This window comes from Schistocerca cancellata, chromosome 7 (assembly GCF_023864275.1).
Source record: "Schistocerca cancellata isolate TAMUIC-IGC-003103 chromosome 7, iqSchCanc2.1, whole genome shotgun sequence".
Lineage (NCBI taxonomy): Eukaryota > Metazoa > Arthropoda > Insecta > Orthoptera > Acrididae > Schistocerca > Schistocerca cancellata.
This window is the reverse complement of record NC_064632.1, coordinates 213,756,543-213,828,631: the sequence shown is the minus strand read 5'-3', so window position 1 is coordinate 213,828,631 and position 72,089 is coordinate 213,756,543. Positions and strand designations below refer to the sequence as shown.

The window sequence follows — 72,089 nt, the reverse complement described above, 5'->3', positions numbered from 1 at the left end:
CAATCAGATGACTGATGAGTAAAAGAAAAGATATCCATGACACCACCGCTCGAAGAAATTTTCGCCACAACCAAACACAGCCAACAGATCACATTGACCTCAGTCTTAATGAAATCATAAACACGTATATCTATACTCTGACAGCTATAGTGAAGTTCATGGCAGCAGATAAGCAAACTTCTGTTAAAGAATACGTCGGTTTGAAACCGGTAGTGGTGCTATTTCCTTTTAATAAACGACATTGTTAAGGGTGGCTTGTTGGTGCGTTTTACTTTTTGTAAGAATTAACCGAAATGCTTACGCCACATATCCATCAATGGCAATGATTGACTGAAATTACCTCCTCCCATTACTTTCAAAAGTGGAGCAGAAGACGACTCTTTCTCATCATTTTCATGGTCTTTGAGTTGATAACTGCGATGATAATCTGGCTCGTGTGCTACCTTAAACGAAATGAACTGTTTCATGCAACATGAAGTTCAATTCCGTTTAGTTCCTGGGGGGGGGGGGGGGGGGGGGTTTCTGCCACCTACATATCCATAACCATCATACGTATTCATAAAAATGAAAAAGTTTTGAAATGAAAGTAAGGGTAGATTTAATCGTAAACTTTTGAATTAAATTCAAGGCGACTAACAAATCTTCTGTGACAGAAAGTAGTGAGCAAGGGTACTACCACAGATTGGATTATGAAGCGCGAGTTTCTTTCCTGACATATTATTGAGCTCATTGCTATCCTAGGAACAAAGAACGGCGTAAAAATGTCACTCTTGGGATGAACCGAATTCGTATATTGTGACATCCTAGACATCTCACGCTGTACTTCCCGGAGCAAAACGACTTACTACGTATGTCCCGTTCAACGTTTACTTATATCGCTATACAGTATAACGTTATACAGGGTGGTATATTGATCGCGACCGGGCCAAATATCTCTCGAAATAAGCGTCAAACGTAAAAAACTACAAAGAACGAAACTTGTCTAGCCTGAAGGGGGAAACCAGATGGCGCTTGTCTGGCCCGCTAGATGGCGCTGCCATAGGTCAAACGGATATCAACTGCGATTTTTTTTTTAATCCGAACCCCCAGTTTTTATTACATATTCGTGTAGTGCGTAAAGTAATATGAATGTTTTAGTTGGACCACATTTTTCGCTTTGTGGTAGATGGCGCTGTAATAGTCACAAACATTTGGCTCACAATTTTGTACGAACAGTTGGTAACAGGTAGGTTTTTTAAATTAAAATGCAGAACGCAGGTAAGTTTGAACATTTTATTTCTGTTGTTCCAGTGTGACACACGTACCTTTGTGAACTTATCATTTCTGAGAACGCATGCTGTTACAGCCTGATTACCTGTAAATATCACATTAATGCAATAAATGCTCAAAATTATGTCCGTCAACCTCAATGCATTTGGCAATACGTGTAACGACATTCCTCTCAACAGCGATTAGTTCGCCTTCCGTTATGTTCGCACATGCATTGACAATGCGCTGACGCATGTTGTCAGGCGTTGTCGGTGGATCACGATAGCAAATATCCTTCAACTTTCCCCAAAGAAAGAAATCCGGGGACGTCAGATCCGGTGAACGTGCGGGCCATCTATCATGGGCCGGCCGCGGTGGTCTAGCGGTTCTGGCGCTGCAGTCCGGAACCGCGGGACTGCTACGGTCGCAGGTTCGAATCCTGCCTCGGGCATGGGTGTGTGTGATGTCCTTAGGTTAGTTAGGTTTAAGTAGTTCTAAGTTCTAGGGAACTTATGACCTAAGATGTTGAGTCCCATAGTGCTCAGAGCCATTTGAACCATCTATCATGAAATATGCTATTCAATACTGCTTCAACGGCACGCGAGCTATGTGCCGGACATCCATCATGTTGGAAGTACATCGCCATTCTGTCATGCAGCGAAACATCTTGTAGTAACATCGGTAGAACATTACGTAGGAAATCAGCATACATTGCACCATTTAGATTGCCATCGATAAAACGGGGACCGATTGTCCTTCCTCCCATAATGCCGCACTATACATTAACCCGCCAAGGTCGCTGATGTTCCACTTGTCGCAGCCATCGTGGATTTTCCATTGCCCAGTAGTGGATATTATGCCGGTTTACGTTACCGCTGTTGGTGAATGACGCTTCGTTGCTAAGTAGAACGCGTGCAAAAAATCTGTCATCGTCCCGTAATTTCTCTTGAGCCCAGTGGCAGAACTGTACACGACGTTCAAAGTCGTCGCCATGCAATTCCTGGTGCATAGAAATATGGTACGGGTGCAATCGATGTTGATGTAGCACTCTCAACACCGACGTTTTTGAGATTCCCGATTATCGCGCAATTTGTCTGCTACTGACGTGCGGATTAGCCGCGACAGCAGCTAAAACACCTACTTGGGCATCATCATTTGTTGCAGGTCGCGGTTGACGTTTCACATGTGGCCGAACACTTCCTGTTTCCTTAAATAACGTAACTATCCGGCGAACGATCCGGACACTTGGATGTTGTCGTCCAGGATACCGAGCAGCATACATAGCACACGCCCGTTGGGCATTTTGATCACAATAGCCATACATCAACACGATATCGACCTTTTCCGCAATTGGTAAAAGGTCCATTTTAACACGGGTAAAGTATCACGAAGCAAATACCGTCCGCACTGGCGGAATATTACGTGATACCACGTACTTATACGTTTGTGACTATTACAGCGCCATCTATCACAAAGCGAAAAAAGTGGTCCAGCTAAAACATTCATATTTCTTTACGTACTAAACGAATATGTAATAAAAATGGGGATACCTATTTAAAAAAAACGCAGTTGATATCGGTTTGACCTACGGCAGTGCCTTTTAGCGGGACAACCATAGCGCCATCTGGTTTCCCCCTTCAAGCTAGACGAGTTTCGTTCTATGTAGTTTTTTCGTTTGATGCTTATTTCGTGAGATATTTGGCCCGGTCACTATCAATGGACCACCCTGTATGTTGCAATACATGGGAAACGTTACCTTGCAGCATCATACCATCGAATGTGAAGTATGCTCAATGTAAAAATATCATACGCATATGGCTTACCATTTAAAAAAGCAGAATATTTTTTTTTTGTTAACTATGTATTCACAATTTCTTGACCATTCAAAAAAAGTTCGAAAGGGATGGTATACTTAAGTAGTCACGTGAGAAATCCCATCTCTACCCGTTCTAGGTCTCTAGAGGCGTATATATATCATAAGGTATACACAGATGTGTAATTGTAGTCTAACTTCAGTTAAAAAGGTCCAAAGCTGGGACACTGGTGCGACAGGTATCGTCTGCAGGCATCCAACACAACGTTATGACCTCCACCGTGATAGAAAATCGCATTAAGGTGTATATTTTCTTCAAAAATCACATAAGAATCTGAAACTCAATATCATGCACAAATGGGGCTGAACGTCATCACCACTACCAAATGCCAGGTTGACTGTCATCTGCTGCCGTTGTGGGTACGTGATGCGGTAAGGAGAGTACCGGTGTATAAAAGGAGCAGAGATGGATGGGGAGGCATTCTGGAGTCTATATGGGCCGAATTCAGCACAATCCACTGACGCAGGCAACTTCGCCGAATAGTAGAGTGTTAGGGTCCGGCACCTAGGAACGAACATCACGGAAACGCGGAAACATTTCGACTGTCTGTGGAAAATGGATGAACGACGGTGAAAATACTTGTAGGTGACACGGTTTTGGTCGTCCATTCCTCATCACAGAACTACAGGCCGTAGGCACGCTCACTGTGTAAAGCAGGATACTCGGAAATCTGTGGCGGACCTGACGACAGAATACAGTACTGGTGCAGACGTTAGTGCTCCAGAGCAGTCATTGTTGAACAAAGGTAGTTTCGACTGCAGTGAGCACCATGTGATAGAGAGTGGATCGTGGAGCATTGTAAACGTGTCAACTGGCAGGATGAATCACGTTTCTCCTGACATCAAGTCGATCTACGAGTACGGTACACCGTCATCCAGCGAACGGCTGCTCGAAACATGCACTGCGCCATGGAGTAAGACCCATGAGTACATAATATGTTGTGGGGGACATTCATCTTGGCCTCCATGGAACCTGTGTTTTTGTGGACCACCAGCATCCCCGCATGCTTGATGTCTTCCCAGAGAGCGAAGGCATCTGCAGTAGGGTAACTGTAGGTATCATAGGACCACAATCGTAGTACAGTGCTTTGAGGAGCTTGACAGAGAAACCACGTTGACGTCTTGGTCACCAAATTCGCTAGATGTAAATCCGACGGTGCGCATCTGGGACACCATCGGACTCCATCCATCCATCCATCTCGGACATCGGCATTTGATTTACTCGAACTGCGGGAGTAGGCCGTAGAAATCTGGAGCAACATACCTTCGGAAACCTTCCAAGGAGTCGTAGAATCCATGTCACGCGGAATGGATGCTGTATTCGTTCCAAAGGCTGAACAATAAGCTACTAAGCAGGTGGCGATAACGTTTTTCCTCAGAGAATACTTGTCGTTGACATCTCTAAGTGTGCCGAAATTTATATCGCAATACGGCCCAAGTAACGTTAATGTTTTGAAACTGGATAAGATGTTCCAGTCTGAGAAACAATTCCGAACTTTTCAGGAGATATCTCGAGTACTATTAAACCTAATGAAATATTATATTCTCATTCGTCAACGGATGTTTCCGGGGTTTAGTGGCTCAAATGGCTCTGAGCACTATGGGACTTAACATCTGTGGTCATCAGTCCCCTAGAACTTAGAACTACTTAAACCTAACTAACCTAAGGACATCACACACATCCATGCCCGAGGCAGGATTCGAACCTGCGACCGTAGCAGTCGCGCGGTTCCGGACTGAGCGTCTAGAACCGCTAGACCACCGCGGCGGGCCTTAGTGTCTCATAGCGTTCGCCATGTGTAAGCTTGGAGAATGTAACTCGTAAAAAGTATTAAGTTTGCAGTCTCAATTGCCTATAAAACTCATTTAAAAATTTTAAATTCACGTATGGTATAGATTTCTATACTGTCATTAAGAATATTTAAAAAATCCGTTCTTAACTTATTTTAGAGCTGGAGTTTTTCTTTTGATGGGCGGCAATCTCGTCTCCGAACAATTTTCCTATTCGGTACCTAGCAATGCACTTTGCTAGAGAACCTGGTGACACGAGGAGAGACGGAAATGTCAGGGCCGAACTGGTGTGTTCTCGGTGGGAGCAGCCCAGTTCCCTCGCTGTCAGATAACGGGTAATTCAAATATGACTATACTGTAGAACATGATGTTAGACAAATGGCATGAGTCAACGTGTACTTTCAGTTACACAATGAGGCAAAGTCTTACATCAACAAGCAGCCGAAAAGGAAAGTAGCAACTGTTACAATATGTACCACAAGAAATGTTGATGTCGCAAACTGAAATACATTTTTAGCCGTTAGTGCAAAATGTCAAACTCCACAGACAAATATGTTTTCGAAACAAAGTTCTAAAGGCTTCGCATACATACATACATATATATATATATATATATATATATGTATATAATGAAATAAAATATTTGTACGGCTGGCGCCGATTAAATGAAGCACTTTCAAACAAAATGGCAGTGTGCAGCCGCACATGAGGATCTACCACGTGGCTATCGGTGCGTGTCAAAGCGGCAGTCGTGTTTGCCACGGTACGCGGAAACTGACCTCAAATGTGTGTTTTGCAGCGCGGCGCCCCCAGTATCACTGTTTAATGGCATTCGGGATGTGAGCGCTTTCGCGCTGCTCCCAGCTGCGGTCATAACGTCAGCTTGCGGAATACCGCCCACACTGAAAACACTTCACTCTTCTGTATGCGTCCTCGCCTTTATTAATGCTACGCTGTGCGCGGAGTATTCACATGCTACGGCCGACTGTTTACTGACTTTCCTTTTTATGTCATTGCAGGCGTCCTGTCCTTAGCTCTTCCACGAGTTAAATAACTTCTCACGGGAATCCGTTACGAGTCAACATTTTTTTTTATTTTTAGAAAAAGAGCACCTGTTGCATAGACAGTAACTTTGCAAATAACTTAGCTGTCACTTGAAAGCTTATCGCGTTCGATAGATTTCTGTGACCCTCTCCCACTACGAAAACAGCTCCAGCAGACGTGGAATAACGTATCCCACGACAGTATCTGCCAGCTGTTCGATCGACTGGATGCCAGAGTCAGCGTATGCATTGCGCCCCTGGAGGCTACACCATGTACTAATATGGTTGTTTCAGTTAGGACTGATACCAGGTACCTGTGAACCGCTCGTGCTATTGATCTGTAAAGGTATAACCTCTAAAAGGGTATACTATTCTTTTCCTGCAGATTATTTTTTCATGAACATTAATACGACCGTTAAACACAAAGCCGATTCCACGTTTGCTGTTTCTCATCTCAGTAGCAACGTGAGGAACTGGCAATTTACCCAACATACCACTCTTTTTAATTTAACTGGAAAGCTGTTTTGTACTTGTGCTCGGAAACTAGAGGCGTAACTCCTAGGTCTTTTCCAGTTATTTTTTGTACGGTGCAGAGATATCTGCAGGTGTATGAATCCTCCTCAAAATTTAGCCAAGATATGATCTGCTCGGTCTACATGTACTGCATCTGTCTTGACGATAGGATCTAGGGTGGATTCGACGACATCCATGCTGTCGTCACACTTCAAAGAGTTATTGGAATCAGAATCAGCCTCTTCAGCTTCCTTTTTTTGGTGTCTGTGTGCTTGCCACCGTTTGGTCACAGCCATAGCTTTCTGGCTCTCCTGCTTTTGGTTTTTATTGTATTGTATTGTATGTAACTGGGGACCTAGAAACGACGGAGAGGCTTCGTCCCCGCCATAGCCCTCAGTGGTTCACAACCCCACAACAGGCTACAGTACTCCACTCACCCCACCGCCGCCCCACACCGAACCCAGGGTTATTGTGCGGTTCGGCCCCCAGTGGACAGACCCCCTCCCCAAGGAACGTCTAACACCACACGAGTGTAACCCCAAATGTATGGTGTATGCGTACGTGGAGACAGTGTTTGTACAGCAATGGCCGACATAGTGTAACTGAGGCGGAATCAGAGGAACCACCCGCATTCGCCTAGGCAGATGGAAAACCGCCTTAAAAACCATCCACAGACTGGCCAGCACACCAGACCTCGACACAAATCCGCCGGGCAGATTCGTGCCGGGGACTGACACGCCTTCCCACTCGGAAAGCAGTGCTTTATACCACACGGATAACCGGCCTGGCTGTTTTTGGCTTACTCCTTCTCTGTTTGGAGTCTTTTCTTTTACAGTAATGAGTTTACTGCTGGAGGTAGTTGCGTTGCCGGCGTATGGAAAGGACAGCAACCCGCGTTACACCGCTGTCTGGCTGGTTGCTTTGAAGTAGACGCCAGAGTATTACATGTGGGGTCAACAGTGTCATACTCTGGGATGGAGCGTGCCACACTTAAGGATTATATTAACTACTTAGTAATTACCTCAGCATAACGAGAGTGACAATAGTCAATAATTCAGCAGCCAGACCAAAGTGAACTGCGTATGTAACATAAATTGTGGGTTCATAGTCAATACGAGGGGCGCTCAATAAGTGAAGCAACACTTGTCTTTTCAAAGGAGGTTGGTTTTATTCGGGATTCCAATGCACCATACAATTCCCCACTATTCTGGCTACAAAACCGTATTTTCAATATAATTTCCTTCAATGGGACAGTCTTACGCCACCCTATTGGGAAGGTCTTTATGCCAACATGGTACCACTGCTCTGGTCGACGTCAGAGCTAATGTGTTGCTGCATCAGTAACCTCCCATCATCATCCCATCATCTACGTACCGCCTTCCACGGACTGCGTGCTTCATTCGGCCAAACCGATGGAAGCAGGAACGTGCGCGATCCGTGCTGTAGGGTCGATGAGGAGGAACACACCAATGAAGTTTTGAGGGGTCCAGCGAGGTGTTTGTCATCCGTCAGTTACCTCGAATGAGCGTGTCCGAACGTTCCAGCACTACCCGAGACACTGCTGTGTGCAACCAGCCACCACTTGGGTGATCGGATAGGTTTTCGCGACCTTGTAGCGATGGTGACAGACGCCTCTCCCAACGATTCACCGTGCTTTTGTTCACTGTCAGGTCCCCATAGACATTCTTCAAGCACCTGTGAATACCTGCGATGCTGTGGTTTTCCGCCAAAAGAAACTCAACGACATCTCTCTGTTTAGAACACACCTCAGTTACAAAAGCGAATGGGAGCTTCACGAAACTATAGGTGCTGAAGCGGGTATATTCCACGATCTCTCACAACAAATTCCGCATTTTCCAACAGAAACTATCCAAGAAAAGTAGTGTGTAGCATTACTTATCGAACGCCCCACGTACTTGCTTAGTGTGGCAACTGTTCTAGAGCTGTGTACAAATTTATTTTTAGACTGAAAATGCTTTTTGTGGTGGTTATTTTTTCCGCCGAAGTGAATATGTAAAGGAAAAAAAATTATGACTAAATATTCCTAAACAATGGAACATAACTAACATAGGAATATTTGCGATAGGTATGGTTTTCTTATAGTTGGAGTTCATGCATCATTTTTCGGAAAGTTTTGTCTGTGACAGTTTTAGGACACTTTCCCCTACGGAAGTCGTGTCAGTCTTTGACAGAATGTTCAACATGATCAACCAACGTTGTGCAATCGATACTAGTTTTGTATATTAACGGTCGACGCCTAAAAAGCGAAGTAAACAATATCATATTCCGAAAAAACGGACACCATGAGAGGAGCGACGCACTCAACCATAGCTGGATGCCATGTTGAAGATAAGACAGAGGACATTACTTTCCATCTTCCGATGTTCCGAAAACTAGCTCTTCAAGCACAGAAAACAGATTATGACACACTCCTTCACACAAAGACAAAGGGCTTCAGTGATCATGAGAAATGTTGCGTGTCGTGTATTCTCTCTCTAACATTTCATTTTGCAATCAGATTATGATGGAAAAAATGAATCGTTGTGTAAATAAAAATATTGACTTTTACAAGGCACAATCACTGATACAGTGTTCTTATACTGCAGAATAAGCATTCAGAGCCGACGCAGTTAATTATCTATAAACGAACTGTAGTAACAATTTCACATCGCAGAACTTAAGTTGTAGTATACATTATAGGGAACGTTTAGAGAAAAAGAGTTCGCGACAGGCAGCAGAATTGGAAATCTGGAAATTTGTGGTAAGGTCCTATGGGGCCAAACTGCTGAGGTGATCTGTCCCTAAGCTTACACACTACTTAATCTAACTTAAGCTAACTTACGCTAAGGAAAACATACACACCCATGCCTGAGGGAGGACTCGAACCTACGACGGGGGAAGCAGCACGGACCGTGATAAGGCGCCTCAAACCGCGCGGCTAACCCGCGCGGCTAACGGCAGAATGATCCTTCCGCCATCAATATACATTTCCCGTAAGAATCGCGAATGCAAAAAATGAGGAATCTGGGCTTGTGCGGAAGCGTACAGAAAGTCGATTTTCGCCCCATCCATTCTGAACCACAGCTGCATAGCACGGTGGACCAATACTTCTGGTAGTAGGATGTTGCTGAGAAATGCTTCAGCCACAGAATCTTTCAGTATATAGCGGAACATGCTCAGCTTAGAAAATTCACGGATTACAAATGTGTGTCGCACCAGAATTCGAGCCACGAACTGTGATATTTTGGTACAGTGTTCTTACCAACTGAGCTGTCCAGGTCCGACACATGATCTACTGTCAAGCAAATAACTCTAGCAGTCCCCGTGACTTTATTTCTATTTGATGCGTTTCTGAGTCGCACGTGGCGTACCGACAGATACATTGGGGTTCAGAACTTAAGGACGAAAGTAACTTTCAAATGATGTAATACTGCTAGCTCGATGAAACTTGGACCACAGTGTAACCTCCCAACAGAAAAAATTATATAATAACCTCCCAACAGTAAAAATATAATATAATTATATAATTCACATTCTGCGTAACCTACCAACAGATAAATTCCGGAACCTACCAATAATACAATGTGACTAATCTCTCAATAAAACTGTGGCTCACTTATAACCTTACAACAATTGACTGTATTTTTTAAATTGGTAAATTTTGGACGTCAGCAGCGCTGCGTCATGGCCCTGAAAGATCATTCTGAATAAATTGAAAATTCTTACCTCAATAAGGTCGCCGGATAATGCGTATGTATCTGCTCTTATGAGAAATTTTTCTGGCACAGCTCAGTGCAATGCTGGCCGATAGATTTAACATGTATAAAAAAACTGATTTTTCTTTGCAATAATCAGGATGGCCATGGATTGGAGCGATTAGTAAAATCTTTAAATTGAGTTGAATGATTGGCAAACGTTAATTTTTATAAGAAAGACTATTATCAAGAGATTTCTTTTTAAAAGCATTTACGTGGGACTTGATATAAGAATACTACATATGCGCGAGGCTGCTTTTACCTTATACTCAGGCACCGCCATCGCTCCACACGAACGGCCCAGCCAACACGATACACCAGACTCCTAGCTACTACTTCTACTGCTACACAGTTCCCACTGCTGACAACACTGCTCTCTGGTCTGAGATTCTCTTATAGCTTACTTATCGCAGGCAGCGCGTGAGCAATCCATCGAAATTACATCTGCTCGAGTGCGCTAGCAACAAATTCCTTAATCATTGACGTCTTACAACAGGTAGAAAGAACTGCTACATTATGGGAAAGAAGGTAATAGAAAGAAAAACGCAATGAGACAATCAGAAATGATACTTTAATTCAAAGACAATAACTACAATGAAGTCACTGCCACTCATGATAGTCCCCAGGGCATTTAAAACGGCGGGACATGGGTCTTAATGGCGCGTGTTATCACTACGGACCGCAGTGTACGCTCTGAAAGGTGGTCCATCCTGGCCACTAGGCTGATAAGAAATTCTTGTGGTATGGCGTTCCATTCTCCATCAGCGTGATTATCAACTGCTGGATGGTCGTTTCGCATATGGACGTGCTGCAATACGTTTCACAACGTGTCCCACACGAGCTCGATGGAATTTAATAGAGGAAACGTGCAGTATATTCCATTCACCTATTATCTTCTCGTTCCAAGAACTCCTCCGCCGGCACAGTTCGATGCGGTTGCGCATTGTCATCCATAAACATGACGTCGGGGCAGAATCCAGCCCCAACATGAGGCACATAGGGAAGGAGTACAGTATCACAGTAACGCTGACCCGTGTGTGTACCGTGTTCAAAGATTTGGACGTCAGCTTATCAACGTTAAGCTTCACCACTAATTAACACCAGGACCACCAAATCGAAAATGTTCAACAATGTTGATGGACGTACCCTCACGTAATGCATCAACCAACACTTTGCAACATTATCGTTTTGATAGAGAGCACAGCCAAGTTATGGGGACTAAGTGGACATATTTCAGAGAATATTAGTATCAGTTTCCAATCAGTGAAATTTCACTCAAATTCAGCAGATTTTTAAGAAGGGTAAATTCAAATTAAGTAACAGTTAGTTATTCTGAGTACTCTTGTGAATAACTGTTTTACTCCATCTAATTTTAAGGCAAACCTATGCGTATCAGATAAATCAAAAACACATTTTCAACAAAGTAATGTGCACAAATAAGCTCATGTTCGAAGGCAGAGCAGCTACGCCGATTCTAGACGCGAATCTGTAATCGAAATTTTAGAAGTCAGTTTTCAGATTGTTAGGAAGAAATTCAGTTGCATATCGTTTCAGCATACAACTGATAAGTACACTGGCATCTCGCAGTAGTACTAAACCCACAAATGCTGCAAATACGTAATACGTAAAAACACTGGATTTTGGCACCTATGATATTTATTGGCGTTCAATTATGCGTCACCGCCAAACCGTTAAAACAAGTTCGTATATATTCTACCACTTTTGTATATGTATTTTTTAGGGCAGACCTTATACCCAACAGCTCATCTAGCTCAGTGGTTCCCGCGTTTATCAGCTGTTTTCGCTAGAGGATGAAACGATTTCGTTTACAGCACTTCAAGTTTCGTTTACCGGTTGACAGCATTTTTGTAGTACGTGGTAGCTTTCTTTCATGATCCTTTCAGTCTGTGTTTTGGCCGTCCCGGTTTTGACGAGGAATATTCCGGTGTGTGTCGGGCAACATATTTCATTAATTCTACAGCAGAATTACAATGACGATATAGTCCTCTAGTTCTATGCCCCTTTCCGACGATTCTTCGTGAAAGCTCAAGCGACCTACGATTCCAGTTGCTGAAAGCGGAATTTGTTCTTTCGGATAATCACTGAAGAGTCGTAAAATGAACCCATTTCCTGCAGAAGCCTTCGTTCTGTTGAACAATTTTAGATGATTGTCAATTCCCTATTCACTTAGCTGAATATCTGTCGCTACGGAATGCGCGCCAATATCAAAAGGAGAAAGCGTATTTCGCAGTGAAATTACTTCGAAAGACAAGATTCAATAATCCGGCGTTCTCTCTGTCATTCTCCGTAATGCTGCAAGTTGCGAATGGCGATGTGAACAAAAGATTGTGATCGATTTTCTGACCTTACGATCAAAACCATGCCGCATGTAGGCTGTTCAGTGTTCCTTGCGCCATTGTAGTGCCAGCTAAACGTGTTGTGTCAGCAGTTTCCCCCTCTTTCTCCTCTTTCCTCAGACTGCGTGGTGTGATAGTGAGGGAAGTGTGCAGGCAGGTGACACAACCCCCCACTTCTACAAGAACACTGCACGCATGGAGAGTCCTTGGCCGTCCCTCTTATAGAAGTGTTTTGCAGTTGGCTCTACAGCCACTTATCGTTCCTAGTCATACGACATTTGGCCTTACTGCCATCCATCCCCCTGTCCACGTCCACCCCGGCATCACTCGCGGCAGTTACGTGCTCATGTGGCACGCTCTCTCGTTTCGCCAGTGCAACAAGCAACCAAAAATGGCCATGGAAAGTACAAACATGCCATTCAACACATACAATTGGATGTAATTTATCACATGATTACTGTATCGAATGTAAATTAAAATTCATGGAATACTTGCTTATATTTTTTCTCTTACTCGTGATGACTGGGTGTTGTGTGCTGTCCTTAGGTTAGTTAGGTTTAAGTAGTTCTAAGTTCTAGGTGACTGGTGACCATAGATGTTAAGTCCCATAGTGCTCAGAGCCATTTGAACCATTTTTTTGATTCTGGGCACAGACTTCGCTTGGCCGATGTGTGAACGATACAGTAAAACTGTTGGGCAGCGAACCACGGTCATAGGGAAACCAAGTTCTTGCAGTCCTCACAAGTTTCTTCCGTGGACGACACATCTGTCTCGACAAATTTCTTAGTTGTATCCGACATTCCAGCAAATCTCCCGTTTCCTGTACAACTGCAGTGCATTTACTTAGTAAGAGGGTGGTATTTGATGCACTTCTTCCAAGAGGTAGATTCCATAAAATATTAACTGTTGTGATTATTTTGTGACTAGCAGATAGTTGAGGCCGACGTTCACATTAACATACTCAGCATCATTTTAATATTCGTTCTGCATTAGAAGGGTATATGGTTTTAAAATTTATCTTTATTCATTTATTTAACCTGGAAATATTATGGACATCAGTCCCTCTCTTACATCAAAACGTCTTATGACTTTCGGTCATATCAGTGACTTAAATTTTATTTTTGTTTTCATTGAACAGGTTTCACATTCCCTTCCTAGCTTCCTTTCGATTTGTTTCAATTTGTAATAAAACCTTCTTTGCTTCATTAGTTGTTCTCTTGAACCGTGCTTCACTAAATTCGTTGCTTCACAAACGTTCGACTATCTCGGGATATTCGACGGTGATGTCAAGAGTAAAGTGTCTGGTCTCCATGTCTATTTGTTCTTCTGGTTTTGTCCTATTTATGTGACTCTCACCTTTTTTGCACGCAATAGCTGATGATCATTTGCATCAGGCCAAAAGTTTATGTGCGCACGACGTATAATGAAAGCATTATTAAACTTTTATAATAGTCTCCAGGATAAAAAATAATTATAATTAGCGTTATGCACAGAGTCAATTCGTTAGCAAGTACTGTAACATTTATCAAAGCAGTCTACTTTCACAACGACACTTCTATAATTGTCATATGAATTTTGTGCCAGTTTGGAAACAATTGGGAAATATACTGTGAGCCAAATGAGCCAAATGCGAGGTACTGCATAGAATTTCCCGTCCTAAGCTCGACTAGCGTAAACTTTTCTTGTTGTTTTGGTTCCATTCTCTTATCCTAAAATTAAAAAGATAATTTATTAGGTGTTTTTTGCGATTTCTTGTAGAGCTTTGTCCATTTGATTTTAACATAGTAAATGACTGTTTTCCTTAAGATTGACATATTTGATACGACGTCGGCTCTTTTTGTTCCCTGTTTCACATTTTCACCACAGCTGCCCCACTTTTCATGTTATCAGAAGCTGTCAGTCAACGCAGTGGGAGCTGGCCGCGCCTCAGGGACACCTGACGACATCACTAAGCAATTTTTTGTCATCACCTTTTGAAAACATTGTGGTATAACCATTTACATAGCATTTTAAAATTCTGAAAAAAATATTTATTGGTGTTAGTGAATTCTTCATCGTATTCCGCTGACGTTTTAAATTTTTCAACTTAACAACCCAAAAACACATTGAATGTTACACTCAATATATTCAGGTTCCGAAAGTTACTTACAAAGAAACATCTCTTTAAAAATTGCGTTGTTGGCAAAGCTCAAAATTATTAACAAATTTTAAACTTTTTAATTTTTTTTAATTACAGTGGGTATAAAGTAGACCCCTCAGTCGAAGTGTGTTATTATTCCTAAGTTTGGGCTAGAAAATATCTTGCATTTCTGGACCTTCGTGTAGCTATGGTTAAGTCTGACTTTGAAATGGATGTTAAACAGCCTACAGGAGTCCCAGGAAAATAGCCTGGTACTCATATGGGAAAGGCAAAACACATGGTTATCTGAAATCAGCACTTCGATGAGGAAGGCAATAGATTTTGAGATAGTGGCTGATGCTGTGACATCTGCAATTGCATCCTCATATTCACAAAATTGGCAAATCACCAAGAAATGCACAGACAGAAATGTATCTTGGTGGAACAACGATCAGGAAGTGCGAATGAAGCAGGTAAGATATTCTGACAGAACTATTATACAGAGCAGGTGCCAACCCAGTACAAGTAGAAGACATAAATTTTGCCACCCAAACATGTCTGCAACAAAATTATTTCCAATTTGAAGGTACCCTTTACAAACAGCTGAAATATTCATGGACAATTTCGAAAAACAGTTCCTATAACATGAACCCCTCAGTAATAATATTAAATACTGGAACAGATATGTAGATTATGTACTGTGTACGTGGACAGGCACCAACAGACAACTGAACACATTCCTAGAACATCTAAATTCACAAAACATACAGCCCACCGTGGAGCTAGGTGAAAAATCCATTACCTTTTAGTCCTTAACATTGATATCACCACAAATACACATACTTCCAAAATTTACAGAAAACCAACAACAGCAGACACAGTAATACCCTTATGTTCACAACAACCAATAACATACAAACATGCAGCCTTCCATACCATGGTGCATCAACTCACATCCATACCAATATGAAAACAAAATTTCCAAACAGAAGTAGACACCATTAAATATATTGCATATAACAATAGCTATAACCCTGACTTAGTTGACAAAATCCTGCACAAGAAACAAAGAAGGAAAATCTTGCCCTACATTTATGCCCCCACTGCAATAACAATCACACAAAAAACCAACTGGTATACTACTCCATATCTAGGTAAGCTATCAGACAAACTAGCCAAAACACTGAAATCCCAAAACTATAAAACACCATTTTATGTAAGAGGCACTACAGCTAATGTCCTATTCAACAGCAAGGAGAATACAGATAAACTAAGCAACAGTGGAGTTTACAGAATAACCTGCACTGACTGTAATAAACTGTACATTGGTCAAACTGGCCAGGCCATGTCAACAAGGCTGACTAAACATGAACGGAGCTGGAGATTAAATAAATCAGACTCCACTTTTCCTGAACATGTGCTCAAAGAAGGAAACAAATACCTAACACACATAGAAGAGCTACATATAGCCAACTAAGGCAGAAAACTCAGCCTACTAGAAGCACTTGAAATTAACAGACACTTAGCCGTAAATCCCCAGCTGGTTCTAAATGACCAATTGCTACTGAGCACGCCGGCCGTGGTGGCCGAGCGGTTCTAGGTCCTTCAGTCTGGAATCACGCTACCGCTATGGTCGCAGGTTCGACTCCTGCCTCGGGCATGGACGTGTGTGATGTCCTTACGTTAGTTAGGTTTAAGTAGTTCTAAGTTCTAGGGGACTGATGACCTCAGATGTTGAGTCCCAAGTGCTCAGAGCCATTTGCATTTTTTGAACTGAGCACATCACCACTCTTAAACTTTACACAATACAGTGAACCTACTACTAACCACAAAGTGTCCCAATAGTAAACAAATTCACACACCAATGTAATGTAATGCCCATTATGTGTTTACAATCCAATTGTAACTCAACTGTAACAATGTAATATTTGGTATTTATTAATGCACAATTTTTCTAATAACAAAATGTAAACCCCAAAGAAAACATCGCTGTTGTACAACCAACAATTAGTCTTCAGTGCAACTGTTCACAAAAAAAATGTAATTTTGTAATAATGCGTATTCTAAATAATTCTAATTGTTGTAATACATGGTAGCGATAAACAATAAAATTGATTTATTATGTTACAGAACAGTTTTACCGAACAGAACGTCAAAAGACCCGTTTGGCAATTCCAAAGACAATACCACAACTATAGATTGTACGTAAGTGCGTTGTATCTTAGTCCAGAATGTTTGATTCGTAAGAACACAAGCTGCTTGTAAACAATAGCCAGTAGTTATCTGAAGATGGCTAATAAGCCGAAAACTAGTTCATACAAATAAAAATCAGTAGAACAAAAAACCGCCTAAGTGTTAGGCAACCCACAGTAGGTTATAAGGCAGTTCAACCTCGCAAGAAAGAAAGGACATTGGTCAAAATATCGTTAGGCCCATGTCAAGTACTACCTTACGATACCAAAAGAGAAATTATAATCCTCGAAGTTATTCTATGAAGAAGTGGAAAGTACAGATGCTTGCACTAGACTTCTTAAAATCCTCACTAAATTCCAACTAATCGAGGAGGTACTCGAAGGAAGAGGAAAGTGGACGGGGATATACAAGGACAGCGATTTAGACGCCGGATGTGCTTCTCAAGATTCATTTCCTACAACGCGCTCTTCCTAAAAGACACTTGTTTACAGGTAATCACAGGTAAACCAGAAAGCCGCAGAAAACGTGTTGATTTAAATAAAAAAAGAAAGAAAAAACAGCGGGTGGGAAAATTTTAAGCATTCAGGTCATTAAGCCCAGATGGTACCTTCCCAGCTTTACTGCAACAAGCCAGAGAAGATTAAATTACAGTCCTATGTAGACTGCACGGGGTCAGCCTAGCAGTAGGATTGATTCCTAATGCTTGGAGGACAGCGAGGGTAATTTTCGTTCCAAAGTCTGGAAGAAATGTCATACCACTTCTAAAGATATGAAAACGGTCAGTCCGTCTTATTCTCTTCTAAAGGTGCTAGAAAAACTTGTTAATGTGCACGTTAGGGAGAAGAGGTTAATCGAGTTTACCTTTAAATATAAACCAGCGCACATATCAACAGGTAAACCGTATGAAATAGCACTTCACCAACTTTTTTGAAACGTAGGAAAAACACTTTCAGCAAATAGCTCTCTGCATACTCCCGGATACGGAGGAGGCCTTTAGCGACAAGACCTTCCGATCCATGGTCAGAGATGCAAAAGAGCGCGGCAATGAGAGCACCATAGTGTGGGGAATAAGCTCATGCTTAGAAGAAGAAATCGACAAGCCACCATGATGAAAGAGAAAATAGCGATCAACAGGAACAGGGTGGTGCTCATAAAGAGGTCATGTGATTACGGTGTTGGACTGCGAAGGAGGAGATCCGCTCTCTATATTAAGATTTGTGTCAATACCGTGGTGTAACGTTCATGTGCAACAGCGATCACGTACGTGCCTCCTATTTGTTCTACAGACCTACGACTTGTTATGTCTCTTGCGTTACCTTTTGGAAGTTTTGATTCTTGAATTCCTTCGTTGTAACATAGTTCACATCCGTTTTTATTTCTGTGAGAGGTCTTTGGGGCATCTCGTCTGGTCTAACTATTCAAGACAATTACTTGCGACGGTAGTTATTCCTACTACATGACTCATATTCCACAACCAGTGTATAATATGACAATTGCCAAGACTACAGAAGGAGAAACGACACGTCAATGACCGAACGAGCAGTTCATAAATTTGTGAAAATAAAGAAGGCATGAAGGATATTTGAACACAGATCTCCCGATTTGCAGTCCAACACCGTGACTATGTGATTCTTGCTGGTCGCTTGATGTTGCACATGTTGAGCTTGGATCGGTCAGTATTTATATTTTGCTTCTTTTTTCACAGTTCAGTAGACTCACTTCTTTTAATGCTTGATCTGTGTTCAGTTTGTGACGGGCAACTTTACCACTAAATGTGAAGGGGGTCAGTTGGGAAGTTTCCCTTATTAGAATATTTTACTACGATCCAAAATTAAAAAAGATGGGTAGGTAATGATGAAAAAGCCTTGTTTTAAGAAAAGTCACGTAATACTGGACCTGAACAGAAAACACATTAAATTCATGGTAGGACTATGACTGTCCATGAGAACATTAAGAATCATCTACAAGCAATGGGTATAGAGGGACAGGCCCCCAAAGGTAACCTATGTGGTGAGGACGATGAAACCGCACCAGTCTAATTTCCAATGTGATGTTCTGGTGATCAGAATACACAGAATATTCCGATCGGCAGAGCCTGAAGAAGTCGTGTAAGGAACATGCGAAGGGTCTTCTACTGTTTCTTAAAGGTAATCAAACCAATGCTCTGGAAGAACCAGTAAAATTGTACAGCTGAGTATAACGATAAAGCGAGGGTTCTCGCGAATTCTGTTTCCTACTGTTTGTACATGTTTGTGAAGGTAACATACTAATTACTTCTTTGGGTCAATGCTAGTGTCTGATTCCACTCGTCGGTTTTGAGCAATGACGTCATTCCTAAGGCAGAGATGCTACGTAGAGGCAATTCTTGTAAGCAACTGATCATATCCTTAAACAAACGAATGTATCATACGATGTAATTAAAATCACAGTTCACGGGATTAATTGCTTAGCCACAAATCATACTCACAAGAACAAGAGCAGAAAAAGAGAAGTATGCATACCTGAAATAAATTATTACCGTAATTTATGCGAGTAATAAAAGCACAAAAAACTTTTAAACCCAGTATAGTATAGAGCATGGTAAAAACATATTATTATGATTCAGCGTTAACTTTTAATACTAACTATATAATCGAACGGGAAGAGTACACAAGCAGCGTAAATTGACAAAAGGTAGGGTCTAACAAACACTGGAATCCTTAACTGGAACTGAACTATATTGATTAATTCTAGTTATTGATTATTAACATTCCACGGTTGGTTATTTAGATCGTTTTAACAAGTGTGTGCATCAAAGTGTTACAAGACCGCTACATATGATAGTACTATCTTCATTACTATGAAAAAGAGAAAAATTTGGAAGCTGTACCTACAATATTTATTAGTTTTTCGTAGTAGTTCGGAGATGCATAAAAAATCTAGACATCCTACAAAAACATAATCCACAGATGTACTGCAAGAATGTCCAAAATTATGAACCATCGAAAAGTTAGAATCGGTAACTAGAATTGATCTCCTACACAGGTCAGATCTAGTTACTGATTCCCTCCATTTAATGATTCATAAATGAGAACTTTTTTTCAGAACGTGTGTAACGTCCCCTTAGAAAAATTTCTGAATTACTGTGCTGATAAACCTCTTACATTATTTGCTTTTCAAACAGCTGAGCAAAACTGAACGTACTCAAACATTCACTAAAGAGACACACAATATTTTTAGCGCAACGCAATGTGACTTTCAAAACTCCCTACAAAGGAATGGCCCTGACTAACATTAACCTATACCTTTCACAAATTACTTACCTCACCAAAAATCATCGTTACTCGAACTACTGCAATACAGCGAGCACCACTACTGCCAGCTAAATAAAAGATTCAAACTACTGAAGGCACTAACTACTAATAGGCGTAGTTAGAAAATGAAAGATTTTGATAGAGAACAAACAATATATTTACCTTAATAGTGTTGAAAAATCATAATATACATAGCAGTTCATGACATCCAGTCTTACAAATTTCAAAACTCCGCTATTTCTCTCCCCGCATCCACCACTGCTGGCGGCTCACCTCCAACTGCGCAACGCTACGCGCTGTTCACATCCAGCTGCCCAACACTACAATGGCAAACAACAATGGAAACTAGCCACAGACTGCACACAGCACAACCAGTGATTTTCATACAGAGCGCTACGTAACGTTGCCAATAATAAAACATAAACAGCCTACTTACATAGCCCCCATGCTCCCCACAAAAAAATTTAAAAATTGTTTTGGGCAGTGGCCAATAATGATTTGCTAAAATTTTTCATAATTACAATAATAAAGATATCAAATGCACACACTTATTGATACAATGTTGGTCAAAAGCTAAAATTTTCTCACAGTCCATAAAGACAGTCCTGATCATTCATCACAGTAAAATTGCAGTGTTGTTTTTTTTTTTTTTTTTTCTCTCAAAGTCTGAGCAGTAAAAGAGAATGCACACGGAAGTAGTAGATTTCCATGCAGTCTTGAAGAAGTAGTGTTGTCCTTCCAATGGAAAGACAGTGCTGACTCTTGACATGCAGACAGGTAATGGGCCACAACAGAGCAAACCCACCGCAGAGTCAGTCGAGTTTTTGAAGAATATTGGTAGGTAGGTCATCACAGAGCAGACCCACTGCAGTCCTGGTAGAGATTGTGGTATTGGTGGGCCACCAGAGGTGCAGACCCACTGCAGTCCTTGTAGAAATAATGGTACTGGTGAGTCAGCAAAGGTGTAGACCCACTGTAGTCCTTGTAGAAATAATGGTATTGGTGAGTCATCAAAGGTGTAGACCCACTGTAGTCCTTGTAGAAATAATGGTATTGGTGAGTCAGCAAAGGTGTAGACCCACTGACCCACTGTGGTCCTTGTAGAAATAATGGTATTGGTGGGTCATCAAAGATGCAGACCCACTGTAGTCCCTGTAGAGATGGCCAGCAGCCATCTGTTGTGACTGTGCAGGTGCACAATCACCATTGAAGAGTCTTGCGGATAATATAGCAAGTCCATAACCACCATTTGTGCACTCACAAAGTTTTTGGAATTGTCCTTAGAACCAGCAATGCTGTTATCCAGTCCCTTGCTGAATCCACACGTGCAAACACTAACAGTCCCTACTTCTCACATATTGTCCATATACTATGACCAACAGAAACGTGTGCAGTGATATGGAACTTACAAGTTAATAATATGATGAACTGGTGTCAATTACAATTTTATAACATAATAATACAATTACAGAGGTACAAAATACATCATTAAAGAACTTAACAATACAGATAACATTTGTAGTACAAGCTTTACAAAAGAATCGAAATAACATATACATCAGTGTTACAGGAATTATGACATGAGTACATACATAAAAGATAAGAAAAACTTTCGAAACATCAACTTCACACATGAGCATTAAAACAGAACAGAATAAATCGTGTCTAAACATCTTTACAAAGAAAATAACATATTATCAGAAAAATTCTACAACAGAACTCTTATTAGCTAAACACATTAAGACAGGAAAAACACAAAGTCACATAGTGTAATAACACAAAAATACAGGACAGGGTTTGTTTTCAGTGTGACATTTGGTACTGCAGTCCACCCCAAAACTTCATTCCATATATCTTTCCCCTTATTTCAACATTTGTTTCCACCAAAAAAATTCTATCCGAGCATGCTTTCTGTATTTTTATGTTCACACATTTCTTACCTCATTATTTATTTTCCATTATCTTACCTCATCATTTATTTCCAAGAAAATCCTACCTAAACCTGTTGTCCCTAAACCCTACTTTTTTTGTTCATATACTCTTTCAAAATACTTTTTTGGCCAAACCATTTCCTTATAGCTTCTCAATGCATTTCTTCCAATTCATCACAACTTGTTCTCTTATATGGCCTACCCCATCTTAAGCTAACTTAAATCTACTGAGCTCAGATGCTAAACTAAGGGCTGAGGCAATGCAGCAGCACAAAACTATTAACACAAACAGCAATGGCAAAGAAATGCAAATTGGCAAAGCAAGCAGCAATATTACAACTAATATAAGGCAATGAGCAGCAAACAAGAAAAATAAATCAGTAGTAAAACTGGCTTAACAGAGTAATGTAAAGTGAAATTTAGTATCACTATGCCTGGTAAACAGCAGCAGCAAATACAATAACTTATATCTAAACATGACATAGCTCAAGCAGAAAAAATATTACACTTAAGACAACAATGCAGACAAGGGAAATGTATATTCACATCTTAATGTCTATGTAATTAAAGTGGTGCACCACAAGAAGTTATTCTACCAAAAAAATTACCAAATAGTTAAAAAGAAAATTAGGTATGCAGTTACTGTTATTAATCCCTTCTTATTGTTCTTTCCATTCCAAGTGCTCCTTTTTCGAAGAATGTGGATCATAAAATTATTATTTAATAGATCTGTTGGCAGAAAGTGTTCACATTAGCAAATGCACTTAATTTTATTTTATAAAACCAATGCTGCAACACAGCTGGAAACTAGATATTAAACAAAATGAGCAATCTCACAACTATAAAGACAGTAGTCATAATCAGGTGTATAGACATAAAATATTTCTCGTCATTTCATTAGGCATTTCAGTAAATATCATAAATTAAGAGCTCCACAGTGTAATCATATGTTTTCAAGTTTGAGCGTGTCGTATTTGCGATGCTTTCTACAAAGGAATGTCAATAGCGAGGATAATGGCCCCTTTTTTTCCCACCTGTGCGTCTGAAAGGCACACACTAATGGCTTTCTTCCAGGTGACTGTCACGCAGCCGGGTGCCCACAACTCATTACATGAAGGTAATCACTTAACTTTCTTATTGAAATATTTACGACACCAGTTTGCATTACAGTGACAGTCTCATATAAAAAATTTCACAGGTCGAGAATTTGCGTTGCAAATGTGTAAAAACAAAATCCTGTAAATATAACAGTGTCCAAAATCTTTTTGTCGGCATTGTGGGACATTCACGCATTTACACACATTTCATAACTCTTAAAGTACGATTCTTGGTTTCCAACATCCTTTTTCACAAGTCACAGTCCCTAACCACTACTCATTATTCCATACCTTATTACACATATACATATTCGTCGACACTTCTTCAATATTTCATCTTAATAAATATGTAGCATAATCAGATTCCTCATATAACATCAGCTTATTGATCATAAACATACCTCAACAGCATAATACACATTGTCGTCGTAAAAATAACATCATAACACCTCAGTCAAATCTCAAAAACGTCGTAGCTTTCTGCAATAATGTCAAAACCCAAAAAAAATTCTCTGCTCATTTCAAGAGTGTCATCTACCTCAAACGTACTTTAAAATCATGTTCCCTTACCAAATACATCATTCAAAGCTGTCATAATACCACAATGGTTCCGAAAAAATATGAACAGTTCACAAAGTACAGACAAAATACAATTTCATATGTGTGAAGTTACCCAACTGTGTAATTGCGAAAACATGTGTGACTGATGTAGCAAAAAAAAATATTTATCTCTCAGTTAAATGATCAGATAGCTGTGTAATTTGTGTGTTAGAGAAATATGGTACCGATGTGTAAAGTTGTATAAGCAAATACCATATTAGCTAGGGCTCCTTGTGCTTGCCAAACACATGGTACACGAAGTAGGCGTGTACCCCCTGAGGATTAATGTAATTATACCCTCAGGTGTTACAGATTACAGCAATGGAATGAAATGTATCACTGAAAACCTTTGTATCATTGTAATTCAAAAATATTTAAAAATAAATGTTTTAAGTACAAAATTAATCACTCAAATGTGTGTCCTGGAGCGCTAAATTGTGTCTTGTTGTAACATAATATCTGTCATTACTTAAGGGTAAAAAATGTGACAATTGTCGTAATTATCGTCGACCAGAAGCAAAGTTCTGTGGAAGTCAATGTACTTACCTCATGATAAACAAAAGTGACATGCTTTGCGTATAGATATCTTACTAATTACGCTTATTGCCGTGATGAACAAAGTACTGTGCTGTAATGTATTGTTGTGCTACGGAAAAGGCTGTCACATTATAGCTGTACCACAAAAGTTACTACTAAAGCATGTTTTACTTTCCAGAACAATACAGAAAAACTGTGCAGATATAAAATAGAAACACCACAAAAGCAACACTGTAAATTGTGTCACATATTAGTAGCGTCGTGATATAATCATGTAGATGTCAAATAAACTAACCACTGTGTCATCAGGTATCTCTCAAAAAGTACTTTAAATCCAGAACGTATTTTCAAGTAAACCAAAATGTTGCATTAAAATCTCATTAGCAGTACAGGTACATGTTCTGAAGTATGTCAGCCTTATAGTCGTTACGTAATCGTGCAACTAACAAGCAAGAATGTACACACACAATAACACTGTGTCGTCTGTTCACTATAACAATGCACTCCTAAATACTGTCTAAATATGTTCCGTATGTTCTAGACTGGGTAGTTAACTTTAAGACATAGTGGCATGTTAACAGTTTCTAAGTCTGACGAAGCATACTAGTAACGTGAAGTGAAAAGTTTTATGGCAAAGACAAAGCTAAAAAGCAGATTATCTTTCAATAAACGTTTTTACACGTGAAATGTGGTGCAATCCTTTACTCTTCCTAGTACGCAGAGTTTCAACCTGAACGCAATTATCATGTGGTATACATCGGTAAAGAATACTGGGATTTTTCTCAAGGTTAGCGTCTACGCTATTTTTCTCTGAGCCAGCCGGCGCACGCGGCAGCCTGCGGTGCGAGTCATTGTCTGTCTCTTTGTTGGCGCGATTCGTTGTTAGGATTAGGAGACCTAATTTCTGCAAATTCACCTTGTCGAGAAGGCCCTGCCCTGTTTGGAGCTCGCCAGTTCTGATGTAATTCAGCTCTGTCGTTACGATCATATTTTCTGTCGTCATGTCGGTAGATTCCATAGTTTCTTTCTTGTCGGTCACATGGTGGAGGATTTCTCCCTGAATCGTAACTGTGCACTGGACCGTTGCGTCTAAAGTTATTCTGTCTCCCTTGATAATAATTATTTTGGTTTACATATTGTCTGTTTCTCTGATTGTCACTGTGATAGTCACTACCACGGAGAGGTGATCTTTCCCTGTAATTATTACTACTCTGCCTACGGTTGTCATATGGGTGGTGTCTGTTTTGGTAACGATTTGTGTTGTGAGAATAGCCTTGCCGTGATATGTAACGTCCCCTTAGAAAAATTTCTGAATTACTGTGCTAATAAACCTCTTACATTATTTGCTTTTCAAACAGCTGAGCAAAACTGAACATACTCAAACAGTCACTAAAGTGACACATAATATTTTTAGCGCAACGCAATCTGACTTTCAAAAATCCCTACAAAAGAATGGCCCTGACTAACATTAACCTATACCTTTCACAAATCACCTACCTCACCAAAAATCTTCGTTACTCGAACTACTACAATACAGCGAGCGCCACTACTGCCAGCTAAATAAAAGATTCAGACTACTGAAAGCACTAACTACTGATAGGCATAGTTAGCAAATGAAAGATTTTGATAGAGAACAAACAATGTATTTACCTTAATAGTGTTGAAAAATCATAATATACATAGCAGTTCATGACATCCAGTCTTACAAATTTCAAAACACCTCCATTTCTCTCCCCACATCCACCACTGCTGGCGGCTCACCTCCAACTGCGCAACGCTACGCGCTGTTCACATCCAGCTGCCCAACACTACAATGGCAGACAACAATGCAAACTAGCCACAGACTGCACACAGCACAGCCAGTGTTTTTATACAGAGCGCTACGTAACATTGCCAATAAGATAACATAAACAGCCTACTTACACGTGTGTGCACTAAAATGTAGGCCACAATGATTTCTGCATTTGTAATTGCTCTCTGAACTACTGCAAAATAGCTACTAATATTGGAATCAGTGTCTAGAATTCACCTATATAGAAGGTCAATTCTAGTTACTCATTACCATTTTTGTACACCGCAGTAGTTTTAGAGACCAGTTACAAATGTAGAAATGGTATTACATTTCTGTGCTTACAGCTGCAAGAATAATTTACATATGAGTCATGGAGCGGTTGGAATCTGCAACTGGAATTTACCTACGTACGTTATTTTTAGTTATCGGTTCCAGTATTCTTTACTTTTTGTAGATATTCATTCGTGATTTACTGGCTTTTCTTATAGAAATGAGTGTGACGTGTAACCTCCTCCTCACTCATCGACCTTATGACAGTGAAAAATTTAACCACATGTACTTAAAGTAAATTTGGGAAAAGCAATCGTCACCGAAGTTAATCTGTCAGTAAAGATGGAGGAAGAGTTACATCTAAATGAAACGATAAATGCAAATGTAATTGGTGGAAATTAATTTTGAAAAAGGGTAAAGTTAATAAAGAAAGTAAATGTGCAGTCGTTACATTAACAATTAACTGGCGTTAATTAGATATTTGAGATTTGGGGAAAATTACGGTCGCCAGTCCTATGTACAACTACTATAATAACTGAAAAAGAAAGGTTAATGCACATATAATTAGCACTAAAAGCGGGCCAACTGAAGGTTGACACGTGTTGTGTGGAAACTGAATGTTTGTCAGAAGTAATAAATTTCTGTATATTCTGACTTAATTTAGCAAAAGAATTAATAAAACCGGAAAACTGAAAGTTAATTTAGTGACTGAAATTAATAGTGAACTTTGTTTCTGAACCACTACGAAATTAAATAAAATAAGGTTAGTCATGGGCTACCTCAGCAATCATCTCAAAAGCAACTTGAAGCTACGCAATTTATAAATAAGAGATTTAACTTTGAGCTTGAATTAAATGATTTTGAACAATTAACAACAGTACAATTTAGTACGTACCAAGCTGAGCTGCAGCCACAGATAAGCTAAAATATGGTAACAAAACTCGCACTCTTAGTTTGTGCTTGTGTAATCTAAATATAGTTCTGTTTGGTTATTGTAGCCAGCTATGAATACTTTAACTGAACTTTGAAATTAAAGCATGAAATGGAATGATATTACTTTAATGCTGACGTTTGAATTTCAACGACACTCGGGTTCAGATTTTTCGGAAAAGGAAGGGGCCCTGCTTGGTAATGCAATTCGGACAATGAGCAACACAGGTTCATACTAAGTTGCTGTATTTTAGTGATGCAAATGGAACAGTTTGAAAAGCTGAGGTCTGCCATACAGTTCTAAAACTTTACGTGCTTTCAGTCTTCCTTGTTGGTTGATTTAAGATTTGAAGTCGTCGATCGAGGAGGTGGCGACAATCACTTATTGTCAGCCGTCGCTGTTGCAGAAGCTGGATGTTGGCGCACCTTCTTCTCGACACGGTCACCAGGCGAAACGGGCTCTTGATGTGTGCGAGCTAATGTTTACCATCCGCGACACCGTGCCATAAACCAGCATAGCAAGTCGAGCGCAATTACATACCGCCAAACCCCGAAAGGGCGGCAACTCGCGGGAGCGTCACTCTACACACCTGCTCCACCGCCCTACTCCATCCAGACCCTGCTTTGCCCGCGCTCCACGCGGCGAAGTTAACACTTCCCGAGATCCTAAACACTTTGGTTCTCCACATGACCTACCGATGTAATCGTTCGATAGCATGGTTTTCCCTAGGCAAGACCCAGCGTAAAAATACAAATAATATTTACAAAACAAACCAATTATACATCGACATAAATGCATAAATATACAGGGCTATTACATATGATTGAAGCGATTTCATAAATTCACTGTAGCTCCATTCATTGACATATGGTCACGACACACTACAGATACGTAGAAAAACTCATAAAGTTTTGTTCGGCTGAAGCTGCACTTCAGGTTTCTGCCGCCAGAGCGCTCGAGAGCGCGGTGAGACAAAATGGCGACAGGAGCCGAGAAAGCGTATGTCGTGCTTGAAATGCACTCACATCAGTCAGTCATAACAGTGCAACGACACTTCAGGACGAAGTTCAACAAAGATCCACCAACTGCTAACTCCATTCGGCGATGGTATGCGCAGTTTAAAGCTTCTGGATGCCTCTGTAAGGGGAAATCAATGGGTCGGCCTGCAGTGAGCGAAGAAACGGTTGAACACGTGTATCTGGACATGCTGGAAAATTGGCTCATGCCACAACTGGAGACCGACAGCACCGACTTCATCTTTCAACAGGATGGTGCTCCACCGCACTTCCATCATGATGTTCCGCAGTTCTTAAACAGGAGATTGAAAAACCGATGGATCGGTCGTGGTGGAGATCACGATCAGCAATTCATGTCATGGCCTCCACGCTCTCCCGGCTCAACCCCATGCGATTTCCTTCTGTGGGGTTATGTGAAAGATTCAGTGTTTAAACCTCCTCTACCAAGAAACGTGCCAGAACTGTGAGCTCGCATCAACGATGCTTTCGAACTCATTGATGGAGAGATGCTGCGCCGAGTGTGGGAGGAACTTGATTATCGGCTTGATGTCTGCCGAATCACTAAAGGGGCACATATCGAACATTTGTGAATGCCTAAAAAAACTTTTTGAGTTTTTGTATGTGTGTGCAAAGCATTGTGAAAATATCTCAAATAATAAAGTTATTGTAGAGCTGTGAAATTGCTTCAATCATTTGTAATAACCCTGTATATATACAAATTGTAAAACAATTACAGTATATAAAGACACAGAAATGTCATATCTTCAGGTAACAAAATAAAGAAAGAATTTATAGTACAATAGTTGGAAATAGGAGGATATGCATTTCCGGCGTTACAGACGGATCTCAACATTTTATGCTACTGTTTCGTCTTTGTTGTCATTCATTTAATTTTCATGATTTTCTGTTACATTTGAGTTTCTCCCAGCCTGAAATCCACACATTTGTACTCCTCACGTTAGATTCAATAATTAATAAAAAGTTAATACTGTTTTATAATTGTATGACTTCATCATGCACTTTACTGTAATGCAATTTTAATGTTCTCTGCGCTTTTCTAATCGCATAAATTACGAGAGTAGTTCTTAGCAGACATAAAAATTTCTTAATTATTTTCGTTATCGTCAGCTGGTTTCGATATAATTCATGAGTAAGTAAATAACTGCATGAATGTGACTAATTTTATCGTATACTGCATTCGTTTGATTACTAGAATGGCCCGTTGCTTTCATAGAATGCCTATATGTAGGGTCTTTTCCTACAGTTTGACGTCACTGCTCAGGGTCGACGAGTAGAATCGGACACTATAATTCATCCAAAACTTTTATGATAAGAAGTAAATATTTCTGTCTGGCCATACTTATCCTGTATCTTCTTGTGTTTAGTAATTCAGTTAGATACATAAGGGGCGTTCATCCACTTACTGCAACATTGTTAATTATGTGTAACTTGTTCATTTTTTCTGTAGAACCATTTTTGTGTACGTCAACACTTACAGTGGCAAATATAGTGTGTGACTGTTTTCCCAATGTGCAGATATGCACAGTACAGAGTACACCACATGCTACACTGCTACTTACTAGGGGTAGCGACTTCGTTTTTTCCTGTACTATACACGAATGTAAAGGGACACTATAATTCAGCGCGAGTGTGGTCAGACTTGAGTAGCATTGACACCTTCATTGAACACTTTAAAACCAGAAACTACATTCCCCAATCTTTAGTCATGAGTCTTGTGTCACGACTGATATTTTACATCAATAAAAAATGTGATCCTTACAGTATCTCGCGTAACTTCGGCCGTCGTAATTTAATATATATATTATTGTTACTATTATTATTATTTGATTGTTGCCGACTTACGTGGTGGGCCTTAATAAAAATGATATTTCATTTAAATTTTGATTTTACGATTAAATGCGTTCCTGAATTTCTCCTTTTTAACAGTATTCATTTCAAATTATTCGTTACGTTAATGAATGTTAGACTCGTTGAATCTTAAAACATGAGCATATAAGTTGTACAATGTATTAAACTTTTCATATTAATTTCCTCGGCTAGTCAGTTCCCCTTAAAGCATAAGATCTTTAGTTATTAGTTACAATTGCGGCCCACACACGCGCGAGAGCTTTCTTACCTCCGTTAACCATTGTATTGTAGTCAGAGTGCTGGCTCTGGGTCTCGGCTATGGTACTGAAAATAAGAATCTTAAAGCTAAGTATTTTCTGCAACGTCGGGTGGCTGTGGAGAAAAATTAATATTATGCTAATAGCGGGCGAGTTTTCAGCTTCCGCTAATTTTTTCGTAAGTTAATATCGCCACGTAATGGCGTCGTTGGCTGCATCGGCCGCTGCAATTGTTGAGCTGTAAATTACTTGAATGCAGGTTAATTCAAGGAAGGCGGACATGAAATCGGGATCACCTCTTACAAATTAAAAGTTCACAATAATATTAAATCAGTATATTATATGCTTAACTCATACAAATATGCTTACACTTGTCAGCACACGCAAGATGTCCGTCGACACACAAGAAAAACAAGAGAAGAAGTAATGAAGACGACTAAACAATTAACAAAAGAGTGTATCTTGTCATAAATTATTTCTTTGCATTTGAAACTTGGACAGAGAAATTCTTATGTTACGGCTACATGAAAAAAAAAATCTCTTACAAATTATGAATGTCTTCTTTATAAATATTGTCTTTTCGTAATATGGCACTGGGGACGCTATATTGCCCCCCGAAATGTTTATGTCATAAAAAATGTTCATGTTTTTTGACATAAATATTTCCTCTTTCATGTCCACAGTGTCCACACGCAGATTTTTCTTTCACAGTTTACATATGTCACATCGTATATTTACACAGTAGTAATTACTGAGGTGTGTTGCACACAAGGTGTAATACAGATGAAGTTCAAGGTGTACAACCACGAGTTAGTCCGGAATATTTGAAGTCCCAGGGGTGTCAACTGTTCGCTCCCCATTTGGCGCGGCCGTAGGGAAACCTGGGGAAAACCTCGGCGGAGCGACAGACTAACTGCTTTGGTCACCTTCACTTAATTGTTTCTGGAATGTCATTGGGGTACAGGATGTGCATACAAATATTTTTGTTGCACTATGCAAAAAATGAGGTCATTATAACATTTGACTGCGGTGTCGTTGATGATCTACGCCGCGACGTTTGGCTCGCGACGGCGTCGGTTGGTATGTTCGGTGCTCGGCGTTCGCGGCGGCTGCGGAGAGGTCAACGCCCGCCCGACGCCAGAGTGTGTCTCGCCGTCGCGGAACGTCAGAATCAGCTGATCGGCTGCACGGTTGGCGATGCGCTTCTGTCTCGGCCGGGCGTGGCGGAGTGGGATGATATTCGCCCCCCGCTCTTGTTGGCAGGAGTTAGCTCTGCTACGCATCTCCGACGTAGTACATGAAACATACACACAACCAACGTAATATTTGTTTCCCGCTGCAGATGGTTACGCTAGTGGGAAAGAAGAATTTATTAGTGCGGCAGTTGTTGTTAAGTTTTCGCCAGTTTCCGAGTGTCAAGCTAGCACTGTCTTGCAGAATACATGACATGGATCTTCTCCTGTGAATGAAGTTTTGATGCGCCACTGTTTCCATTACACGTCAGTTTTTGTCTTGATACAATTATTTATGTTTTCGCCGCACTCGCAGGCACTGGTGAGTGTCCCAATACGAGCTTAGCACAAACATTCGCCGTTTCTGCGGTCGCTGTCTTGCAACAGTCCACGCATCGCATTCCAATCTCGCATTGTTGAACTCACTGAAATTACACTCTGTCCCAAAAATAGACTGTGGGTTCACTTCACGTTAACAGTTCACATTTATAAGCAAATTCACAGTTGTTCGTGCGTAATAGTGGCGTTTGGCGTCCTTACCGCTGTTGAACGTTCAATACTAGCACTTCACTGTCCGTATCACAGTTTCACCTTCACAGTTTTTCACACTGCTTAAAGCAACTGTTTCGATTAGTTCACAAACACTATGTATTTCATTCAGTCTGATCTGGATTTTGGCTCGTACTGGATTTTACCAGTCTCTCGCACTAATTATCTCTTTTCATTTTCCACTTAGAGTCGTACTTGCCTTCAGATTTTTTGACTATACAATTGTATTTCCGTCTCATCTGAGGTAAGTCCCCATGTCATGTCTGCCCACTCATTGCGTACTTGCCCTCCAGAGCCAGGCTCGACTTTACAAAACTTTGCCTCTCGCATTATTGTACACATTTTATAATCTAGGCCTAGCGTGCAAGTTCCTAGATTAACGTTAGATTTGTGACTTTTGTTTACACTACAAATTCGTGCAAATCTCTGCCTTAGCAGATGGCAATATATTTTAACAGTGCATAGCGGTAGTCGCGTTTACTGATTTGCTTTGTACCTTGTCCACAACACATGAGGTACCTTGGGTGATGTACACCCTGCACTCATGTTGTTCAGTAAATTATGATTGAGCATATTTCAAGATCGATATAGACATAAATACATGAAACGACTTATACACTATAATATTGAATTTCATAAGTTGCGTTACTACTACAGTTCAAAAATATCCATGACACACTAATGGAAAATTCTTTCATCATTACATGCTGTTGAAAAATTTTTTTTTAATATTTTTTAAAGCATTTTTAAATATGACATCTGTAAAATATTCTTAAACCTACGTTCATTTTTTTTTCAAAATGCAATTGCTTAAAAATACTATTATTCCTTAACATCTACAAAATTGAATCACACTAATCTTGTGTGCCTCATTGTCTTTAAATGTTACACTAAAATCTGAACATTTACTCACAAAAAAATACACTATAAACTTAACCTATTATTCACATATGTAAAAGTTGCTCTACTGAGCGAACTTCCTTAAGACTTTGTATGGATACAGTCCTTGTTTCCTTTGTAATTGTCTCCTTATTTGACCACAGGATGGTGTAGTTTGCGTGACAAAGTATCGTGAGGTACCACTTCGATGTTATAGGTGTAGCCCTCGATAACACCGGGTTTTTCCGAAAACACATTCTCATAATCTGTAAGTTGCTGAGTCAATTCGTTTTGTTGTGCTTCAGTCAAATGTTCTGACTCCCTAACTTTCATTGCTATCAGTTTCCTTTTTTCCTCTTTATCTTCAGCAATAAAATCTTTATAATATGCTTGTCTTGTACTTAAGTCAGAATATAAATTCATTACCTGTATTCCTTCGAATCTCGACTGAAAGTTCCGGCAATATTTACCGTGCACTTCCCGTGTCCTCAACAATGGCAAAATTACACGTCTGTCCTCATTCATAAGGCTTACTTCCCCGCACAAGAGGTCGATTTTTGCGTCCCTCTGGCGTAAAAATTCCATCCCCAGGATGCAAGCAACACCTAATCCCTTAACTACTAGGAACGAGCTTTTCATTGCTTCATTTCCTACCGTAAACTCGACTTGCACCTGGTGCTTTATGATATGAGATTGGGCACCTATTGCACCTGTTACACGACAATTCTTCACTGGCAATACTGGTATTTTATTATTTTGACTCAAGTACTTGTAAAAATTTGCACTCATGACATTGGTTGACGCACCGGTATCGACTATTATGTGTATTGGTGCTCCATACATATCTGCTTGCAATATAGCCTGCACAACACTTTTGTCGGTTCGGTTACATTTCTGCGGTATGTCTACAAGTTCCTTTTCTATTTTTGTTCCTTCATTGTATCTCAGCATACAAAGTTTATGGCTGTCATCCGTGAATTTGCCCTCACTACACCATCCTGCAGCCAACAACGGAGAGCGTATTGTGGCTGTCTTTAGTTTAACGGATGAGCATTAGTGGGTTGACAGTTGTCTGTCACTTCCACTAACCTCACATTGTGGTTCTGGTTGTTGTTGTTGCTACTGTTGGGTTGGCCACCCTGCCTCCCCGATGGTGTATTTTGATATTGTGTATGGCTCTGGTTTTGCGGTGGTCGGTTGTAACTTCCTGACATGCTCTGTGATGGACCTGGGTTGGCGTTCCATTGTGGCGCTGTGTTTTGTTGCCACTGTGGTGTTGGTTCATTACAACCACGCCACTGGTTTCGGTTGTTCCGCCATTGCGGATTGCCGTTACCATTATATCCATTACTCATGCGTCCATCATGATGTCTCTTTCGATTTTGACGATTATAACCGTTGCCGTTATAACCATTGCCACTGTTTGTGCCTCGATTCTGTTGCCGGTGCTCTTCCCTATTCCCGTTACTACTACCGTTACTGTGGCTGCTATTGTAATCGGCTTTTTGTTGATTACAGCCTGCATGGTTCCACTTGTTTTCGGTTTTCATATCTTCGATCAATAAGTCAACAGAATCCACTATTTCCATGAATTGTTCTATATCGTATTCCGGCACATTGATGAAATATCTTTTAATTTCACTGGGCAACTTCATTTTTATCAATCTGATTATGTCACGATCGGACATTGGCTCGTCCCAGTACCTGGTTTTGTTTATATACTTTTCGAAATATTTTCGTAACGTTCCCATCTTAGGATTGTACATTTCTGGACTGTACAACTCCTTTCGTAGTCTTTCTTGGACGCTATCGGACCAGAATTTTTGCAAGAATGCACCTTCAAACTGTTGCATCGTTAGACATTTTTCAGACACGTCGGTGGCCCACAGTGCCGCGTCACCTTGAATAAAGGAGACCACGAACTGTATTCTTTGTCTTTCCGTCCATGTCCTAGGAAACACATTCCTGAAGCTCTTAATAAATACAACAGGGTGGACATTTCGTTTTTCGCTATTGAAGGGTTGGAATGTCCTGTGTTTTATTACATTGTCCTCTTTTTTGCACATCTGATTGCTACATTCTGGGACATTCATCACTTCGTGATGTGCGCTGCACGGTATCGCATGTTGTTCGTGCTCATAATTCGCATTAGGTTGCGGTTGCGCACTCGTACCCTGCCTACCGTCAGCGTTATTATAGTAATCAGTGCGCGGAGTCGGATTCATGATCTGTCCGCCACTGTTTACATTGCTTTCCAACGCAGACAGTCTTCGCGCGACCTCCTGTTGCCAATTTGGCAACTCCGTTGTCACACGGGACTTGATCTGTGCTAATTCGGCATGTAGTGCGGCAGCGCTAGCGTCAATATTTACACTCGCGGCCGCAGTCGCTTGTTCTACAGCTGTTTTTACGTCGCTTTCAATCTTTGCAGATATCTCGCGATCCTTTACTTCTAGCCATTCATTTAATTCTTTTTCTACTTTTTGAGCTTGCACTTCGAAATATGCGTCAATACTTTTCCGTGCATCTATCTCCACATTATCCACGCGGTTGGTTAAAGTCTGGACATTATCTTCAAGCCTAGCCTGCGATATCTGTAATTTTTGCATTTCGCCGGCTAAGCTTTGCACAAGATCGGGTATTTCTTTGCACGCGTCCCGCATCTCGGCAAGTTCGCTTTGGATACTGTCTAGTTTTGCTTCACTGCGCTGCTCTTGCTCAATGTGCTTTTGCGTTAATTTTTTCTCCTGCTCATGCAGCATCTGAGCCAGTTTCTGATCTCTTTTCCTATCTCTTTCTTCTAACCTGCGCAGAAATTCTGCAAATGGGTCTGCAATCGGTGAGCATACTGGTGTCCCGCTTAATCTAGCACTCGATTGGCCCCCCTGCCCAGGCAGTGGAGTTGTTACTCTATTCCCATTCTGCTGTGGAGCGTCATTCACCGTCCACAGATCCTCGCCCCCCGCTCCGGAAATTATGTTACCGGAGGCGGTGGCTTGGGATTCGTTTACGTTTTGCAAATGATCCTCACTTTCCATATTAACAGAATTCTGTTCTTCTGGTACGGATGCTTTAGGTTGTCCTATCTTACCCATACTAAATTCACTTTAAGCCACTGACAAATCTTTAACACTGATACACACACGAGTAATTATCCCCTCCAAAAAATAAACACATAAATACACAAAACACCGAAGGTATCTCATGTGCACATGGGTTCGATATTCCGCACAGAGCTACACAGGATGCTTGCACAATAGGCCTTACCTTACTTATTTTTCTTTCTCTCAATCCTTTTTCTTTTCTACACTTTTTCTTCTCCAGATCTCCTCAGGGTGTGGTTTTGTTGTTGTACATGTAAAAGAATTCATACAAGCATTAATATTTTACAACAATTAGACACATACATAATTACATTCAGTACAATAGAATCATATTAATCGGGCCCCAAAGTTGCGGCGCCAATCTCGCGTAACTTCGGCCGTCGTAATTTAATATACACTCCTGAAAATGGAAAAAGGAACACATTGACACCGGTGTGTCAGACCCACCATACTTGCTCCGGACACTGCGAGAGGGCTGTACAAGCAATGATCACACGCACGGCACAGCGGACACACCAGGAACCGCGGTGTTGGCCGTCAAATGGCGCTAGCTGCGCAGCATTTGTGCACCGCCGCCGTCAGTGTCAGCCAGTTTGCCGTGGCATACGGAGCTCCATCGCAGTCTTTAACACTGGTAGCATGCCGCGACAGCGTGGACGTGAACCGTATGTGCAGTTGACGGACTTTGAGCGAGGGCGTATAGTGGGCATGTGGGAGGCCGGGTGGACGTACCGCCCAATTGCTCAACACGTGGGGCGTGAGGTCTCCACAGCACATCGATGTTGTCGCCAGTGGTCGGCAGAAGGTGCACGTGCCCATCGACCTGGGACCGGACCGCAGCGACGCACGGATGCACGCCAAGACCGTAGGATCCTACGCAGTGCTGTAGGGGACCGCACCGCCACTTCCCAGCAAATTAGGGACACTGTTGCTCCTGGGGTATCGGCGAGGACCATTCGCAACCGTCTCCATGAAGCTGGGCTACGGTCCCGCACACCGTTAGGCCGTCTTCCGCTCACGCCCCAACATCGTGCAGCCCGCCTCCAGTGGTGTCGCGACAGGCGTGAATGGAGGGACGAATGGAGACGTGTCGTCTTCAGCGATGAGAGTCGCTTCTGCCTTGGTGCCAATGATGGTCGTATGCGTGTTTGGCGCCATGCAGGTGAGCGCCACAATCAGGACTGCATACGACCGAGGCACACAAGGCCAACACCCGGCATCATGGTGTGGGGAGCGATCTCCTACACTGGCCGTACACCACTGGTGATCGTCGAGGGGACACTGAATAGTGCACGGTACATCCAAACCGTCATCGAACCCATCGTTCTACCATTCCTAGACCGGCAAGGGAACTTGCTGTTCCAACAGGACAATGCACGTCCGCATGTATCCCGTGCCACCCAACGTGCTCTAGAAGGTGTAAGTCAACTACCCTGGCCAGCAAGATCTCCGGATCTGTCCCCCATTGAGCATGTTTGGGACTGGATGAAGCGTCGTCTCACGCGGTCTGCACGTCCAGCACGAACGCTGGTCCAACTGAGGCGCCAGGTGGAAATGGCATGGCCAGCCGTTCCACAGGACTACATCCAGCATCTCTATGATCGTCTCCATGGGAGAATAGCTGCCTGCATTGCTGCGAAAGGTGGATATACACTGTACTAGTGCCGACATTGTGCATGCTCTGTTGCCTGTGTCTATGTGCCTGTGGTTCTGTCAGTGTGATCATGTGATGTATCTGACCCCAGTAATGTGTCAATAAAGTTTCCCCTTCCTGGGACAATGAATTCACGGTGTTCTTATTTCAATTTCCAGGAGTGTATATATTATTGTTACTATTATTATTATTTGATTGTTGCCGACTTACGTGGTGGGCCTTAATAAAAATGATATTTCATTTAAATTTTGATTTTACGATTAAATGCGTTCCTGAATTTCTCCTTTTTAACAGTATTCATTTCAAATTATTCGTTACGTTAATGAATGTTAGACTCGTTGAATCTTAAAACATGAGCATATAAGTTGTACAATGTATTAAACTTTTCATATTAATTTCCTCGGCTAGTCAGTTCCCCTTAAAGCATAAGATCTTTAGTTATTAGTTACAATTGCGGCCCACACACGCGCGAGAGCTTTCTTACCTCCGTTAACCATTGTATTGTAGTCAGAGTGCTGGCTCTGGGTCTCGGCTATGGTACTGAAAATAAGAATCTTAAAGCTAAGTATTTTCTGCAACGTCGGGTGGCTGTGGAGAAAAATTAATATTATGCTAATAGCGGGCGAGTTTTCAGCTTCCGCTAATTTTTTCATAAGTTAATATCGCCACGTAATGGCGTCGTTGGCTGCATCGGCCGCTGCAATTGTTGAGCTGTAAATTACTTGAATGCAGGTTAATTCAAGGAAGGCGGACATGAAATCGGGATCACCTCTTACAAATTAAAAGTTCACAATAATATTAAATCAGTATATTATATGCTTAACTCATACAAATATGCTTACACTTGTCAGCACACGCAAGATGTCCGTCGACACACAAGAAAAACAAGAGAAGAAGTAATGAAGACGACTAAACAATTAACAAAAGAGTGTATCTTGTCATAAATTATTTCTTTGCATTTGAAACTTGGACAGAGAAATTCTTATGTTACGGCTACATGAAAAAAAAAATCTCTTACAAATTATGAATGTCTTCTTTATAAATATTGTCTTTTCGTAATATGGCACTGGGGACGCTATAAGTACTATATCATAACACTGCCATTACTAATTTTTATGGATCTTTAATTATCTTTTCGTTCAGAATCATGCCATTAATGTTCACAGGAGAGTAACAGACTTCTTGGCCTATCTTGGCTAGGAATTAGTACCTCGCCTGTTTCAGTTGATATGCAGATTGTTTGTCCTCTGTCTTTACTTCTGGCGTAGGCATTCGAGCAATTGACACGCTTTCGAACAATGCTGTGTCATAAACTTATACGGGTATTTAATTTTTCGCATATCAAGAATACGGGCATTTATGTAAAATGCTATTGCACAGAGCACCAACAGATGGAAACCATTAAAAGACTAATGTAAACTAGATAATTTCTTAAACTTATACGGATGTTAGTTGTAAACCAAATGAACTAATAATTATTTACTTTCTGTGCTGAGGAAGGATATCTAGTGATCTGATAAGTTTGGTAACTCACGTATATTGCTGCATTGGGAGATGGACATCTAAAAAGATAATACTGTCAAATATTTGCCTCTATGCAGTTACATATGTAAAGAAAGAGACAGAGAGAAAATCGTACAAATTTTATCAAAGTATAAATTTTATTTAAATATTTCTTTAGTTGAAGTTCAGTGACATTAAAGGTTAATTAACATTCTTTTACAAGGAGCCATAAAGTCAGAATTTCGAAGATATATTATTAATTAATTTAATAATTTGTTCAGTTTAAATATTTATGATCAGGTGTCGCCATTGGCTCTGCAGCAAACAACAGATTTAGTCCTGATTTTCTCTGCCAGCGCCTCCAGCACTGTCTCTGACGAAGAGGCATCAGCGGGATGTTCTTCTGAGCCACTCCACTTGGTTCCATGTGAATATGTCCATAGGCTAGTGAGCGGGTATTCCCGTCCACTTTGCAGACAGACAACAGATGCAGTCCCGAATTTCTCTATGCAGCACCTCCAACACCCTCTCTAACGACGTAACGGTGGTGCGTCCTCCTCATCCATTGTCCTCAGGTCATCGTGAATATGTATACTGGGTAGTAAGCTGCTGTCCCCTTAAACATCACAGACACAAAACAGTCGTAGCCCATTCTCGCTCCAGCACCTCCAACAGGCTCTCTTACGGGGGAACACTGGTTTGATGTCCATATAATCCACAGCCTTCAGTTCCCCATCTATATGTTTATTAAATACTGAGGTTGTGTCCCTGTCCAATTTACGCGAACACACACACACAACAGCCTTAGTCCTCACTTTCTCAGTCCAACACCTCCAGCACCCAACGTCGAGATATTGGCGGACTGTTCTCATCATTAACTGTTACTGCTTCCACACGAATATATTTATTGTCTAGTAACACGGTGGCTCCATCCACTTTGCAGACACACCAGAGCTTTAGCCATGACTTTCTCTGGCCAACATCTACAACACCCTCTCCAATGTTGAGGCATTGGTGGAATCTAATGTTTTTCCACTGTCTTCGTTCCTCATGAAAATGTTTATTGGGTAGTGAGCCGTTGTCCCTGTCCACTTCATACACGCACAACAGTCTTAGCGCTGAGTTTCTTGACCCAGCAGTTCCTTCACTCTTTCTGTCAAGGAGGAACTGGTGGGATGTCCTCGTCATGAATACGTTTAGTGGGTAGTGAGGCGGTGTGCCCGGCCACCCTGAGGGCGCACAACGGTCTCCGCCCCGACTCTCTCCGCCCGGCACCTGCGACACCCTCTCCGGCGTCGAGGGATCGGCGGGATGTCCTAGTCACACTCCACCACAGGCGGCTCGTGGATCTCGGCAGTCGTCACAATCATCCAGTTATCGTTCACCTGCACAGAAGAGCAATTATTCACTTTAAAATGCATCATACTTTTCTTATACAACAACAGTAGCAGTTATTCTATACGGTGACTCGTATGGACAAAGCGTACATCAAGAGAGAACAACTTTCTGTTTTTGTGCGTGATCGAAAGAAACGGAAGAGTTTCCAAACATAATCATTAACGGTGACAAAGATCATATTTATTATCTTCCAGTATTAACTAAACTTGTGCCACCTTATAATGGTCTGAGAAAAGGGTATGTTGTATGTAATCTAACTTATCCCTTAGTAGCGAGTTATCAAAGAAGTTGTGTTTCAGTGCCGCCTTTACTTCCCGATGACTTTGCCGCAGGCTACATCAATGGCAGCAGGCGGTGGCCGGGACTTCTCCGCCTGCGCTGCCAGCAGAACCAACTCGTCCACGTCTGAGCGCAGGCGCCAACGCGCGGCGCTCATCCTCTGTGGGAGATTTGTTTCCACCGTCACAATTCATTCATTTGCTGAGTTTCACTATTTTTCTATTGTTTATCTAAAATCTAATATTCTCTGGTTGTTTATTCATGCAGTGAAAAATAAATTCTTGTAATACCAGTTTTGTCAAATGCGGCAGCGTTGCAAGATTCAACAAATGGACAAAGAGGAATGAGTTTTGGCAGCACATCTTTGAGTTGTTTTCCAGAGGGTCATAAGGCAACAATAGGTTGTAACTGACCTTGTGTCGGGATGGAAAATATGTTGTAATTAGTATAGCGATTCAATCGAAGTACTGAACAAATTAGTTTTTCATGTCAAAACGATGTGGTCCAAATTCCTACAGCCAGAGTCAACGCACTTAGCGCTGTACGGGTTGCGGCACACACTTCGCTACCTGTTGCTCATAAACGTTTGTTCGGAGACCCAGGTTAACTCCCTGCACACCAACAAAAATAGTGTAGCGGATCAGAATCACCACTTCGACGGGGGAGACACGGTTAAATGTCACCACTGCTACATCACTTAAGCATGGCTTTCCGCAGAATAACTTTCAGAAGACTCTGACACATAATCGAAAAAGACAAGCGCAAATAGTCAATAAACTACCTCAACCTGGTATTGACAACTCCCACTTATAATTTCCTCCAAGCAAAAAAAAAGGATAAAAATACACAAGGAAATACAAGAATTAAAATTTCCACTGCATGTCATTCATTAATCAACAAGTGCAGATAATGGCTCCACCCCATGCTATGCGGCCTCGAAATTCATAGAAAGTGCACACCCACTAAATAGCAACTACCGAGTTGAAAACCAGCAAATAAATAAGCCGGTTCTCACGCTGTCGCACTTGAGATACACGTGAGAACTCTTTCAAAAAAAGCCCCATACGGGCAGAGCAACTCTATTGATGTCTCAGGATTCCTGAATACCGACTTTTGAAATACCCTCTGCAACACAACTGTGCAACAACAACACTGGCCTCCTCCACTCCACAACGCTGCCAGCTAAATTACTCAAGATCTCGGGTTCCATTCAATTCCTCGAAATAATTTAGCATTTATGCCATTCGGAAAAGCAGTCTCAGCAACAGAAGACAGTCATTGCTATTCACCGTTTCAGTTGACGCTAATTGTACTCGCTGTAACGTTCTGCTTCCAGAGAGAACTTCCAGGAGTTTATATCCTAACACGTGCTGCGAAACGCCTGCCATCAAGATAGAACCGCTCGCCATCAGCAAGGCCCATAGACAAAACAACTTCCCATTAAGCAGGTTTACACAGGGATATACCCATTGACTTCAGGATGGCAAACGCCACCTGTCCACAGCACCAGAATTCAGCTCTTCCACGCACAATACCGATGGGCCAAACACACAGACGCGGAAACTAAGTGACGTGCTGCGGAACCGTTAGGCTTAGAATAATCTGATGACTCCATATCAATATTGTTATTTGACTGGGGATCAAACGTCTAAATTTCAGAGGCGTCGACAAAATTTCCATTATTATTGCTGAGAGAAGGTCCTATAGAGTAGACCACTTAGGCACTTAGGGTGTAGCGTCTGAGAGCAACGCGGCTGCCCCACCATCGCAAATTTGCTGACAGTGTTGTGGTATCCTCCTGAACTGTTTTCCTAGTTTGGGCTTAGTCAATGCTGGAGAAATTCTTGTGTTTCCCAAAACAATTGGGCCAATGGAATTTTCCGTATTGCAGCAAAAGATTTTAACTGCTGTGCTTTGCACGAAAATGGAAGAGAGGAAGAATGGGTTGAAAGTGCCGTCGATAACGTGATCATTAAATGCCACAAGCCCGTTCACACTACGGTACACAAGAAGCTGTTTATCCACGTTGTATTGTTTGTGACTGCGAGAAACTCAGACTTGCTATATCCAGACGTGCTTACAGTAATATGTTATTTAGGACTAAATATCTTAGTAAGTAGAAAATGGCTGCTCCTAACACTGATTATTGGTTTTTTTTTCAGTACATTTCACTGTTCCTCACCCCTGGTTTTCCAACTAAATCGGCGTCTATCAGATCTTCGTAAAAGGCTTCACTTGACTCCCTCCCAGAACGGAGGCAGAACACGCCAAAAAGCCTCCGGAACATCTGCGAAGAAAAAACCAAAATCACATCAAGTGTTGAGCTGACCTTACACGTTAATCTAATGCAAGTACAGCTTCTCCGTTGTGGACTGCTGTTCAGTAACGAAAGTGCATTTCTCCCTTCAGTTGCTGTCTATATTCATCAAGTCAGATGACAGCACAAGAACCACATATGCTCTGCTCGTAAATCTGCTCGTAAACCACGTCCAAACAAGAGTGACATCGGTGGCAAACCTACCAAATGTCTAGCCACACGCCTCCCTAGTACTGATGAATTACAATATGCGCCGTTGTGTATACTACGTACTATGCACGAGAAGGAAATGTTGAGTGATGTAGGAGCATGTTACTTGCTCTTTACGTGGATGCAGATGGGTTCAAATCATCGTTCATTCTTATTAACTGAATTTTGTAGTTGCCACACGTACCCTCCATCATGAGGAAGATGGAATTTCGCATCTGAAACGGAAACGGTGGTTCGTTACCACGATAGTTGTCCGATTGAACTACCGACGACATTCTGTCAACAGTTTCTCTTTCAGTTTACTGATGCTTCGCTCCTAGCCATAAGTCCCGACAGCCTATAATAGCTACCGTAATCAGACGGTAACCTTTTGAAACACTAACCATTGTCTGCGAATTAGTAATAGAGTTGCTTAACTTTCATTCCTTCATGAAGCTACCAAAACCCACTCATCTTTTGAATTCTAGATATAGTAGGATACAGAGTAACAGTAGTAGTATCTTATACCATAACTGGACCACTTGGGACAGAAAGAGAAGAACTAACCATTAGTAGCAGCTCTCTTTCGATTACCGCATCTACACATCGGCCTCGCATTTCTGAATATGGCAGTGAGGTGGAGCTCAATATGCTGTCCTTCAATCTGCTTCTATGTGTGTTCCGTTTGTAACTACATTTGTTCGTCGCAGTTCCTACTGAATGTTACGCAGTTTACACTTAGGGCTACAAAAAATCTCTCAAAGGGATTCTTCGGAATGCACGCGCAACAGCAACCAAACATGCGTTGTAATGTCCACCTTATCTGCAATAACCCTTAAACGATCAATAAAAGAAGATACTGCGATTACCGCTAGATATACGAAGGAGAATGCAATAAATTAGTTGACTTAGGTGAAGAGAAGCAGAAATAAACCTTGAATGTACGACTTGTCTCTGCTTTGTTCTCATCACAATGTGTCAAATTAAGTGAAAAATTTGACACGTACAAGAGTAAGAATCACAAAGCAATTATTTAAGTTAAAACCACTTTTTAATACATGAAGTTTTTAAATCTCACCTAGAAGTGTAAAATAATATGTCGTAGACCCACACAGATTCCTAAACCCACACATTGTGGATTATTAATGAGTATGAAACTAGTTGTAAATTTAAAACGAAAACCGTGGGGGCGCATGTAATATGCGGCAGTCGGGAGGTGAACTATTCAAACGTCAGTTATATATCGCCTGTGCCCCACGTTTTCCTTTTTAGATCTCACAACAATTTCTGAAATATTATAGTATCACAATCACATATTTTCAAGACTACCTTTATGTGGTTTGGAATCTGTATGTGGCTACGAGAAATCATTTAATACAGTTGAGTTTGAATTAAAAATGTGATAGAATAAAAACTTATTTTTTATTTAGATAATTTTTCTCAGCTTGTATTCTAGTCTCTGTGCCATTTTTGAATCGATTTCAAACATTTGATGAGATCACAAAAATGAGGTACATCTCACGTTTGTTTCTGCTTCTCTTCACCTGAGACAACCATTGTATCGTTTGCTACTGCATCTATGTCACGATAAGACCGAGAAAAGAAGTAAAGCACAGATTTCAAGTCACATGGAAGCTTACTGGCAATCGGGAGGGACGACAGTGGTACATGAAGTGCCCTCCGCCACACACAAGACAGGATTGAGCGTTATTATTGCACTGTCACCCCTTCTGAGCTACAGTGAGGGTATCAAATCTCTACTCTTAGGGAAATGACAGTAATAAGCAAAGTATTCTCAGCCACACACCAAAAAAGAAAGAGGTTTAATATCGCTTTGTCGTTCGGTTATGAGCGTATTCCTCACTGACGTGACTTTGTAAACCATATGTTTGACTCTTTCATGGTTTGGTTTTGTAGCATATTTCCAACTGTTCCAAGCCCTGACTAGGCCATTTATGTGGAGGTTTCAAAGATCTGGGGGCATGCCACAATCCTTTACTCGCTGAATGTGTTGTTGTTACCTTCGATTATGATTTTTTTCTTTCTAAAGCTCTTCACCAGAGACGATTTCCTTTGGGAAACCTCTTTCTTCCATACTATGTGTGAGCATTTTGACAAAAGCTCTTGATAACCTACAAATGAATTTCTCTCCGAGTTAAATATATTCCACTTCTCTAACAGACGTCATATAGTAAAATACACTATCATTGAAAGATCTAACTTTCCTGAAACGAAAAGGAGTATGGATCAAACGTCACTGTTACATAAAAAATGTATAGTCGCGGCACATAATGATTTTTTTTTCTTTTTGTTTCTGACGTTTCGACCAAATCTGCGTTGGAAGGCTACCGAGGTGCTCGTGGTCCCGCCACGTCTTGCTGACTTCCCTCTTGTGTCTGCAACACTCAGCAGAATCAGGAGCACCTCTGAAGATGCCCAACGCAGCTCTGGGCGAAGCCTCAGAAACAAAAAAAGTTTCATGGGCCACGCTCATACAACAGAACAATAACCGGTCATACATGCCTCCACCGTACAATCGATACCTTTCAATATTATATTTATTCTAGTTACGTAACACATACACAACGTGATAGACAGCATATATTTAGGCTACAGGACAACTGGGTATTGCGAATGTGTGGTAGAAAAAAGGGGGTGGGAGGCGGGGGGATTTAGGCTTTGGTGTGAAGTTTGAAGTGGCGCAGAGGTTTCATAACGCATGTCGAAAGTCAGCGTTCAATACATGTTCCGCTTTTCCTCACACTGATACTGACATTTTACGTCTCTCTGGCTGGTTAGGCAGCATGCTAATTTCTTTCTAAGGAAGAAAACTGTCTCCCCCCCGCCCTCTTAACCCAGCCAGGTACATCACTGTTCCGGAACCAGCGAAAACAAATTGTGTACCTATATCCACAGCTGGTGATCCACGTAGAACAAATTAAATACCCTTACAATGTTTACTTTATCGAGTGCGTAATATAATACAGTGTGCTAATACGACGTAGAAAAACGGCGGCGCATTGCGATGGAACGCGCTTGATAATGGAAACAAAAACCTATAGGAAATTGTAGAATGCAAACAACATTACAGGGTACGTCATATATCAAAGCTATGGCTTACAACTTTGTGAAGCTACTCTCATAGAATATAAAACAACTAGGATCACTAGAGAGAATCCATTTCTTTTTTCGGTAAAATGTAGCTGTTGTGATTAAACATCCAAATAATGTTCGATACAGTGATTTCTTGTACGTGCCACAGCGTTCAGCAGTGATAGTTTAGGTCAGCAGCAACAGCAAAGGAAGTTAGCGGGGCTGAGAAAAGGCCGAGAAAAGATTTCGTCTTGTCACTTACGGTTCCGTACAGCGTCCGACCCAACGTTGGAGCTGTGCGGTCTTCTGTTTGAAGACTGTTCTCAACAAGCAGTTCAGATATTCACTTAATAAGCTTGTCTCGCACAAGAATAAGCACTATAGCACAAAGAATTGCTCAAGGAAAATCACGTAAGCACAGCCAATATGTTTACGCAACACGATTCACAATCGCAATGTTGCTACGTAACTGCCCGCATCATGTCGTGCAAATTTCATTGTTGACATATTCGAGTGGGACTTTAGCTGAAGGGTGACGATCGTTTGTTATTGTACCACCGTGCTTTATCAACCATAGGTACTAGGTGACTGACGTGTCACGATAATATTACCCCAGAATAATTGCGGTACGAATGTAAAAGTTCCGTTAACGAAGAGGTTTGAAATTTTAATCACCGAGCACGATAGTTTCGAACTTAGCATCTCATTCCTAGATTTATTATTCAAGTAAATACTGTAGTAGACACACTGAATTATTCCTTTTGTACTATCATAAGAAATGTTAAGGAGGACACTTTCAGGTTACCAGAGTGCTCCTTTAAAAAAATCTGAAATAAATTAGATATATAATATTTTCCACAATTTTCTGGAAACATGTAAATTTTCGGAAAACTTGGTTATCTTCAATATGCACAAAACTTGTGGAATAGACACGTTTTTAAATACAAATTCTATTGAACTACAGCGTGATATGCGCGTTTAGACAGCAAAACCTATTTTTTCTTAAAAGTGATTTAGTAGTAACTGGGAACTTTTTTATCCTCTCCTGCTCTTGCGTTTTTGTTTCCGTTCCTCGTTACTAATCAGTCCCACCCATGACTGATCGTGTACGCTACACACCATTCAGATTCAGTTACCAACCTCATAATAGAACGAAACAGTTGGAGACACCGTAACTGCACGTGTTTTAAACAAGGGTCGATAATTTATACCTCCACATACAGTTCGACACTTTATCGAAGGAGGAACCCTCGTCCAGTTTACCTGTACCTGTGTCACGTGCTAGAGCTGTAAGCGCTATGCATGTGTAAAATCAATAGTACGAGCATTAAACTCGTAAACATGTTAAAGCCGTAAATTACCGACATACTCGAGCCCAGATATGTGACTTTTGGAGGAAAGGTTCTCATTAGCTAAATAAACGCCTTGCTGTATTAGCACTCGTGGGAAAAATCTACAAGATCGACGATGAATATTTCATTCTGCAACTAAATGTGTGTAAGTGTTTGGGAAAGAGATAGACAGACAGAAATGGATCTAATAAAACCGTGGTAAAAGGTGGAGGCCTTTCTGGTGAAGCATTAAACATGTACTGAGCTGCTCCCTGTTCCACAGTGCCGACTGGCTTCCTGTGTCGTCAACACGCAACACAATCAGGAGCAACGCTGAAATTCTCCAACGCACTTTTGGACGAAATGGACGAAATGTTAGCAACGACAAAGTTTCATTAACCACGGCCGTACTACCCAGAAAATTTACAAGAATCAAGGACAAACGGCCATGAAAGACTGCAGTCTATGATCAAAGTTCTGAAATGCTTCGTTTATCGTAACTACAAAATAGATAGTTGTAGAATAAATTGTTAATAAGAAGATTGTATTTGAAACCACAAGTAGACCATTATTACCAGATCAAGAGAAGATAAGTATACAGAGAGAAAGATAAAGGTTTTAAAATATACTGCTGGCCATTAAAATTGCTACACCACGAAGATGACGTGCTACAGACGCGACATTTAATCGACAGGAAGTAGATGCTGTGATATGCAAATGATTAGCTTTACAGAGCATTCACACAAGGTTTGCGCAGGTGGCGACACCTACAACGTGCTCAAATGAGGAACGTTTCCAACCGATTTCTCATACACAAACAGCAGTTGACCGGCATTGCCTTGTGAAACGTTGTTGTGACGCCTCGTGTCAGGAGGAGAAAAGCGTACCATCACGATTCCGACTTTGATAAAGGTCGGATTGTAGCCTATCGCGATTGCGGATTATCGTATCGCGACATTGCTGCTCGCGTTGGTCGAGATCCAAATGACTGTTAGTAGAATATGGAATCGCTGGGTTCAGGAGGGTGATACGGAACGCCGTGCTGGATCCCAACGCCCTCGTATGACTAGCAGTTGAGATGACAGGCATCTTATCCGCATGGCTGTAACGGATCGTGCAGCCACGTCTCAATCCCTGAGTCAACAGATGGGGACCTTTGAGAGACCACAACCATCTGCACGAACAGTTCGACGACGTTTGCAGCAGCATGCACTATCAGCTCGGAGACCATGGCTGCGGTTGCCCTTGACGCTGCATCACAGGCAGGAGCGCCTGCGATGGTGTACTGAACGACGAACCTGGGTGCACGAATTGCAAAACGTCATTTTTACGGATGAATCCAGGTTCTGTTTACAGCATCATGATGGTTGCATCCGTGTTTGGCGACATCGCGGGGAACGCACATTGGAAGCCTGTCTTCGTCATCGTCATACTGGCGTATCACACGCCGTTATGGTATGGGTTGCCATTGGTTACACGTCCCGGTCACCTCTTGTTCACATTGACGGCACTTTGAACAGTGGACGTTACATTTCAGATGTGTTATGACCCGTGGCTCTACCCGTCATTCGATCCCTGCGAAACCCTACATTTCAGCAGGATAATGCACGACCGCATGTTGCAGGTACTGTACGGGCCTATTTGGATACAGGAAATGTTCGACTGCTGCCCTGGCCACCACATTCTCCAGATCTCTCACCAACTGAAAACGTCTGGTCAATGGTGGCCGAGCAACTGGCTCGTCTGGCTCGTCGCAATTCGCCAGTCACTACTCTTGATGAACTATGGTATTGTATTGAAGCTGCATGGGCAGCTGTACCTGTACACTCCATCCAAGCTCTGTTTGACTCAATGCCCAGGCTTATCAAGGCCGTTATTAAGGCAAGAGGTGGTTGTTGTGGGTACTGATTTCTCAGGATCTATGCACCCAAATTGCGTGAAAATGTAATGACATGTCAGTTCTAGTATAATATATTTTTCAATGATAGCCGTTTATCATCTGCATTTCTTCTTGGAGTAGCAATTTTAATGGCCAGTGGTGTAAATTGCTGGGTCAGAAATCTGGGCCTGTCTGTGAGAGAGGAGAATGGCGGAGAAATATGATCGTGGAGCTCAGGGAGATATGTAATGCACCGGATATTGTTGCGGAATTCGAGACAAGGAGACTGAGTTGGGTAGGGCACATCTATAGAAGGTAGGAGGGAGGCAGAAGTGTCAGAGAGGAAACCCAAAGGACTAAGACCTGGAGAGACCAGGTGGCCAAGGATCTTTAAACACTTGAAGCAAGAGAAGAAGATGCCAAAGACAGAAAGCAGTAGAGAAAGTATCTGACGAGACCAAAAAGCCGCTGCGATTTATGTGACGAGATGAGTGAGTGAGTAAGTAAGAGAAAGGATGTTACTCATGCTCCCGCGCCCGGGTTCCCGGGTTCGATTCCCGGCGGGGTCAGGGATTTTCTCTGCCTCGTGATGACTGGGTGTTGTGTGATGTTCTTAGGTTATTTAGGTTTAAGTAGTTCTAAGTTCTAGGGGACTGATGACCATAGATGTTAAGTCCCATAGTGCTCAGAGCTATTTGAACCATTTTTGTTACTCATGTTGGCCGCTATTCTTGATTCAAATTCTGGAACATTATGTCGTCTTCTTTGAAGAAGAAATTTTGGAACACCGTGTTTAGTAATTCCGGTTTAACGGCAGTGTCCTGGGTAACATTACTGTTTCAATCGCATTGTGTAGGTATTCTTTGTGTCTTGCCTCTGCTGTGCTTTACATACGAAACGAATACTTTTGGATTTTCCACCACATGTCGAGAGAGTTTTCCTGTGGAAACTATTAAAAATACCTCGCACTGAAGTCACTGCTAAGTTTCGAGGTTTAGTAAGAAATCACCAATCTGCGAGATTCTGTGTCCTTTTTATGTTACAAAGCACACAGGTAAATGAAAATAATTGGCTTCTAGTTACTAGCTCTTAAAACAATACAGAGTAAAAGCACCGTGCTATACGGTGCTACTGCAGAGACAGAAGCTGCCAAATTACTGGGATGTTTTACAGCCGTAACTAACTGTGCAAACAAAAACAAATTACTGGTGATACAGAAGGGGAACCGTAAACAGTTATCATATCGCAGGACTGCGACTGATAAGAACACACACACGCAATGAATTGAAGCATTCATCCTGCAAGGCACACAGATCAATCGAAAGAAGTCATAGGCTATTGCTAACGACTGACGATTTCTCCTCACGACAAAAAATTCACGACTGTGTAAGACTATCCCCCGTCACATCAACGTCGAAGAAATTCTACCACGCCCCAAAAGTCTACCACGCTTCAAGTGGGTGGAGCGCGAGTGACGAAGATTCGATACTTTTTGAAGTCGTATTAGTATATCAGAGTAACATGGTCACTGGAGAATTCTAGGACCAGCAAGGAATATCTGCGAGTGACTGTCTTCCGTAGATTTTTCGTCATACTATTAGCAACAGTTTGTTAGTGAGAGGCACTCCCAATTGTTCACGTACGTTTGTGAATGCCAATAACTGGTTATTAACTTGGGTGAATGAACATGAATGTGTGAACTGAACGAAATTCCCTTTTGATCCCCATAAAGAGTTTGTTACCCACTACTAGAGAAATTTCTCATCAAGGCTGCTACATGCATTATTCTTTATTTAGGTAGCCGACATGTTCATTTCTTATCTCCTTACAGTTTATCTTTTCAGAGCTACTTTTGAGTGTTTGCATCTATGACATAATATTTTCAGTATATATCCCTCTATTGCTAGCTGAGAAATCATAAGTTATTGAGTGGCTTTTGACTTTAAAGTACTTTTCGTACTACCATATACACACTGGTATTTATTTTTCTATTCCGTTAAACGGGTGTACTAAAAGCTTTAAGATCACTGAAGACGGCGCAGAACTCAAATAATATCCTACGTAATGGTTGTAAGGCTGCGGTTGTGGGGAGCAGGGCGGTCTGCTCAGAGCAGTGCAGTGTGGGGAACAGAGCAGCGATGGTGCAACAAACCAGTACTCTTCAGTGCGTTTGACTATAGAGGCGCTGCAGGCGTAGCGACGCGGTGCAGAAGGGCACAGAGCGGCACTGAGCCAATCAAACATATTTATTTTGCTTCTGCAAGCGACATCCACAAAGTAAAAGTGACGCTATCAGCCGGCCGGAGTGGCCATGCGGTTCTAGGCGCTACCGTCTGGAACCGAGCGACCGCTACGGTCGCAGGTTCGAATTCTGCCTCGGGCATGGATGTGTGTGATGTCCTTAGGTTAGTTAGGTTTAATTAGTTCTAAGTTCTAGACGACTGATGACCTCAGAAGTTAAGTCGCATAGTGCTCAGAGCCATGTGAACCATTTTTGAACTCATTGTGGAGAACATTTTCATTTTACATTATCCTCAGCAAATTCTGGTGAAGTTCGTAGTGGCTTCCAAAATACGCACCACTTAGTATTCATTATTCCTAAAGCACATTAAATTTATCTTCGTGGTCTCGGAAAGCGTTTGTCGAAGTATTCCTTCACTGGATCTAAAACCTATCGACGGGAAGAATTGATAAAATGCTGCGAAAGTGGATATGCTACATCTCCAATGAATATAAATTAACACAAAGGCCAACGCACCTGATGTCTTTGGTACTGGCGTACTCTGACAGTATATTATGCTCCGCTTCTTGCATCAAGCCAGATACACTGCGTTAATGATGTCTATCATCGTCTCTTTCCTTGCCACGTCACTAATCATCGATTATAATGAATTTCTTTTTAGGATCTGCAACTGTTTTTGCAATAATTATAGACATTGTACTGTAATTTTCTGAGTGTTTTAGACGAACATCTTTTCTGTCAGCGTCACCGACTTGATGTGGATAGTTCTGTATGCTTTATAAATCCTTTACAGTATGTAGAAAAATATCTTCAGAAGGCACTCATGGTGACGATTATCACTATGAGATGCGTGAGAACCAATTTATTTTCCGAGTAGTTTCTTTTTAATCGTCTGAGAAAGGCTGAAGGTCAGCTGGTTTGTGCGTTTGCCGTCCACACAATAAAGCGAGCCAGCCTGCCCCACAACTATACCTGGGCGCTAAGCTGCGCTACAGTAACCAGAGGGGACGCAGATTCGCTCTGCTCCGTTGCACCGCTCAGCTATAACCTGGGACTGTGTTGTTAAAATGTTCAAATATGTGTGAAATCTTATGGGACTTAACTGCTAAGGTCATCAGTCCCTAAGCTTACACACTACTTAACCTAAATTATCCTAAGGACAAACACTCACATCCATGCCCGAGGGAGTACTCGAACCTCCACCGGGACCAGCCGCACAGTCCATGACTGCAACGCCACAGAACCCTCGGCTAATCCCACGCGGTCTGGGACTGTGTCGTGGCACTGATGTGATATGTATATGCCAGTAGCATCGCATCACTGGAGTGAGACGGGTAGACTTGTTGATGTGACATAATGGCTGAAAGGAGCTATTATGTATGGGCGTGCCCATGACTACACCATGAATGAAGTCCAAGTTGTTATATGTGAAAACAGACGGTCCAGCGTGTCTACGACAAGGCTCGTAGACGAGTTGAAAGTAGCCCATTAGTGAGGATTAGCTGTCTTTTTGGAAATTTGTGGTAAGTTCACATTGTTCCTATGCTGAGGTCATCGGTCCCTAAGTTCACACAGTACTTAATATAACTTAAACTAACTTACGCTAAGGACAACACACACACCCATACCCGATGGAGGACTCGAACCTCCGACGGGGGGAGCCGCGCGAACCGTGGCAAGGCCCCTAAGAAGGTGCGGCTACGCCGCACGGGTATTAGCTGTCTGATCTGATATCTGAACACCACTTCTAACGGATGGGCACCCTCATTGCTTATTTCCGAAAATATCTTGCGTGTCCGTTATCGCTAATGGAACTCAGTTACAAATTTATAGAGAGCTTATCTTGTGGAGAACAGCGGTTTTCCTGAGTGCTTTAAAGTGAGAGCCTGATGAAGGCGTGTAACAAACATGTGAAGGGACTTTTACTACTTCTTAAGGGTAATCAAATCAGTGCTGTGGAAGAAACAGTAAAGCTGTACAGCTCAACATAACAATATGGTGAGGGCTCTCTCGAATTCTGTCACCGACTGTACGTGCTGTACATATTTGTGATGGTAACATACTATTTTAAACTTTTTTCATATAAAGTAAATATTTTTCACTATATGATAAACAATTCATTAAGAAGGTGACGATTAACACTATGAGATGCGAGAGAACCAATTTATTTTCCGAATAGTTTCTTTTTAATCGTCTGAGGAAGGCTGAAGGTCAGCTGGTTTGTGCGTTTGCCGTCCACACAATAAAGCGAGCCAGCCTGCCCAACAAGTACACCTGGGCGCTAAGCTGCGCTACAGCAACCAGACGGGACGCAGTTCCGCTCTGCTCCGTTGCAGCGCTCCGCTATAATCTGGGACTGAGTCGTGGCACTGAAGTGATATGCATATGCCAGTAGCATCGCATCACTGGAGTGAGATGGGGAGACATGGTGATGTGACATAACGGCAGAAAGCAGCTATCAGGTGTGGGCGTGCCCATGACTAGGCCAAGAATGAAGACCAATTTGTTAGGGTAGGAAAGCAGAGTGCCCAACGTGTCTACTTAGTATGGTACACTACCTATACCTAACGGACAAGGATCGTACACGAGTTGAAATTAGCTCGTTAGTGAGTATTACCTGTTTGATCTGATATCCGACCACCACTATCAACTGATGGGCATCCTCATTGGTTATTTCTCACAATATCTTCCGTATCTAGTATCCCTAATAAAATTCATTTACTAGTTTTTTTAGAGCATTTCTTGTGGAGAACAGCGCTTTTCCTGAATACTTTAAAATGAGCATAAACAGTCTCCACTGCAAAAAAACATTTATTTTTGTTGTTACCGTTTCAGTTCCTAACCATCTTCAGATCTCATACTGAATATGAACATAGAATGGATTAAGTGGGATGTGTACAAATCCTAGTAACATCTTATACGAGAAATTATAACCATGTTGGCAGGTGATGGCGGGTACCCGATCAGGCGTTATGAACTCCACAAGCTTCAGCTGCCAAAGAGAACAATGCAGCTGTTGCTTAAATACGTGATACTCCGCCCACTTCACACCGAATTTCATCTGCGCTATAACGAACGAGGTGGTGAAGTGGTTAGCACACTGGACTCGCATTCGGAAGGACAACGGTTCAATCCCGCATCCGGCCATCGTGATTTTTTCGTGATTTCCCTAAATCGCTGCAGGCTAGTGCAGGGATGGTTCCTTTCAAAGGGCACGGCCGAATTCCTTCCCCATCCTTCCCTAATCCGATGAGACCGATGACCTCGCTGTCTGGTCTCCTCCCCCAAAACAACCCAACCCAACATCGGTGATAGCCAGTCTGGCGTACAGGACGTAAACCAGTTGCGTCAGCAAGGTATATACAGAATGATTATACGAAAGCTGTGGAATTGCACCGGTTTTTCCCACCGCATGGCTGAGCTACGGCTACTGTTGAGATTTACACCTGCTTTCTGCATTGCCCTCTAGGAAACTTGGTCCCCTGCAATGAGAAACACTCCACTCCGTAGCTATAAGGGATATTACAGGAACCGTAGTGACTATAATCGAGTGTCAGGTGGAGTTTGCGTTTACGGCCTAAACTCAGTCTGTAGTGCAACAGTGCCCCTTAAACCTCCTCTTGGAGCTGTGGCTGTCAGAATAAGGACGACGCAGGAAATAATTATCTGCAATGTATAGCTTCCTCCAGATGGTGCAGTATCCATGAATGTATTAGCTGCAGTGATTGATCAACTCCCTAAATCTTTACTAATTTTGGGAGGTTTTAACGCCCATAACCCCTTGTGGGGTGGCACCGCGCTTACTGACTGAGGCTGAGATGTCGAAACTTTACTGTCTCAGTTCGACCTCTGCCTCTTTAATAATGGGGCAGCTACACATTTCAGTGTGGCTCATGGTAGTTACTCGGCCATTGATTTACCCATTTGTAGCCCAGGACTTCTCCCATCTATCCACTGCAGAGCACATGGCAACCTGTGTGTAGTGACCACTTCCCCATCTTCCTGTCACTCACCCGACGTCATGCCCATGGACGACTGCCGAGATGTGTCATAAAAACAAGGAAGACTTGGAAACTTTCACCTCTGCTGTCACCGTTGAATCTCCCCCACATGGTAAAATCGATGTGATGGTTGAGCGGGTGACTACAACAATCGTTTCTGCGGCAAAAAACGCTATCCCTCTTTCTTTGTGTCCCCGGCGAAAGGCAGTCCCTTGGTGGCCGCGGAAGTCGCTGAAGCACTTAAGGAGCGTCGGCGAGCTCTACAGCGCCATATGCGGCACCCTTCCCTGGAGCACCTCACGGCCTTTAAACGGCTCTGTGCACGCGTTCGCCAACTTGTCAAAAGACGAAGCAGGGGTGTTGGGAGAGATACATCTCGACCATTGGGTGCCATACGTCATCTTCCCAAGTCTCGGCCAGCCGGTGTGGCCGTGCGGTTCTAGGCGCTTCAGTCTGGAACCGCGTGGCCGCTACGGTCGCAGGGTCGAATCATGCCTCGGGCATGGATGTGTGTGATGTCCTTAGGTAAGTTAGGTTTAAGTAGTTCTAAGTTCTAGGGGACTGATGACCTCTGTTGTTAAGTCCCATAGTGCTCAGAGCCATTTGAACCTACCAAGTCTGGGCAAAGATCAAGCGTGTTTTCGGGTACTCACCCCAATAGGTGCTCCTGGTGTTAACGTAAATGGCGCGTTATCTACTGACGAAACGCGATTGCCGAGCACTTTACTCGGCACTATGCTCGAGCCTCTGCATCGGAGAATTAGCCCCCAGCCTTTCGTACTTTCAAACGGCGGAGGGAAGGGAAAGTCCTCTCGTTCACTACACGCCACAGCGCATTCTATAAAGCCCCATTTACAGAGTGGGAGCTCCTCAGTGTCCTTGCACATTGCCCGACACAGCTCCTGGAAATGCCAGATGATTAAACCTCATCTGACTACAAGCGAAATATCCTTATCATCTTCAACCGGATCTGGTGCGATGGCGTTTTCCGTCACAGTAGCGAGAGAGTACCATCATTCCAGTGCTCAAAATCATTAAAAACCGTTTGATGTGGATACCTATCGGCCCATCAGCCTCACCAACGTTCTTTGTAAGATACTGGCTCCATGTCAGGGCATCTTCCACCAAGATCGCTCTACCACTGATAATCTTGTGTCCCTCGAGTCTGCCATCCGAACAGCCCTTTCCATATTCCAATACCTGGTTGCCGACTTTTTTGGTTCACGAAAAGCGTATGACACGACCTGGCTACATCATACCCTTGCCACATTATACGAGTGATGTCTCCGAGGACTACTCCCGCTTTTTATCCAAAATTTCCTGTTGCTTCATACTTTCCGTGTCCAAGTTGGTGCCTCCCATAATTGCCCCGTATTCAGGAGAATGTGGCCCGCAGGACTCTTTATTGAATGTATCTCTACTGTGGCCATTAAAGGACTAGCAGCAGCTGTAGGGACGTCGGTCACACCTTCTCTGTATGCAGACGACTTCTGCATCACGTACTGCTCCACCAGTACTGGTGTTGCTGAGTGGCGCCTACAAAAATCCGTCCACAAGGCGCAGTCATGGGCCGCAGTTTCCAGCCCCGAAGTCGTGTGTTATGCACTTCTGTCGGTGTCGTACTGTTCATCCGGAACCAGAACTTTACCTTAATGACGATCCACTCACTGTGGTGGAGACATATCGATTCTTGGGACTCTTTTTGGACGCCCGATTGACTTGGCTTCGTCACCTTCTTCGCCTTAGTCGAAAATGCTGGCAGCACCTCAATGCTCTCCGCTGCCTGAGCAACACCAACTGGAATGCAGATCGCTCTACGCTGCCACACCTCAACGGAGCCCTTTTTTCGATCCCACCTTGACTATGGAAGTCTGGTTTACGGATCTGCTGCCCCCTCAGCGTTGCACCACTGTCGCGTTCGCATAGCGACAGAACCTTTTAGGACGAGTCCGGTGACAGGTGTTCTGGTGGAGACTGGAGTCCCTCCATTGCAGGTTAGTTAGTTAGCTGGCCAGTTATATTGCACACGTTCATACTTCTCCTGCGCCCTCGAATTACTGTCTTCTTTTCCCAACCACGGGGATACATCACCCACATCGGCGGCCCAGGTCAGAGCTTCCAATTGCAATTCGTGTCCGATCCCTTCTTCCGAACTGGTGTCCTTGCCTTTACACCTATACTTGAGGTCCTTTCATGTACATCTCCACGATTTATGCCTAGGGCGCGGCTTTGCCGGGACCTCTCACATGGCCGTATGGACTCAGATAAACCCGCGGCTCTCCGCTGCCATTTCCTCCCTATTCTTGATATTTACCGAGGCCATGAAGTGGTTTCCACCGACGGCTCGATGGCTGATGATCACGTCGGCTTCGCGTATGTCCATGGTGGACATATTGAACAGTATTCCTTGCCCGATGCCTGCAGTGTTTCCACTGCCGGGGTTATAGCTATATCTCGTTTGCTTGAGCACATCCATTCATGCCCTGGGGAGTCGTTTCTTCTGTGTACTGACTATTAGAGAAGCCTTCAAGCTATCGACAAGTGCTACAATCGTGATCCTTTGATCTTGCTTCTCTCTGTCGTTTTTCCTTCTCCTCTTTTGCCCACAGCAGTGTTGCTCGTCCTTCTGTCATTCTTCTGGTTCTTCCTTTTTCTGTTATTGTGCTGTCCGTCTCCTTTCTTTTCTTCTTTCCCTTGTGTAATTAATTTACCGGGAACAAGGGACCGTTGACCTCGCAGTTTGGTCCCTTTCTCCCCTCTTTTAAAACCAACCAACCAACCTATACGAAAGCTAATAACAAATGAAGAAATAGGTGCCTTATCTTATGTAAAATAACTGCTACAAACAGCACTTCGTCAGTCTGCCATAAAAAATGTATACAGAATATATAACCAATCATCAGCGGATGTGAGAACACCGACGGCCATCTATGTGGATTTAACGCAAACTCGTAGCTTTTGTGGTAACAAAGATGGTGGTGAAGCGACGCTAATGGTTGCCATTGAGACGCTGTGATCCTATCGATATGCGCCTTCCAGCAGAAGAGGATTTCAGACCCGCGACCGCGGCTGGATGTCAAATACGTACTGGCATGCAGGTCGACATACATAAATGCATGCCAGGTATTGCGTATAGCTCCTCCAGCGTAGTGCCAGTGAAAATACCGCTTGACTAACGCCGCTATTCACTATCGAGGCGCCGTGCAGATATCGAAGTGCACGTTTCACAGGTGACGACTTCAAAGTTGCGAAAGCGACTAATTTTTACAAAATCCTAATGTTCAAGTTAGACTACTGTCTTATTATATGTCAGACGTCACAGATGACATCGACCAAGTAATCAACAAGGTCACAAATTAAGTAGGACAGATGGTATCTAAAGCAAGAAAAAATAACAGCAGATCCAAAGAACTATAGCACAATATCTCATTGATCCATAAAGATAGTCAAAGACATAAAACACTGACCACAAGAAAAGTGAAGTTTAAAAGAACTGTGAATATAGTTTTTTAGTTATTCTATAAATTAGGCGTACACCATGTCAGATGTATCTATTCATATTCGAATTAAATTACGATCAAATTTCCATAGTTAAGGACTGTGACATGTATGTTTACTACTTGCGTGCACAAGACATAACAGTGGGACGCAAATATGACTTGGAAACGTAGCGCAGCAGATGGAGGTTCATACCTTAGAGAGTATCTCAAAAATCGTGTTTTGGTCTAATAAAAACAAGTCATATATACGTATGGGTATTTATACAGCGTGAAATTCTGCCTCCGATTCACTGAATGAATAGGTTTTAGGTGCTCATTGAAAACATAAACACGTGGACCCCTCTCCACAGAAATTTCACAAGGTAGAAAAGCAAATACCGTCCCAAAATCCACCACACAATTTTCTTATTTGTGTTTCCATTTAGTACAAGAATCCGATAACATTAAGTGACAGCCTAAGTATGATGGACTTATGATCACATGTGCTGGTCAAGAACGAAAGAGAATATTTTATGGGTATTCATAAGATTCAGGTCCAAATCCGACTGAACGAGCTATTAAAAAAGTTGTGAAGGCACACACACCTGAAAATTTCTGGCAAAGCAGATGGCGTGGTTCTCATTAACAATTCAAGAAAAGTTTCTGATCAAAGATACAAGTCGTAACATGGTACAATACCAATAAAATTAGTCAGCGATTAGAGGAATTAATATTCGAAAGATTACGGCAAGAACTGATATTATCAATTACCTAACCGTTCCCGTGTTCTCCCGTAAACCTATCTTCAACTATTTCGACTCCTACTGCGTTCCAACGGCACATGGTAATTAGATTTTCACTTCTCTTTGCATACTCAACTACACTTTCAGTATCCACACTCACCCTCGCCACCTTTTCATGACCTGCAAGTGACGTTGGCATGTATATCTGAAAAATGTTGTTTCCAAACGTTTCATGTTGATATTGAGAACTTTTCAAAGTAAATAAATCTCTACCCAACCTTCCCACACATAATTAATACCATTTTCTGCTGCCCATTATTTGTCTGACCAGAATTTACTTTTTTTCCATTTCACTTTACTAATCCGTACAATAACTAGTTTCAGCCTCTGAATTTTCCTCTTTTCTATCATCGGTACCAAGTTCAAGCATTCGGCATTCCCTGCTCCGATTAAGAGAATGTTACCCATTCCTTCGGTATTCAGTCTTTTCGCCTGGTCACCTTACCCTTGGCAGCTCCCACGCAGAGTTCCGATTTGCTGGCTAGTGTAGAATCTCTTCTTAATGGAGACATCATGATGGGACTACTTAAATTACAGGCCACCCTTCCATGTGGATGCACATAGTGCGTCTTTAATGCGTGCTTTCCATTGTCTCCTGCATCCTTCCGCCCCTTACAGGCACATTCTCACCCCCAGAGCATTGAGGAGCCCTTCGACATCTCCCTTCTCATTCACAAGGCAGTTTAATGAACGAGGGTGACCGCTTCTGGAGAAAGTCTTTGACCTCTTTTGCTAAAGGATTTTCGTTCAAACTTCAGCAATGGGTGCGAATGAACCAAGAACATTTTCATCACTAGTCAAGAGCAGCTGCTAATACCACACATAAAGTAAGATGAAGTCTGTGGCACGGGAAAGAGATGAGCCCATCGCCTAAGTAGATTTTTATCTCCTAGGCAAGATTCCCAGTGCTGATTTGATAGCAAGCTGATAGGATATGGGGCAGTCCTGGAGTGACGAACGAAGACAAATTTGCGTCCCTCGCTGAGACTGAACCCGGTACCTGTAGGGTCGGGGTCTAAACCGTACCCACTACACGATCACGGCTGTATTACTGGCTACTGGTACTGAAAGATTTATACACTAAGTGAAATTGTAGTAAATTGCAGTTAGTTGCGACAATACCACTTGATGCGTCACTGAATGCAAACATAACGAAAATTACCTCTTTATTCATAATATTGCCACGTTTACTAACTTTGCGTGCTGATCGAGCAGAACACGGTCTCAGCATTATAGAGGTTGCTTTATTGACAAATGCTTGGCCAAGCAAATAGGTAACCGGTAAGTTAAGCCTTACTGGCAGAAGTAAAGCTGTGAGTACCGGGCGTGAGTCGTGCTTCGGTAGCTCAGTTGGTAGAGCACTTGCCCGCGGAAGGCAAAGGTCCCGAGTTCGAGTCTCGGTCGGGCACACAGTTTTAATCTGCCAGGAAGTTTCATATCAGCGCACACTCCGCTGCAGAGTGAAAATCTCATTCAAGTTAAGCCTTAGCCAGTAGTAGTTACCGTGTCGTACTTTGACTCACTGCGAAATGACCAGCTACTGTAGCGTAGGTGCCACAGAGAGATTTGATTTGAGATGCTCTGTGATGTTGAGCTTGAGCATGAAGGATGATTTGTAAGATTATTGTATAAAGAGACAACACTTGAGAAACAGGTAACTTATTTTGAGATTGTTACCAGCAAGCTCGAGTTCAGCAATTATTGATGTGCAAGGATTATATTGTGTCCAATAATATCAATGTGCTGGTAATCAGGGAGAACTATCAGTCCTGTATTGAGCGTTATAATTAGCCCTCCCCCATGAAGATTGGTTAAAGCATATATTTTTACAAACAAATCTTTTTTTTTTTTACTAGAAATATTTTGTACCAAGACAACACGGTTAGAGAGAATCCTGATTATTCATATTAGTTGGAAAATTTGCATCGTCCCCCCTTGCACTTTTGCTTGACAATAATTAATTACTTTCAAAAGAGAACCAAAACTCATTTGCTGAAACAGCCACATGAACAAAATAAGAATAAGGGGCAAACTACCGTCCACTACTTTATTGCAGATCGTATTATACAATGCAGCCAGAACAGTGACAAATTACCCGTTTCAAGGTGAGGATTTCTTGTTGGTGCTAAGTGAACATTTTTCAGAGAGTATCAGTATCATTTTCCAGTCACTGAAATTTCAGCCAAATGCAGCAGATGCGCTTTTGAAATAGGTCACATTCATATTGCGTGACAGGTAGGTATTCCGAATATTCTTCTGAATCTTTGTTTTCGCCATAAAATCTATTGACAGGTAGATGCATATCAGATAAATTAAAAACACATTTCCAGAAAATAAATTCGCATATATAAGCTCATGTTAGAAAGTAGGTAGTTACAGTATTTCTAGATGCGAATCTGTAATCGGAATTTTAGAAGTGAGTTTTCAGATCATTAGCGAGAAATTCAGATACACATATTTTCAGCATACAACTGACAAATACACAGGCATCTTGCACCTTGAAAATTTACTGCAGATAAGTAATACATAAAACAAAGTATTTTGGCACCTACGATATTTATTGACGTTCAGTTTTGTACCAACGCCAAACTGTTAACGCAAGTTCGTATATCTTCTTCCCCGTTTGTACGTGAACTGTGTTTCAGTGGTGGCCTTATGCTCAACGGCTCGTCTGTCTTAGTCGTTCCCGCAGCTCCAGGTTTCATTTACCAGTCCTCAGTAATTTGGTTTCTCATAGTACCTGATAGCTCTCTTTCACGGTCGCTTTGGCATTCCAGGTTTTGACTCGGAATTCTTCTGTAGATTCCATGAATCCTGCAACAGAATTACAGTGACGATATAGTCCTTTGGTTTGTTACATCTTTCCGACGATTCTTCTTGAAAGCTCAAGTGACCTGTGATTACAATTGATGTACAGGGGATCATGTTCTTTGGATAGTCGCTACACAACTGTAAAAGAAACCCATATTCGGCAGATTCCTACCACTGTTGAACTATTTTAGATTATTTTCTGTTCTCTGTTTACTTAGCTGCATATCTGTCGCTACGGAATACGCGCCAAGATCGAATGGAGAACGCATATTACGATATCTCGCAGCGAAATTACTTTCGTTGGTCAGATTCAGTACTCCGGTGTTCTCTCTGTCATTCTCCGTTAAGTTGCCAGTTGCGTAATGATAAAATAAAGAAAAGATTTTGATCGATTTACTGACCTTAAGTTCAAAACGTCTTACGACTATCGGTCATATCAGTGAGTTAAATTTTTCTTTTGTATTCATCGAGCACGTTTCACAATCCCTTCTTAATTGCCTTTAGGCTTCATTCAACTTTTAACTATCGCCAAGGCATTTAGTTTCCTTCAATACAGCTTTCTTTGCTTCAGTAGCCATTCTCTTAAACAGTGATCACCAAAGTCTTTGCCTCACCAACGTTCGACTTTCTCGTGGTATTCCACGGTGATGCAAATAATGAAGCGTCTGGTCAAGATGTCTATTTCTCCTTCTGGTTTTGCCCTATTTCGGTAGTTCTCAAATTGTTTGCAAGCGATACCTGATGAGCAATTCTGACAGGTGACAGGTTGATGCGCCCAGGACTTATCCTGAAAGAGTTATGAAACCTTTATAATAGTCTCCAAGACGAATTTTTTCGTTTCACATTTTCATCACAGGTACTCCCCTTTAACATCTACATCTACGTCTACATCCATACTCCGCAAGCCACCTGACGGTGTGTGGCGGAGGGTACTCTGAGTATCTCTATCGGTTTTCCCTTCTATTCCAGTCTCGTATTGTTCGTGGAAAGGAGGATTGTCGGTATGCTTTTGTGTGGACTCTAATCTCTCTGATTTTATCCTCATGGTCTCTTCGCGAGATATACGTAGGAGGCAGCAATATACTGCTTGACTCTTCGGTGAAGGTATGTTCTCGAAACTTTAACAAAAGCGCGTACCGAGCTACTGAGCGTCTCTCCTACAGAGTCTTCCACTGGAGTTTATTTATCATCTCCCTAACGCTTTCGCGATTACTAAATGATCCTGTAACGAAGCGCGCTGCTCTCCGTTGGATCTTCTCTATCTCCTCTATCAACCCTATCTGGTACGGATCCCACACAGCTGAGCAGTATTCAAGCAGTGGGCGAACAAGCGTACTGTAACCTACTTCCTTTGTTTTCGGATTGCATTTCTTTAGGATTCTTCCAATGAATCTCAGTCTGGCATCTGCTTTACCGACGATCAACTTTATATGATCATTCCATTTTAAATCACTCCTAATGCGTACTCCCAGATAATTTATGGAATTAACTGCTTCCAGTTGCTGACCTGCTATTTTGTAGCTAAATGATAAGGGAACTATCTTTCTATATATTCGCAGCACATTACACTTGTCTACATTGAGATTCAATTGCCATTCCCTGCACCATGCGTCAATTCGCTGCAGATCCTCCTGCATTTCAGTACAATTTTCCATTGTTACAACCTCTCGATACACCACAGCATCATCCGCAAAAAGCCTCAGTGAACTTCCGATGTCATCCACAAGGTCATTTATGTATATTGTGAATAGCAACGGTCCTATGACACTCCCCTGCGGCACACCTGAAATCACTCTTAGTTCAGAAGACTTCTCTCCATTCAGAATGACATACTGCGTTCTGTTATCTAGGAACTCTTCAATCCAATCACACAACTGGTCTGATAGTCCGTATGCTCTTACTTTGTTCATTAAACGACTGTGGGGAACTGTATCGAACGCCTTGCGGAAGTCAAGAAACACGGCATCTACCTGGGAACCCGTGTCTATGGCCCTCTGAGTCTCCTGGACGAATAGCGCGAGCTGGGTTTCACACGACCGTCTTTTTCGAAACCCATGCTGATTCCTACAGAGTAGATTTCTAGTCTCCAGAAAAGTCATTATACTCGAACATAATACGTGTTCCAAAATTCTACAACTGATCGACGTTAGAGATATAGGTCTATAGTTCTGCACATCTTTTCGACGTCCCTTCTTGAAAATGGGGATGACCTGTGCCCTTTTCCAATCCTTTGGAACGCTACGCTCTTCTAGAGACCTACGGTACACCGCTGCAAGAAGGGGGGCAAGTTCCTTCGCGTACTCTGTGTAAAATCGAACTGGTATCCCATCAGGTCCAGCGGCCTTTCCTTTTTTGAGCGATTTTAATTGTTTCTCTATCCCTCTGTCGTCTGTTTCGATATCTACCATTTTGTCATCTGTGCGACAATCTAGAGAAGGAACTACAGTGCAGTCTTGCTCTGTGAAACAGCTTTGGAAAAAGACATTTAGTATTTCGGCCTTTAGTCTTCATCCTCTGTTTCAGTACTATTTTGGTCACTGAGTGTCTGGACAATTTGTTTTGATCCACCTACCGCTTTGACATAAGACCAAAATTTCTTAGGATTTTCTGCCATGTCAGTACATAGAACTTTACTTTCGAATTCATTGAGCGCCTCTCGCATAGCCCTCCTCACACTACATTTCGCTTCGCGTAATTTTTGTTTGTCTGCAAGGCTTTGACTTTGTTTATGTTTGCTGTGAAGTTCCCTTTGCTCCCGCAGCAGTTTCCTAACTCGGTTGTTGTACCACGGTGGCTCTTTTCCATCTCTTACAATCTTGCTTGGCACATACTCATCTAACGCATATTGTACGATGGTTCTGAACTTTGTCCACTGATCCACAACACTATCTGTACTTGAGACAAAACTTTTGTGTTGAGCCGTCAGGTACTCTGTAATCTGCTTTTTGTCACTTTTGCTAAACAGAAAAATCTTCCTACCTTTTTTAATATTTCTATTTACGGCTGAAATCATCGATGCAGTAACCGCTTTATGATCGCTGATTCCTGTTCTGCGTTAACTGTTTCAAATAGTTCGGGTCTGTTTGTCACCAGAAGGCCTAATATGTTATCGCCACGAGTCGGTTCTCTGTTTAACTGCTCAAGGTAGTTTTCAGATAAAGCACTTAAAAAAATTTCACTGGATTCTTTGTCCCTGCCACCCGTTATGAACGTTTGAGTCTCCCAGTCTATATCCGGCAAATTAAAATCTCCACCCAGAACTATAACATGGTGGGGAAATCTACTCCAAATATTTTCCAAATTATCCTTCAGGTGCTCAGCCACAACAGCTGCTGAGCCAGTTGGCCTATAGAGACATCCAATTACCATGTCTGGGCCTGCTTTAACCGTGACCTTCACCCAAATTATTTCACATTTCAGATCTCCGTCAATTTCCTGCGATACTATTGCACTTCTTATCGCTATAAACACGCCTCCCCCTTCACTGTCCAGCCTGTCTCTGCGGTATACATTCCAATCTGAGTTCAGGACTTCATTACTGTTTATGTCCGGTTTCAGCCAACTTTCTGTCCCTAGTACTATGTGGGCGTTGTGACCGTTTATTAATGAGAGCAGTTCTGGGACCTTTCTATACACACTCCTGCAGTTTACTATTAGCACATTAATATTGTTATTCCCTGTTGCATTTTGCCTACTCTTACCTTGCCGCGTCTCAGGAGGCGTCTTGTCGGGCCTAGGAAGGGAATTCTCTAACGTAAAAAACCCACATGTGCACTACACACGTACTCCGCTACCCTTGTAGCCGCTTCCGGCGTGTAGTGCACGCCTGACCTATTCAGGGGGACCCTACATTTCTCCACCCGATAGCGGAGGTCGAGAAATTTGCACGCCAGATCTCCGCAGAATCGTCTGAGCCTCTGGTTTAAGCCTTCCATTCGGCTCCAAACCAGAGGACCGCGATCCGTTCTGGGAACGATACTACAAATAGTTAGCTCTGATTCCACCCCGCGAGCGAGGCTTTCCGCCTTCACCAATTCCTCCAACCGCCTGTACGAACTCAGGATGACCTCTGAACCCAGACGGCAGGAGTCATTGGTGCCGACATGAGCAACAATTTGCAGTCGGGTGCACCCAGTGCTCTCTATCGCCGCCAGCAGGGCCTCCTCCACATCTCGGATGAGACCCCCCAGCAAGCAGACAAAGTGAACACTGGCCTTCTTCCCCGACCTTTCCGCTATTTCCCTAAGGGGATCACCCGCCTAACGTTGGAGCTCCTAATAGCTAATAAACCCCTCCCCCCGCGTGCCTGCTCGGACCTTGCTGAAGGAGCGGCCGCATGTCCACTCACAGGCAGAGCGGGCGATGCCACACGGCCAGCCTCCACATTGACCCTCCGCCTCGTGCGCCGCGAACGTCACTGAACCCGCCACTCCCCTTGGGGAGAGGGTGGCGCAACCGCGCCCGGTACCCGCGAAGATGACTCGACAGCAGGAACAGTGGGTGAAGCATGTAACACCTGGGACGTACCATGCGACGCACCAGACTCCCCAATGCCGCTACACTCCGAGGCAGCAGTCTGAAGACGGCTGACCGCGGCCATCAACACGCTCAGCTGTTCGCGAACAGTGGCCAGCTCCTCCTGCGACCGTACACAGCAGTCACACATCCTATCCATCCTAAGGAATCAATTTACAGTAGAGAGTTAATCAACTTTTAACTAGACTGCTAATTCACTAAATGTGGCTGATTGTTGACTGAACTTCTCATGTTATCAGGAGCTGTAATCGCACCAGCCCTGGAATCATTCACTTGTTTAACTGTTTTAGTGGTTTTAAGTCCAATTTTTCAATATAGTGAAAGATTTTCTTGCAGTGTTTGTCTGTTCTTTGGAGCTCTCTGTTCTTCGCAACTTATGAACTTTCTTTGAGGATGGTCGCGTTTTGTAATCACTGTTACGTTGTCTTTTCATGGTATTTTTATGTCATAGATGTTGTTCCAATTAAATAATTCATAAGGAAAAATGTTTTTACTCGCTCAAGGCAGAAAAATGTAATAACCTGCCACATCTACTGAAGAGAAGAGCTCCCCTCGCCCCCTCCCCCCCATCCCATACACACACCATATCCTTCGTTCTTTTGTATACTTACGATGTCCGAGTTGCATTCGGGTGATCTAGATATCATACTTAGCGACACTTTAGATGCAAATGATAGTTATAGCAACTCATGGGGCTACAACAGGTATTTCTGCTCCCATTGGGAGCCGGCGAAGCTGCATTTTGTAGGGAGTAGCTTTGCTAGTATTTGAGAACTGAAGAAATACGTCGTGTGAGCAACTGTATTCTGCCTGTCGCTAGTTTGATGGAGAACTGACAACTACGTGACCGTAAATATTCTTGCTGGAGTGCTTCAGAAAAAGCATGGTAAATTCGCTCGATATTTTTCTTGTAACTTAAAACAACTACTCTGAACGATTCTCATTCAAGGGATGACATATCAGTAGCAAATATGCAATTTTGCGTCCAGGAAGATCGTTCCAACTAAAACTGTAGCTTACTTTCCCATAAATATTGCGAGTTCTCCGTGTTGGACACCATTAGGAGAACGACGAAATAGTATTCGCCCTGCAAGGGGAAGACTGCGTTATTGTTCGGTTCTTAATTTCGCTGGAGATAATCTTTGTAGCTCTACTGTGAAAGAGCCACTAGTAGGCAGATCGTAACTCTGGATAGGGATCTCAAGACAAACCTCCTCCCAATACTATAACTGCATCCCTTCGTGATAGTCCTTACTGTAACGCTCCTTCAGCATGTCGGTGGGAAGAATATACACAAGGGCAATTTTGAGGCCGGAAGTACGTATTGTTCTGCAGATTCCTGACTATATGGGCTGCTTTGTTTTCGTAATAAAGAATTTTTGCGGTACGTGATCATGATAGGGTGTAAATCATTACTATTAGTACAGTGCGTATTAAAGAGAGTTTCTTTTTGTTAGTTTATAAGAGAGAATTAATGAATAGCCATATGGTCCTCCACATTATCTAAACAGTCTGTTAATGCTTGAACAATTTTTTGACATCACGCCTGTTGCTAGCGCTTTGTCTCCTTGCGTGTTGTTGTGTGGAACATCTCCGGGGGGACACGCCTTGTGCCAGTTACGGTGCGGCTACTGGCAGGATCTCCCACGCCAGACAGGATCAGCTGTTGAAGTAGACGCTGAATGTTCCACAACCGCCCGCCTCTCTCATACCAACTGCCGTAGCCCTACACCAGTTCCCCAGATACGCAATGCAAGTTGTGAGGTGATCTGTGCAGAGGCGTACATAACACATGGGAAAATGGGTCATGAAGGGTACCTCAAAGATACTTGGCGAGATTTTTTCCCACTTTTTGAAAATTTACTTCGTATTTTAATATTTAAAAATTTATTGTTTTTACTGAATTCTTCAACCACATTAGATTTCAATAAGTATCTTTATAATATCAATCAACGACAATCAAAAAATACGCTTTTCCCATTTTTTATATGGTGGGTGTAAAGTCCTACCACTTTCTTCACCTCGCCCACCACATAGTAATGCACTCGATGGGAAAAGCATTGGTATTCCTAAGGTTATCTTTGAGTTTTAAATGAATATTAAACATATCATGGCGGACAGGAGTGCTAGGAAAAATGACTAGGACTCGTACAGGAAAAACCCAAATACATGCTTATCTGAAGTCAGTATGAGTAAACCAGTAGATTTTGAGGAACAGCCTGACGCTGTGACGTCTGCCACTACAGCCTTATATTTAAAAAATTGGCAGATTACCAATAAGTGCACAGACAGAAAAGTACCCTGGTGGAACAACCATCAAGAAGTGCAAAGGAAGAGATTACAAGATTGTCCAACGTTGCATGGAAGAAAGAACATTGGACAAAATATTGCTAGCCACTTGTCAAATACTACCTAGCTATGAAACAAGCGAAACTATAATCCTCGACGTTATTCTATAAGGAAGATACAGCTGCTTGCACTAGATCCCAATATTATATTCACTAGAAAACCAACTATTCGAGGAGGTACTCCAAGGAAGGAAATAGGGGACGAGGGTATACTAGGAGAGAGAGTGAGACGCCGCATCTGCTTGTCAAGACTCATTTCCTCCAATGCGCTCTTCCTGAATGGCACCTGCTTCAGATACACACCGGTAAATTGGAAATCCGTGGAAAATGTGTTGAGCATATTCAGTGGGAAAGTTTCTACCTTTCAGGTCACCAGGCCCAGATGTATCTTCCCAGCTTTACTCCAACAAACAAGGCAAGATTTGAGTTCTATGTAGACTGTTCTGGTCCAGCGTAGCAGCAGGTATGATTCCTAATGCTTGGAGGACAGCGAAGGTGGTTTCATTCCGAAGTCTGAAAGAAATATCATACCATTTCTAAAAATATGATAATGGTCAGTCCGTCTTATTTTCTTCTAAAGACATTAGAAAAATTTGTTAATGTGTTCGTTAGGGAGAGAAGGTCGACTGAGTTTCCTCTACATGTAAACCAACATACATATAAAACAGGTAAACCTTGTGTAACAGTACTTCACTAGCTTTTTTGGAAGGCAGGAAAAGCATTTGCACTAAATAGCTCTCAACATCTTCCTGGATACCGAGGTGGCCTTTAGCGAGACAACCTTCCAATCCACGGTTATAGCTGCACACGAGCACGGCATTGAGAGCACCATAGGGAGGGGATTAAGCTCATGATAAGAAGGAGTAATTTACAAGGGACGTGACTCTTGAAAGTTGCTCGATGTTGCACATCTTGAGCTTGAATCGTCCACTGTTTACATTTTGCCTCTTTTTTCGCTCTTCAGTAGACCATCTTTTCATGCTTGATCTGTGTTCAGTTTTTGACGGGATATCCACTGGACCATTTTATCATTAAATATGGGGGGAGGGGGTGGTTCGATGGGAAGTGTCCCTTGTTAGAATACTTTACTGTGATCCAAAATAAAAAAATATGGCAAGATAATGATGCCGAAGCCACGTTTCAAGAAAAGTTTTATAGCGTACTTGAACAGGAAACAGATTAAATTCATGCTACGACTCATCACTATCATTGAGAAATTAAAGAACCACCTACAAACGAAGGGAATAGAGGGATATGCGTCTGAGTGTACAGTCTGTGGTAAGGACTATAAAACTGCTCCACACTTAACGATCCCAACAAGTCAAGGGTCTTCTACTGCTTCTTAAGGGTAATCAAATCAGTGCTGCGGCAGAAACTGTTAATCCTTTTAGCTAAGCATAACGAAAATGTGAATTTGTTTATCAGCTGTACCTATATATTTGTGATAGTAATACACTGTTTAAAAATTTTGTCATGTGAAATAAATATTTTTGTCTGTACATATTTATCATTTACCTTCTTGTGGTTAGTAATTCAGTTAGATACATCAAGTATGTTCATCCACTTACTGCAGCATTGTTACTTATGTGTAAGGTCTTCATTTATCCTGTAAAACCATTTATGTGTACGTAAGCACTTATACTGTCAAACATAGTGTGTGACTGTTTTCCCAATGTGCAGATACGTGGCCGGCCGCAGTGGCCGTGCGGTTCTAGGCGCTCCAGTCCGGAGCCGCGCTGCTGCTACGGTCGTAGGTTCAAATCCTGCCTCGGGCATGGGTGTGTATGATGTCCTTAGGTTAGTTAGGTTTAAGTAGTTCTAAGTTCTAGGGGACTGATGACCACAGCAGTTGAGTCCCATAGTGCTCAGAGCCATTTTTTGCAGATACGAACAGTACAGTTTATACCACAAGCTACATTGCTAGCTACTATGTGTAGCGACTTCGTTTTTTTTTTCCTGTACCATACACGAATGTAA

At 42.1% G+C, this 72,089-nt stretch overlaps 1 non-coding gene across 1 annotated transcript; it reads left to right on the top strand.

Annotated features, from left to right (window-relative positions):
- Positions 1 to 61,751: 61,751 nt before the first annotated feature.
- Positions 61,752 to 61,826, top strand: Trnap-cgg (transfer RNA proline (anticodon CGG)). The gene has a single exon. It is a non-coding gene; the product is annotated as a tRNA-Pro (tRNA).
- The last annotated feature ends 10,263 nt before the right edge of the window (positions 61,827 to 72,089 follow it).